This window comes from Zophobas morio, unplaced genomic scaffold (genome assembly GCF_036711695.1).
Source record: "Zophobas morio isolate AGI-343-1 ecotype UQ-CSIRO unplaced genomic scaffold, CSIRO_AGI_Zmor_V1 ptg000044l, whole genome shotgun sequence".
Lineage (NCBI taxonomy): Eukaryota > Metazoa > Arthropoda > Insecta > Coleoptera > Tenebrionidae > Zophobas > Zophobas morio.
Window position 1 is genome coordinate 1,579,901 of NW_026972149.1, and position 70,971 is coordinate 1,650,871.

Sequence of the window (70,971 nt, forward strand, 5' to 3'; positions counted from 1 at the left end):
AGAAGAGGGTGGGTGAGCGGTGCTAGTACTTGCTAAGAAAAGACCGATTTTGGCAAATGACATCTTCTAAGAAAATAAAGGGCGGGTGGGCGGGGCTAGTACTTGCTATGATAATAATGATTTTGGCAAATGACATATTTTCCAAGAAAATAGAGGGCGGGTGGGCGTGGCTAATACTTGCTAAGATAACACTGATTTTAACACAAAAATTTACTATTAACGCTTTTTTTTACTTTTACACGCCCTAGGTTCTACAATTAGTTTCCATTTCCACTCAACAGAAGTACATAATTAGCCCCGCCCACCCACCCTGTCTCTTTTTCAGTGATTGATTTTATGCGAACTGATTAAAATTAATGACTTTATACTGAACAGAAACAAAATTAGTAGTTAGAATGAGAAGAGGGTGGGTGGGCGGTGCTAGTACTTGCTAAAAAAAGACTGATTTTGGCAGATGGCATATCTTCCAAGAAAATAGAGGGCGGGTGGGCGTGACTAATACGTGCTATGATAATAATGATTTTGGCAAATGACATATTTTCCAAGAAAATCGAGGGCGGGTGGGCGTGGCTAATACTTGCTAAGATAACACTGATTTTAACACAAAAATTTACTATTAACGCTTTTTTTACTTTTTCACGTCCTAGGTTCTACAATTAGTTTCCATTTCCACTCAACAGAAGTACATAATTAGCCCCGCCCACCCACCCTGTCTCTTTTTCAGTGATTGATTTTATGCGAACTGATTAAAATTAATGACTTTATACTGAACAGAAACAAAATTAGTAGTTAGAATGAGAAGAGGGTGGGTGGGCGGTGCTAGTACTTGCTAAGAAAAGACTGATTTTGGCAGACGACATGTCTTCCAAGAAAATAGAGGGTGGGTGGGCGGGGCTACTACTTGCTATGATAAGACTGATTTTAATTTTTTCACATCCTAGGTTCTATAATTAGTTTCCATTCCCAGTCAACAGAAGAACATACCATAAGATGGTAACATCTACACGATATATCTAACACTACGGTAGTTGGGATATGTCTAAAAAAATAAATACAGACGGCAGACAGACAGACAGACCTATTGTTTCGTACTCTGGAGATCGTGAAATATCGAGAAAACGTGATACTGGGGAAGGAAAAAACAGGCAAGAACATTTTCTTCTTATTATCATTTGCTCCTTTTGGTGTTTAAGACTTGTTTTGAGCCTATGAGTACAAACTACAAAACTTTTTGAGCTGTTTGAAAAATGAAGTACAACTTCTATACTCCGAATTTACGATAATCCGAGTTATTTGTTTAAAAATTGCGATTTTTCAATCCACTGAATTAATGAACTAATTCTGGAAAAAAGGTTGAAGTTATCGAAGAAATGAGTCCCGAAATCTACAAAGAAAGTATTTAGTTAAATTTCGAAAATCGTCGAAAATGGGTCGAAATTTGCATGAGGAAAATTTCATTTTTGAAAAAATTTCCTAAAAATTCTGAAAAAATTCAGGGATATATGCATATACCGACGCGCTGATTCCAAAAATGTTGCATGTTAATGGTAACCGAGCAATATTTTCGGAAAATTCGGTGTGAAATTCGAATTTTTCGAAATTTTTAAAAATTGCGATATTGCAACTGGACGAATCTGGAAAAATGGTTTAAGTTGTCGAAGAAATGAAGCCAGAAGTGACTTCTGAGGCCCAAAATCTACAAGAAAATGTATTTAGTTAAATTTCGAAAATCGTCGAAAATGGGTCGAAATTTGCATGAGGAAAATTTCATATTTAGAAAAAATTCTTAAAAATTCTGAAAAAATTCAGGGATATATGCATATCCCGATGCGCTGATTCCAAAAATGTTGCATGTTAATGGTAACCGAGCAATATTTTCGGAAAATTCGGTGTGAAACTCGAATTTTTAGAAATTTTTAAAAATTGCGATATTGCAACTGGACGAATCTGGAAAAATGGTTTAAGTTATCCAAGAAATGAAGCCAGAAGTGACTTCTGAGGCCCAAAATCTACAAGAAAATGTATTTAGTTAAATTTCAGAAATCGTCGAGAATTGGTCGAAATTTGCATAATGGAAAATTTCATTTTTGAAAAATTCATCTAAAAATTCTGAAAAAATTCAGGGTATTGATCCCGGCGTGTTGATTCCAAAAAGATGGCGTGTTTATGTTCACGGAGGAATATTTTTTTAGAATGTCCATTGTTGCTTAGAATTCTTTAATTTTGTTTGTGTATGAAATTGTTATTCAATTCCCTTTCAGATTTTTGGGAAAATCGCTGATCCGAACAATTCCCCAATTAATTCGGATTATCGAGGTTCTACTGTACGCTATACGTGTAACGAAAACAACCAAATCTCACCCATGTTATGTGAAAAAGAGTAAATGGGCTAAAATTTTATAAATTTTGTTGTTTAGAACAGGTAAAATCTCACAAAAATGCCCCCCCCCCCCCCCCCCCCAAACGAAATCCTGTATTCGCGCTTGCACTAAAGATGTTATATGTTTAGAAACATATAAAAATCAATATACTAAGAATAAGCTTATGCGTTTTTCAAGGCAGTTTACATTAACAAATTTCTGGAGCTCTTAGAAAGTCTGGAATATTTTAGGTGATTAGGTGATGTTAATTATCTGGAAATCTTTACACCATAGAGATTTCTATTATGATTCAGTTATTTGCAAATGGTAAATGCCCGTGACGTTAATAATGACTGGAGGTGTCAAAAGGTGTGTCGCACTTTCGTCTCAACTTGTGAGACAAGGATGTCCGTTTAGTCCGAAGTTATTCTAGTTACTGCGATATTTATGGCTGAAATTTCTATATAATACAAAAACGGCGTGGCCCTTGCAGTATCCGGTACGTGGTGAGAGCGTATAACAAAGTGAGTTTGGAAAAACCAAAAAGAAAATGATATTAATTGTTGAGCTTGCGGTTAAAATGCACCAGTTAAAAAACCGGAGCGAAGGCCCAGCGGTTTTACTGCATCATTTTGCTCATTTTAGTGTCAGTCCCTAAAGGGACGTTGTTTCTAGGTTGTCTAATTACATTTTGCTTACGGGTCAGTAGTTTTGTTCGCGTTCAGAAGTGGAAAAATAAAATAAAGAGAATTATACACAGGTTTAGTATTTAGTAATAAAATAAATGTCGGGAAAGTTCGTTTAACTTTTCCAAGCTATTTAATTAATTCCGGGACTTACGACCGTACTGTCGTCATTTCCATGTAAAACGTGTTTTTGATAAGTTTTTGTAATGGTAATAGAAATGAAATATCGTGCAGTGGAAGTATTAAAACCTGAAACAACCAGCAAACCCACCTGTAAAAGCCAAGAATGCAGAGGCTACAAGTCAAGTTCAACACGGTTGATGGTTGTTCAAGGTTCCGCTTTCTCCCATCAGGTTATTCGAGTCTACACTTCCAGTGCTACACCGGATTCGTACTCGATTTGTTAATGGTGTGGTCATGAGAAATCATCTTGCAGAGTGTATGTCACCAGCGAAGAATTTATTCACCGCGTTAGCCGCAACCCACCTCCGTGTTTACCAATTTACATTTGTATTGCAAATTGCACGACACACTTCGCAGGCTCATGCAAATTTGCCCGAAATCTTCTTGACATAACAAAATTTTGTTTATCCGCAGGTTCACGCACCGTGAAAACAGAAAGATGCTGGATATTCGAAATTTTAGCAACAATTGCAAAACGCGATTTGAACAAAGAATCTTACGAAATGCAAACAACTTGCAACAATTACTCTGGACAGCTAAATGATGCAAGTTTTTAATTACTAAACCGATTTTTTAAGCAACTATGTGAGCGAACACGATCTAGGTTACATGGGCGGATATGGAGATTCACTCTCTACCATTACCACGATCACCTTTATTTTTGGAAATTACTACAATAGTCGAAAGTATCAACGCTAAATTAATCACCACTTAGAAAGCAATTTTTTATTTTTATGCTAATTCACTCATTCAAAAATAAAACAAAATTTTACCGATGTATCTTTCTTTCTCTCTTTTCACTTTTTTAATTTTATCTAGCTATTCATGTTTATTGTTTTCCACACGTGCTTTGTTTAATAATGTAATAATCTCATTTGTTCCTCAAATACACCCTTCTTTTTCATTCTGTTGTGATATAGTCTAGGAATATATTACCAGTTTTTCACATTACTTATTTATATTAACTAACTTTATATTTCATTTTCTTATATTTTATTTAAATACATTTTCATTTCTAATCAATTTCTTTCACTCTGCAAATTCTGTATATTTTTCACACAAATTATCAAAACGATTAAAATAAAGTAAGTGAGTCCATTGTCAGTTCTTGGCCTCAAGCCTACTTAAAGTGGTGAAACGCGCCCAATCAGTATACTTCTAGACCTAACCCCGATCAAAAACCATATAACCACGAAGAAACGTTTCACACTTTTTGCCGAAGAAACTCTAAACCCACGATCCAGTAAAGCCACTTCTTGTTTGGTAATAGTCAACAGTCTTAATCCACGTCTTGGTGGTGCCTTGTACTAGTTTTTTGTCAATTGTTCTATTTAAACCCTTTCTGCTTCCAGTTCCAAAACGCTCTAGACTTATACTGTATGACTTATGACCTATGGAGGTCCAATATTTTGATAATTGTACGTTAATAACACAAAATATATACTAATTGTTGAAATAAGGTAACTATACAGGTGTCTTATATTAATTTGTTCTTCGTCCTTTTCGTCACCTTACTTTTAAATGTAATGTTTATTTTTATCTTCATCTGTGACACCCCCCTCTAGTAAGTCCTTTGAACACTACATATTTGTCATTACAGTGAGGGAAACTTTATTAATTTCTCCGTAAATTACCCCAAATTAATTCCAAAACCCATCAGTTTTCCAACCAATTTGTCACTAGTAGAAGATTAATTGTAGACATTTTTCCCGCAATTGCCGCGACTTTTTAATTTTAATTAAAATTCGTAGAACCGTGACCTGTAATTTTTTATCTTCTCCTTATTAACGATTTCCTATTTTCTTGTTAATTGTCGCCTTTACCGCGACAATCAATAGTCCGACTCTTTTCTAAAACATCAATCACGTTTAATTTAACCGTCAATAAATAATTGCTGCTGCACATTTCCCATCTATCAAAAATTTTTCAGTTAGATTCCCGCTGGATTTTATTCTACTGACATGTACAGTTTTTGCAAACTATTTTAAAAAACTCACATCCATTAACAGGACGTGACCATGCATTTTTTGTTTATTTTCCAGTCTGGGGAAGATAATACAACTAAAATAAAATTGCCCCAACTTAATTAAACCACATATCAAATAAACGGGTTTTTTTCAGCAAACTGTTCCGTTGCTAGAAGAGGCAGATAAGAGCTCTCCAACTTCTTCAAACATTTGATTAGAGTAATTTTGTGAAAGAGTCCACAGTTATTTTGCGTAGTCAATATGTATTGTTACACTCTACTGACTCCCTACACTTTACAATTTTAACATTGCTTTGTCACTGTGCGCATATTAAACCCCATTGCAAAAAAATGTAATCGAAATATTCATGAACACGAAACCGTATGTCCTTACTAAAGTCAGATGCTACAACTGTCAACTGAAATGTCAGTACTTCACTTCGTGTAACATATCTCTTTGTAGTGTAAAAAACGACCTTAAGTTAATGGTTACGTGACTTTGTCGACGTTTTTTTGATTATATAAGAGTAACAAAATAAGAAAAAAGGTATGAAATCATCTCGTCTGTGGTTGACGGCTAGGCGCCACGCTAGAGTAGTTCCATTGATTCAGAAATAACGCTTCTCGGTAATTACTCTAGAATTTACAAATAAAAGAAAATTTGCCATTGACCTACGTCTGCAGAGACGACAGGTCATTACAGGAATCTATGTCATGAGGGCAACCCGTGATTGGTCTTCACTCTTCACTTTACAATTACAACGTCCATACGTACAATTACAAAAGACCATCTGTGTTAAAATTTATTATGAGTTTAATAAACCAAAATTCGTCAATAAAGACCTACACACGCGTGCGGTATATGTGTCACACATTATTCAATGGTAATTTTATGCACACAAGCTAAATTAATTCGATTCCAGTAGCTGCATTTTAAAGAAATACTGAAACTAGTACGCGAGTGGCCTCTGGTAGCGAGCGAGTCAACTAACAAAACGGCGCCAATTTGAAACTAAGACGAAACGAGCTGTCCTTCGAAATTAACGCACATAAGTACGCGATTTGTTTCTTCTCCCAGAGCCCATGCGGTTACAATCCAGTACCATCCGGCTATAGGTAAGTGGGAAAAAGCGGAACCATCGAAAGTCCCGTTTTTGACAACTCGAACACCCTTAAAAACAGTTACAACGTTGTATTATATGTTATAATCTCGCACCTTTCGAACAGGACACTGCATGGGTGGATTAGCCAGTTTGACAAGAGGCGACCAAGGTTTATTTTCTGCGTTGATTAGGCGACACAAGTGGTTAATATTTATAGTTTGGTATTTTTCGCAGGAATCGAGAGCCTCTCGAGACTGACACCTTTTTAAATCCAGTTTCAACTAAAATATCGTTTTCAGTTGTTTAGAAACGGGGTTAAATAATAAATATTACCTTTAAGTCTTCAGAAATGTTCTCCTTTCCAACGCAAACCAAAGATATCAAGTGAATTTTGTTTGAATAAATTAGGTGGATGTCTCTCAAAGTGATAGGTGCATTTTCATACCCAGAACACACTCCTTCGAATTTATAAATTCTTATTGTTTTCGGTCGCTGGAATTACAACCAAGTACTAAAAACTATAGAGTAATTTATTACCAGAACGTCCATCACGTTTGCGGCCACTGTTAGCCAAAAACCCAGCAGTGCTAACTTTGGTAACGCCATGGTAACGCTTAGAAACTGTTCAAAAAACGGTTTTAATAATCGCGTATCGCTGCATCTATCAAACAATCAGTAATGATTTAATTACCAAAAGGAAATTAAGTATGTCCTTCACCGAGTCATTAATTAATTCAAACCCAACATAATAACCAGTGTTTATTACATAAAAAAAGTACACAATGACCTAACCCGAATGTCAGTCCATTACCACGAGTCTAAAATATATTCATAACATGAACAATAACCATAACAGATATTTTTAATGCATTGACTGTTACAACTTTGAACGGATATCTGCAATTTGTTTGGCGGCTGTGCGCTGCAATTCGGCCAGTTTCAACGCCAAACCCATATTTCCTTGGATTTTCACTTTTCCTTGGAAGAATGCCTTTTGTGGATTCAGTTTCCCGGTGATCAAGTCGACGATGTCGGCGTCGTTCACGGTAAAGGTGACTTGAGGTTTCACTAAAAAAATAGCAATAATATAATATCAATGCAAACGGTTTCACTATAACCAATAACAGCAACTTTATTTCCATACTATTTTATTAAATGCACTTTATTTTTAATATGTCAAAAATTTATATTATTCCATTTGACATTAAATAGGAAGTTATCTTGTCAAACATCAACTTACATAAGTTACTTTTTTTGTACACTTGTAAAGTAACTGATTAAGTCAGCTACTACTTGTTTTTAATACAACTGATTAAAATATAAAATATTGATTGCTCATAATTAAACAATATGCGAAATAAGAATATTTTATACAAATCATTGGTAGTTTTTTGTTTCTCGAAAGTGATAACCTTGTGAGATAAACAAGTGCAAAACAGTCATTGTTTTTTCTAAATTATCCCACTGCAAAATACAGTCCAGATTGTGTAATGACGTTATTTCATACGGTTGTGCAGACAAGTCGTGAGAAATGAGAATAAAACATGTACAATGCAGTATTATAACTAACGAATGTTCCGAATATTTTTTAGACAAACAACTACTAATGTTTGGCAGTTCTAATTTGTTTGAATTTCAAAGCGGGCCTTGATACCAAAATAATTTATAGGTACGTTGTATAATGTAGCGATAAACCAAAGTGTAGTTTACAGTGTATTTTATGTGAAACCATGCAATAAAAACTTCGTTATCAGCCACTTTCACGTGGTTTTTACTCATTAGAATTGTGCTATATCTGTTTAAACATTCAAATAACAACGCAATGGGTCAAATCAGTACCGATAATACAAAAAATTTAAAAACCGCGACTCACCTTTTGAGTTAAATTCAATACTACCCTTGCCAACTTTGGCATTAATAACCCAATATCCCTCCTGCCCGTTCGGCTTCTTCACTTTAAACCCATAGATTCCTCTATGTTTTTCAATCAAGTTGTCTTGGTCATTCGCCATTGCCTGTTCCAGAATTTTCAAATATGGTGCAACAATAAAATCATTTTCGTTGACTCCAGACGTATTTGCTGGAGTGTTTCCACCCTTGCTTGCTTGAGGGAATCCCAGCCGGTACAAACCGACGACAACAGCGCCACCTAAGCCAATATTGTGTTGCAGGGCCAACTTGACTCCTGGAACCTGTCTGCCGCCAGCTTGGCCGCGCAATTGCCAGCATAATTCGGCGCATTGCGCTAATCCAGTAGCCCCTAATGGATGCCCTTTGGAAATTAAGCCCCCGCTGGGGTTCACCACATACTTCCCACCATACGTGTTGTCGCCTCTGTCAATTAGCTCACCAGCTTTACCCGGTGGACAAAGACCCAGCGCTTCATATGTGATCAATTCGTTCGCGGAGAAACAATCATGAAGTTCCACAACTTGAACATCAGTGGGATTGGTGTTTGTTTTTCGGAACAGGCGATCAGCTGCTGTCTTTGTCATATCATAACCAACCTATTAATAGAAGTCAAGAGTCATTGTTTTCTGGTGTTATGAAAGCATTGAATTGATAAGATAAGACTTACCAATTTAATGCAGCTATTTTCAGCGAAAGTGGACGGAAGATCCGTGGCCATTTCCATGCCTAGGATTTCAACAGCTTGGCCCTCAAGACCGTGGCTTTTGACGAACTTTTCTGATACGACGATGGCGGCGGCGCCGCCGTCGCTGGTGGGACAACACTGCAGCTTAGTCAAGGGACCAAAGATTTGAGGCGAGCCCTTGATTTGGTCCAATGAATACTCTTCGCGGAATTGCGAATACCTGAATTTTGGGATGAAAAGAGACAGAACGAGAGAGATGGAGATACATACGGGTTGTTGACGGAATGCTTGTGATTTTTGTACGCGATTTTGGCGAAATGCTCGGGTTTGGTGCCGTATCGTTTCATGTGCTCGATTCCGGCATTTCCGAACATTTGCGCGGTCATTGGGGCCTCGTTCATTTCGGTTATTTCTGCCATAAGCTGGACGTGTTTATCAAGGGGGTTAGTGCGATCCATGAACTAGAATTTTACATAAATAATTAAGAAAACTAGTTTTGTTGGTTTACTTTTGACGATAAACTGCCTCTTTCCATTTTTTCGAAACCCACAGCCAATATGCAGTCATGTTTGCCAGATTCTACAAACTCTTTGGCTAGAAGTAAAGCTGTAGATCCGGTTGAGCAGTTATTGTTGACATTGAAAATTGGAATACCCGTCATTCCGACTTCATACACGGCCCTCTGGCCAGAGGTCGAGTCGCCTATAATTTTTTGTGTAAACAAACCAGAATAAAACGAGCTCGTGGATTAATTACCATAAACATAACCACACGTCGCTACTTCAACTTCTGAAATTTTTACTTTAGCGTCATCGAGGGCCTTGGTGATGGCTTCTTTCGCGAATCCCGGATAATCATCTCCCCGTTTTCCCGGTTTTTCGAACTGGTTTTCAAAATTACAATTTTCGGACTTTCATGTTGGCAATGGACTTACCTTTGTCATTCCGACACCGACAACAAAAACTCGAACCATTTTTGCGAAATTTGCGTATCACTCTTGAAAATGTCTTACTTGGGTTGTTGACGCCTTTGGACTGACGTTAATAACAATACTGCAAAACAATTTTACGATAAAAACTTGCTGAAAGTCGACTTTGACACTTCACCTTATTATTGTACGAAGCTCGATTGTGATTGGTCGGGAACTAAAAGAGAGTTCACACTAGTCACGTCACAATTAAGGGACTTTCACCTTCATTAGCTGGCTCATTAACATGCATGACTTTAATAAAGTTAGTACTCATAAACTCTCTTGTTGTTATCAGTGGGGCAAAGTTTAAAAATCTCCACTTGTCATTCTGATATAATCTCCAATTGTTTATTGTTTTCATTTCAATGAAAAAAAAATTGATCAAGAATAACTTTATTTTTACAATTTGGTATATTTTATACACGTCTTTGAAGCATAAACAAGTTATTCAATTTTTTACAAAAATAATTCACATCTTGGCCACATTCTAACATTTGATTCAACATGGTGGAAATAAATCGAGTACCAATAATGCACAGAATAAATAAAATCTGTCTACTTATTGCTGCAATTAAGGCTGACAAGTTGGAAACCAACCAAACTCTCTATTTTATAAGTTCTTCATACACTACTCGTTTCTAAACTATTTAACATAATTGACATAAAGGGACTTATATTTAAACTACAAATCACTACCAAATTACTGAAACTAATTTAATATATCTCACAATTATAATCGGATGGAAATTGACTGGCAGTTAAGGCCATTTTGGCACATTCTCAATGCAATTTGAAATTTCTCAATAACTGTTGTGCAAACCCTGAGTCTTAATTCATAAATTTAACCTTAATGAAATCAATATATAAAATTTGCACATCCAGTTAAATTTGTTCTTTGCTCTAGACAAGATCGTTGGAAATAAACAAGGAACATATTTCTAGTTACTCTTTTTGATCAACAAGTTATAAAAATCTGGGGATTGTATAAAAACGGTAAAAAAATAATGCAACATCCAACTCTCTCTGGACGCCACACAAGACTTATAATACAAACCAACAAATCCTCCCTTTAAGAAATATCGAAGACAAAAAATACACAAAAGTTAAAAAAATACAACATACAATTACTCTTAAAAAACGACTAGAAACTAATTACATATACATATACAGTATCAATAAACGGTTAAAAATGACGTAAAACTGGGAAAATCATCATGTAACCTGGAAAACATTTTTCAAATCATCAGGGAGAGAGCTAATAATATCTTGGAGTCTTTGATTCAACTTCTCCTTTACTTTTTCGTTAACAGGTATGTTAATTTCGCGGCATTTTGTTATTTTGTCTTTAATTTTTAACATCATATCAACAACTTCCACTTCGGGTTTACCCTGTACCCAGTCTTTTAAATCCTACGAAAAAAATAAACAACGTCAGTTTTATTACACATTTAATTAAACTTACAGCATTGGAAAGCGCTTCCAAATGCAAGGCTTGCAACTTCAAAGCTAGGTCGGTGTATCTCATATTAAACCATCCATTAAAATTGGGGGATCTAAAAAATTTCCTATACAACCCAATCCAGTCACCTTTAATCCCCGTTGTGAGTTGCGGCCCGGCCGTTTCTAAAGTGGCAATAAAGTCGTCGGGATTAAAAGGTAACGGAGTTGGCGCTGCCTGAAACAAAATCATGTACAACCACTCCCAACACCACGAACCGCATACCTTAAACGGTGATATGTTTTTTTGTAATGGCATTAAACTAGCGATATACCTTTCTAAAGGTATCATAAAACTTTGCGTGAGCTCCAGAAGATGTCTTCTAAGTAAGGCCGACTGCACCTCAAACGGTCTCCTGGAAGTCACTCCGGACAACAGCTTCTTAATAATATTTTTATCCTTTTGTAAAAAAGGCTTATATGTTGTATATACTCCTGGACTATTATCCAACATCTTCGTGTTGGCGTTTTTCTTAAGTTTAAATTTTTGAGTTTGCCCTTAAATTCGCTATGAGTTTTCAAATTGTTGCAAATGAGTACTACTAACCTAAGTCATTTCCTAATCTTATCGTATGAGGCCAATGATGAAGTATTTTAGCAAAAAATGGATTCGTCACACCTAAAACTACCGGCGGAGGTCCTTGTACTTTGCTTGTAAATTGCTTAAATTCGCTATCATGAATCGTGAAATAGGGCCGATAATCGCCGCAAAACTTTAATGGAGAAATTATTCTGGAAAAAAGAATGTCTGCTAAACTCCGTGTCGAATTCAATTACATCACAAATGTCAAAAATTTGCTTTTAATTTTTATGAATGAGATTTCATCAATTGTGTCAACAAAGAATATGTTGTTTTTAGTATTCTGCATTTTAAATTCTGTTAAACCATGCAGTGTTTCAATTCTTAACTTACTTGTTAAATATGACAACACTGCACCAAGTTTAATAATATCTTCATTATTTTTTTTTGTATCATATGTTTTGACATGAATACAACATGTTATCACAAGTTTTAGTAAATTACATAATACATTACATGACAATTACTAATTTTTAAAAATTTACATATCGCCGCCTGTACACCAAAACCTAGTACCTATTTTTCAAAGATTTTGGGTTTTATTGACAAATGACACACTCTTGATATTCCTACTGAGTACAGTAACTTATCATCTCAGTTTATTTTAATTACACTTGAAACTCTGATAGCAACTGATTATCTCTGACTACAAAACAACGAAATTTCATCCTAAACACCCTATATCACAGTCAACTGCGAAAATATTTCATTAGTAATAAAAAGTATTGAAGTACTTTAACATCTTTGACAGCTGGCAATATTATAAAACATAACCTCATTGTACACGACAACGGCCTTCACGTTTGTAATTATATGAACCAATTCACGACATACTTTATTGCATGGCCATCTGCGATCTTAACTTAGTTACTAACGCGTCCTATCTAGATTTTGATACAAATACAATGTGGTCCTAAAAATACATTTCTTGCTTGTTTTAATGACAGTACAGATGGCTTCAAGGTTAGAACTGTTTCTTTAAGTTAATGACGCTATTGTATAACGTAACAAGTAAATATTTTAAATTTGATGATCTCATTCTATGTACTTGAAATTGTTACAATAATTCAACTGTCACATTTTTATTATACAACATATATACCTAGTTAAAGCCAACACCATAGACGAACAATGCGTTGGAGAAGTGGCCATAACAACTAGTGGTTCAGACGTGAGCACCAGCTCCCATAACATATGAATATGCGACAAAACTGGCTGCAAAATTTCAAAATAATTCAAATCTTCTACTGGGGTCTGTATCTGATTTTCTGTAGGTTCAGTCAAAGCAGCTAGTTGACGTCCAGGCGAATTACTATTCGACTGAGGAATATGTATCTAAAATAACCGTAACGAAGTTGACGCTACAACAAATAAAATTACTTACTTGAAAAACTAAACCTAACAAAGGAAGATTGAGCGTTTCTCCGGGGGCTGGAGGGGGCCACCTCTCTATATTACAACAGGCAGCTTCCAAGCTAAGTTCACCGTGCTCAAAATATTCAGGCGCCAATAAACTACAGATTTTCATAAATAAATTATTAAAAGGAAGTCGGGTTAAAATAACCACACTCTATAAAAAAAAAATTCAGTTGTGGTAGTTTTAGAGTGTTGATGTACCTTTTGAAAATAACCTCTGGGTATCGTGACATCCTTCACTTGTCTGAAATATACATAACCCCAATAGTACGAAGAATGGATTTGCAAAATGGGGGCACATTTAGTGTTATATTGCAGATGTTCGTCCCGACGCGTATTTTTCCCTGGGCTATTCGGAAGTCTGATGATAAAAGTAGTATCACCCATGCACCCTGAATTTGAGTCCGGAAAAGCCAGATAGCAAATATTTGAAATTTCTTGTTTAGTTAGGGTCACATGTCGTGGGTATATTCCCTGAAAGTCGAATTTAGGTTAAGGTTACAAAGGTGAACTAATACCTCAAGAGCTTGTCCCAATTCTAAATCAAAATTAACAATGCAAATACAGTGAATCCAATTTTCGAAATTTTCCCAAGTATACTCTTCAACTTTCACATCGTTATTGCTCGTTTTCGCTTCCAGGTTTGACATAATGAGGAAATCACATGAACTTGGGTCAACTAACTTAAAACCATATTTTCTTAAAATTATCACTAACTTCGGATCAACGCAAATTTATTGTCACATGCTTTAATTATAAACATTAAAGGGTTTTTTGTACCCCAAAACAAAAACATATGTCAAAATATCAACAACAAGCGGTGTTGCCACGCTAACACAGACACACGACGGGATTTCGTCAGAGATTGTCGGAACGTTTCGGTAGGAGTCGGAGCATGTGCTAGATTTAAATTACGTGCAAAAAATAATTGTTGCTTTGTACCAAAATTTATAACCTATTCCTATTATTGTGTTAAGATTTATAACGAAAACTATGATCATTTATTATTTTATTTTAATGCACTGTTTTATGCTCATTTATTTAATTATCATAATATGCTAATGTTCTATCTCGTATTTAAGATTTTTAAGAAGTTTAAAATGTCTAATGAGACTACTTTAGATTAAGAAATGATGTAGATCGATAAAATTGACAAATTGGTCGATTTGGCAACACCGTCGAGATGCGAAGTTATGCAACCAGTGACGCCACCACAACAAATTTAAATCCCCACTACGGAATCAACATAATCCTTGGACTTTAAATATTTAAAAACCCTCCTATTTAAATTTTAAAGCTTGGAACCAAACGACCCAGTGGATTTTTCACGATTCTAAAAAAAAAACACCGTGTGCTATAAAACCGTTTATTGAAAAAATGTTATCGATACATACCAAACTGTTCATTAATAAATACTTAATATAGTAATAACTGTTATAAGAATAAACATCACAATGTTTTCTAAAGCATATAAAAGATTTTAATTTTGACATAAATAACAATATAACTTTCAAGTTAAGGATTGGAAGTACTGAGTCTAAGTTTAAAAGCAAACTAACTACAAAATTCACTCTTTGGACTATTTTTACAATCCATTGGAATTAAATATAAAATAGCTGCTGATGGATGTAAAAGCGTCTTTGTACTGCAGTAAACCTGCTTAGATCGATTGTACTAAATTACAAATACAAAGTCTGTAAAAGTGCAAATTCCTGACAAAACTTGTGCGTCCTTAAAATTACAACCTACAAAAAACCAACGTCGATGCAGATGTACACAATAAAATACGAAATTAATGAACACAACATAAAAATAAAATATTGTAAATTCATATAAATATAAAATTACATCCTGTCGACTGACAAGAACCCACAATATCCTTAACTTCAGAGCCTATGATAATCTAAAACGGCAACCTCAAAGGTCACTCCTAAAATAACAGAGCACATTTGAACAACATATCACATAAGAAAATCAAAGTCTGTAATTATAGTTAACACAACTTTTCTGTCCGTTTTTCAGCTCCACCAAAGCTATAGCACCTTGCATATCATCACTCGTAATTTGCTTGCTCTTGCCCCCTTGCACGCACACCAGAACCGTGGGGCGCTTCTGGTTCTCCACGACGACCTGCGGCTCCACGTACTCGGCAAGAGCGACCGGTTCGATCTTCACATCGTCCCCATCGGAACTAGGCCCGTCCTCTCCCCAGTTAATCGGTCTGGCAAGATCCTGGCTGGAATCCATCAACTGTTGGTCCTGAACCGCCTGCAGCCAGCGCTTTTTCGGCCCTTTGGGCAACTCAAAGTTGTGCAGCGAAGTCCTCGGCGACGACGCACTCTGGCCATTTTCGAAGTTTTCCGAATTCACGGACGCGTTATCGTCGATCTCGGATTTGGGGGAGTTTTCATCCGGGAGCATGTAGCTGGAGTTGGGGGTTCTATAAGACGAGGATTCTTCGCGTTTGATTCTGGATTTTTTCGGAGTGGTTTCTAGGTTGTCCAAGTTGCTGGAGCGCTTGTTGTTGCGTCTGGAAACGAGCCTGTGAAAATTTGATAAATTGGGGTTTGAGAGTACAGACTTTTCGAGTTTTATTAGCCACTGTCGGACTTCCGCGTTGTGGCCTTCATCAAATTTTTTCTCGAAGGTGCCACCTGGTGACGTGAAGCGTTTGAGTTGTTTGTCGGGGTGTTCGGGGCAATGACGGTTAGCGTGAGTGAAGCGCTTGTCGCAGTTCGGCGAGGAACATATGAAGGGTTTTTCACCTGTGTGGAGTCTTTGGTGTGTCTTGAGTTGTCCGGATTGGGCGAATTTGCGCGTGCATCGGGGATAATCGCACTCGTAGGGTCGTTCACCTGGGCGCAAACACACTCATTTTCGGGATTTAAAGGGCACCTCACGCTTACCTGTGTGTGTTCGTAAGTGGGCTTGCAGAGACTTTTCCCTTGGAAAGACTCGATTACAATAAGTACATTTAATGGAGCTCGGAGAGGTAGATCCTTCTAGAATGAGAGTATTTAAGATTTCGGCCCTTGGGCGGCCCCTTCGAGTCTCGCCTGGCGAAAGAACTGTATTTTCTGTCCCTGGACTCGAGCTACCGTTAACCGGTCCTTTGTCCAACGAATTTAATACTTTAGGTTTCAATACTCGGTTAGGCGGTGTTATATTCACATGATCATCACTATTAATCGTTAATTTACCGCGTTTGGGAGTACGAAACATAATTTAAAGGGTTTTAAGTCACTATTTTTACGATTTTTTCAACGACACAACGCCAACCAAAACAAACCTTACTTAATTAAATGCTCTTAAGTCACTGAAGATGGCGCGCCAAATTGGAGGGAAACAACAGCATAGCCAACATTCAGACGCGATTTCACTGCCGAAGAACTGTAAATCCTCAGTTAACCTCAAATGTTACACCACTAATTTTCCAATTCGCGAAAAAATCAACAGTCATATGAGGCATCTTTAGCTTTTTTGCTGCAAAAAACTTCACATTTTGTTGACTTTTGCCTGCGATTCGTAAGAGGAAAAAAACCAACACGGAGACAATCGTTGTTTGATTGATTACTAGTGACACCTGTATTTAACGTTTCGAACATTTACTTGCTTTCTTCACCAGCTTTAAACACTGTTTTTACCACTGTCGTAGGTATCTGTTACCTTTTGACATCACAACAATAAGTTAAAAGTCCTAATTTATAAACGATTAAAGCTTCTTTACTGCGCGTAATCCTTCAAGAAAAGTCACTAAAGCAATTACGGATCAAGAATTATCTGAATTATAAAATCACACATTCATTAATTTTTTTGAATCATCCCGTATAAGCAAATCCAAAAAATATGAATGTACAAGCACAGACTCATCATATTTTGTACATTTGAGACAGTGGTTGGAAGTAATTCAATTACAAGTAATTCATTACTGCAATTCAATTCCTTTTCAAGTAATGAGTAATTGTAGCGAATTACTTTTTTTGAGTAATTCAGTCAATTCTACAATTACTTTTAACCCAAATACTGGAAAATATTGTTTTGTTTTTTTCTACTAATCGTTTACTTGACCTGCTGGGATTATTATACCTAGTGTGATAACCCAAACTTCCCGCCTTAAATTGAGACTTGAAAAAGTTTGAAAGGCCCACGAAAAAATTCAAAAATTCAAAATTTGGCCTTGGCTGTGATCGTCTAACAAAAAAGAACCTACGTTGTGTTTTTTTTGGCAGGGAGACGTTCTTTCATATAAGTGAGCATACCCTGCGTGTGAGTCGAGAACGCAAGAAATAATAGACAACATTTTTGGGAAGGGGCTGCGAACGAGGGCGACACGGACTTGCCATCTCCTCAGCCCCAAAAATCCCCTATCGTATAATACATTGCAAATGAAACACCTTAAAAATATGAAAGAAAAGACAACAGCGAATTGACAGACGTACACATATGAAAACCAAACAAGTACAAAAACCCTACGTTTATGTTTTGAATTAATGCAAATATTTGAATATCACAAATTTAATAAAAACAAAGCAAAATCTGAATTAAAGTAATTGGATGCAAATACTCGAGTTATTACGGGCTTGTGGCGTCAAATTTAAAGTTACGGCAGTTAACAGGAGCACAACAAAAATACCCCTAGCATAAGCTGAGTTTGGGGCTCCCGGTCGGGGTCGTTCTCCCCGCATCTCTCCAGAGATCGGAAGTCACGGCTATAAACAAGCTGACAACGTCTCATCGTCCAGACCGTTCCCGCCTGAATCTATTCAAAGCCTGCATCCCTGGTGCAGATGGAGCGACAAATCCTGCTAGCCCCCACTAGGAGCCGCGCCCTACGCTTCTGCTATGTGTTTCGGTGTTATTTAACCTCAGTTCCATTTTAAATGTTCAATTTCTTATAACTCTGATTTTAACAACAATTAAACAAGTGTTGAAAGATTCAAGAGAGCAGTAAACGACATTTAAATTCACCATACAATCTTGGTGAATTTTAAACAACAAATAAATCATATGTGAGATTAAAAGTTGACATCAAATAATTTATACGATGGGAACATTCACCAACAAAATATTTACAAAAGAAAACTAGCAAAGATTTAGAAGTAAACTTGTGCAAATAAAAATATTATGTGAGGTTAGAACTGCAGCGAATGAAATTTACGTTCAACAAAGAAAATTACTGAGGTTAAGATTGTGAGATAGAGAAATATTGCATGAGGTGAAAAATTGCAAAGTTAACAAAATTTACATGAGATTAATACTTGCCACAATTTATTGGTTACTTAAAACAATTTACTTTGAGAGTTTAAAATACCGTGAACTGGTTACATAATAAATAAACACAAAAATATCCAATCATCGTTGCGAGGAAAAAGCGTCTCGGTGATGTAAATTTTAGCGTTGCGAGGAAATACCTCGATGATGTAAATTTTTAACGTTGCGAGAAAACGTCTCGATAATGTAAATTTGATCGTTGCGAGGAAACGCCTCGATGATGTAAATTTTAACGTTGCGAGGAAAAAGCGTCTCGGTGGCGTAATCAATCTTTAGGGTGGCGAGGAAATGCTTCAGTGATGTAATCAATCTTTAGCGTTGCGAGGACATGCCTCGATGAAGTAATCACTCTTTAGCGTTGTGAGGACATGCCTCTATGATGTCAGCATGATAACGATGGTGATAACGATGATGACCGCCTAAGGGGAGAAATGATTTTAACCCTCGGTCAGTTCGCGGTATGAATTAGTTAGTTTAACTGCCGTAAATGAATTATTAGCAATCTTGTGTAAAGAATTATGAAGTGTTTACCACGCATCCGCTACACCAAACAGAAACATAATGGCACATCCCCCTCTTGTCATGCCGCTAGCCGCTAGATTGTCTATCAGTACCGCCCTCTAATCAAAACATACAGAACTACCCCAAGTGCTACGTGCATATATGGTTGCCTACGTTTAACGATTTTTTGATTGAATTCTTTCTTTCAAATTCAAATTATTCAAATGTGATTTGGCGCCACAAAAGTATACGTCTGATTGTAATGAACTTCACACCGTTGAAATGAAAAACTTGATTTAGTCGTTCGAATGAGAAGAGAGGGGATGGGCGTAGCTAGTATTTGCTAAGATAAGGCTGATTTTGGCAAATAACATACCTTCCAAGAAAATAAAGGGTGGGTGGGCGGGGCTAGTATTTGATAAGATAAGAGTGATTTTGGCATTTTTGACATTTTCGACTATTTTTCTACTAGTATATCCGAAATTTTTTTTATCCTAGATTCTATTATTAGTTTCCACCCCCACTCGATTGAAGAACATAATTAGCCCCACCCACCCACCCGATTTCCTTTTCAGTGATTGATTTATCCAATCTGAATGAAATGAATTATCTTATCCTGACAAGAAATTAAATTAATCGTTAGAATGAGAAGAGAGGGGGTGGGCGGAGCTAGTATTTGCTAAGATGAGACTGATTTTGGCAAATTAAATACCTTCCAAGAAAATAGAGGGCGGGTGGGTGGGGCTAGTACTTGTTAATATCAGAGTGACTTTGGCAAATAACATACCTTCCAAGAAAATAGAGGGCAAGTGGGCGGGGCTAGTATTTGATAAGATAAGAGTGATTTTGGCATTTTTAACATTTTCGACTATTTTTCAACTAGTATATCCGAAAATTTATTTATCATAGATTCTATTATTAGTTTCCACTTCCACTCGACAGAAGAACATAATTAGCCCCGCCCACCCACCCGGTCTCCTTTTCAGTGATTGATTTATCCGATCAGAATAAAATGATCTTATAGTAACCAGAAATTAATTTAGTCGTTCGAATGAGAAGAGAGGGGGTGGGCGGAGCTAGTACAGTAATGTTCGGTTATAACGAACCTCATGGGACTGGGAAAAGTAGTTCGTTATATCCGAAGTTCGTTATAAATGATCTCAAAAAAATCAGTACATACCTACTTTTATAAACTGAACTATGTATTTCAGGATGCAACATTTAAAAGTATTACAGAAATATAAACATGTAAAGATAATAGTACAGTAGTACATATAAGAAAAAAAAAACTTGATTAATAAAAAGTTGATTAAAAGTAAAAGTTGTTGCTTCTTGTGAGAAAGATTAATTTAAGAGGGTTTTGGGATCGTTCCCTCTTTTTCTTCTTCTTCTTCGTTATTATCATCGTCTTCAGTCTCATCTTCTGTTTGAATGTTGCATTGAACTAATTCTACAAAATATCGATATCAAATTCATCGTCAGAATTGCTTTCGTGCTTTCTCAGCCATTCAGCCAATAGTAGTTCGTCTTCTGGGGTGGGATTTTGTTTCTATAACGATAAAATATCGGTACCGATAAAATGTGGTCGTCTTTTTCTTTCGCATCTGAAATTTATATTTTCGTCCTTTTCAATTATCGCTTCGTATCGTGTCGTATCGGCAGAAACAAAATCCCACCCCTGGTTCAAATTTTTCCTCACACTGGAGAAACCCAGCATGTCGAAAACAATTAGCAATTGTTTGTTCTGATACTTTTTGCCATGCCATACTGATAAAACTGACGGGATCTAATAGATTCACACAAAAGTGTTCCTGACCATTGTCGAGATAAAGCTGACTGGTGAAAAAGTTCGTTATAAACGATTTTTTTTTTCTTAAATATTAAAAATTTGGTTCGTTTTATCCGAAAGTTCGCTATAAGCGGGTTCGTTATAATCGGAAAAAAATAACACGTATCTTATGGTACTTCAATTCGTACTTTGCAAGTTGGTTCGTTATATCAGGAAGTTCGCTTTAACTGGGTTCGCTATAAGTGATCATTACTGTATTTGTTAAGATGAGACTGATTTTGGCAAATTAAATACCTTCCAAGAAAATAGAGGGTGGGTGGGCGGGCCTAGTACTTGCTAATATCAGAGTGACTTTGGCAAATAACATACCTTCTAAGAAAATAGAGGGTGGGTGGGCGGGGCTAGTATTTGATAAGATAAGAGTGATTTTGGCATTTTTGACATTTTCGACTATTTTTCAACTAGAATATCCGAAAATTTATTTATCCTAGATTTTCTTATTAGTTTCCACTTCCACTCGACAGAAGAACATAATTAGCAAAATAAGAAGCAAAAAAAAACTACAACGTGTTAAAACTGTGTGATGAGTATGAAATTATCTGCTGTTCGCTATTTATGAATCAATTTTAAATTTTCAAAAAAGTACATTGGTAGAAATTGTATTAAAAAATTGCGCTTTACAGAAATAAAATATTAATGAATAATTGAGTAAACGGGGACAGAATATTTGAAATTTGTGGTCAAACAAACTTTAGCCATTTTTCTGGTCCACTCAAATCTATAACAGTCCGTCCTTTTAAATTTACGATACATTTACACGTGGTCAATAAGATATTTTGAAATCTCCCACCAATGCAAATTTTTGTTTAAAAGTGATCAATAAAGTGTGCACGTTTTATTTGTGCCTGATAAAATTTTACGTCAACAGACGGCTACCGCCACGTGCGACCAGCGTACCCACAATTAATTGATACTAATTTATGCTAGTGCATGCAATATTTTTGTTGTAGATAAAATGTATAAATAGATTATGAACTTTGCTTTTTGTAGAACATTAATTAATATTACACAGACTAAAAATGTGGATTAATCAAAGCGTCTAGGAGGCTTGGCTAGAATTAATTAGCATAATTCAAATTAATTAAGAATAAAATGTCAACTCATCTTGACATTTTAATTTTAATTTAATTTAACGTAGTAAATCACCCTAAAGTCAGTCCACCGATGTGTGTTGTTTGCACATAGTTTAAGTAAGTATTTATGTAACGATCAATATCTGTGATTGGTGCTGGCTCGCTTCGTGCATGTTCGCATTTTCACGTGCTGGCTTGCACGTGAACATCCATTTAAATATCAATATGGTGAAGTAAATCCGTCTTAACCTCTAAAAAAATGTAAGTATGAGTAACAATTTAATAATCTCCAATCTTTCCACAATATCAGTGACATTCTGACACCGTTATCATCTATTTTCTCAAATCAATACCCAACCGTTAGTTAGTTAATTAGTTTTCTAGATTTGAACAACACATTCAGACTTGGAATTAGCATAAAAATGGGCGGAAAATATTCGTCTTTGGATCCTATGGAAATTGAAGTCCCGGAAGTACAAACTTTGTTGTCCAGAGATCCTTATCTAAAGCCGTACGAACGCGAAATTAGGAGACGGTAAGTCAAAATGATTTATTTGATTGACATTGGGAAGGTCAATGTATGATGCAGTTGTGTGTATGGATGTGTCAACAACTTTATTAATAGCCTTATTTTGACGGCAGGTATGGCTGCTTTAAAGATTTGATTGAACTTATTGATGAAAATGGAGGCGGCTTGGATGAGTTTACACAAGGGTACAAATATTATGGACTTCATGTACAGCCCGATAATAGTATTGTATGCAGAGAATGGGCTCCTGGTGCGGTATGCTTATTCCTTACAGGAGATTTCAGTGAGTAGAGAATTGTTTGTTCTATTTATTGTTTTCTAAATAAATGTTTTAGATGATTGGAACAGGGGTAGCCACCCTTACAAAAAAATGGATTATGGTAAATGGGAACTAGTTATTCCTGCCAAACCAGATGGATCTTGTGCCATACAACATTTGTCAGAACTGAAGGTATTGCTTTTGTTGTGAGCGTGGTTTATTACTAACCCTGTGTAATGAAATATTGTAACTAGCCTAAATAACTTAAATTTGTTAAGTTAGATTAAAATGTGTATTGTTAAGTAGAGACAGTATGAGGAGAGGGAAAACAAGTTTGACGACGACAGTTTTGACTCAAGGTCTGAGTAGTAAAAAACTGTCATGCGTCATTTTAAGTTCAACATGGTGAGTCACCAGAATCTGACAACGGACTGTCAGTCAGTGGCGTAACATGCACACTTCAGAAGGGGATGGTTTTTAAAATTTATTCTGTCGTTTTTTTTTAAATCGCAAACAATAACACACGGAAACATAAACTTAAGTGAACTGGTCAACACGCTAGCACGAATGCGAATGAATCTACTAGGCACTAATCTAAACAGGTTCACTGTGACAGATAAAAAGTGAAAGTGAACTGGCCTGACCGATTTTGTGCTTCTAGCTGTTTTACAGCTGTGTTGATCTTAGTTGTTTATGTTGCGTTGTCATGCCACTTGAGGCTGAGGTGTGTGTCAAATGAAACAAGTTGTGGTGTCAAATACACTGTTGAATAATTGAAAGGACATAGTGGATTGAAGTTAGATTCTTCTATGTTGGTAGTTAAGTTGACCTGAAGGTTCTTCTGAACTACTTTAAGGAAATTGTGTTCGTTTATTCTTTATCGTTTTACTTATTCTTAGGTTGTCGTGGAAACACAATCAGGTTCCAAAGAGGACCGTCTGTCTCCTTACGCCACCTACGTAGTGGAACCACCAAAGACTGAAGGTACAATTTATAGACACAAATTCTGGAACCCTCCAAAGTCAGAGGTAACAATCGCCATTTTTAATTCATTTTTTACATATAACTTCTAGAAATACATCTTCCAACACACCCGGCCGACTAAGCCTAAGAGTCTTCGTATCTATGAGTGCCATGTGGGAATCGCCACTTCAGAACTGAAAGTGGGTTCTTATGATAACTTTACAGATAATGTGCTTCCAAGAATTGTGAAACAAGGTTATAACGCCATTCAGCTAATGGCGATTATGGAACACGCCTACTACGCAAGTTTCGGTTACCAAGTAACCAGTTTCTACGCAGCTTCTAGTCGTTATGGTACCCCTGAAGAACTGAAACGCTTAGTGGACAAAGCACACGAATTGGGGTTAACCGTTTTGCTAGATTTAGTGCATTCACATGCTAGTAAGAATGTCATGGATGGGTTAAATCAGTTTGATGGTACAGATGCTTGTTTCTTCCATGCGGGGAGTCGTGGGGAACACTCTTTGTGGGATTCGCGGTTATTTAACTATCAAGAGTTTGAAGTTATGAGGTTCTTACTCTCGAATATTCGCTGGTATATGGAGGAGTACCAGTTTGACGGGTTTAGGTTTGATGGAGTGACCTCCATGTTGTACCATTCGCGTGGTATAGGTCAAGGTTTCAGCGGCAACTACGACGACTACTTTGGACTGAATGTTGATACTGAAGGCCTGGTGTATCTAATGTTGGCAAACTACGTTGCTCATACTTTCAACCCTGACGCTATTACTATAGCTGAAGATGTATCAGGTATGCCGGGAACTTGCCGTCCTATTAGTGAAGGGTGCATGGGTTTTGATTATCGTCTTGCTATGGCTATTCCTGATAAATGGATCAAACTTTTGAAACATTATTCCGACGATGACTGGAACGTCGGTAATGTGGTGCACACGCTTACCAACCGACGATGGATGGAACCAAATGTCGCCTATGCCGAATCGCACGACCAAGCCCTTGTCGGCGACAAAACTATAGCGTTTTGGCTAATGGACAAGGAAATGTACACCCACATGAGTGTCATGTCTGATCCATCGCCGATTATCGACCGCGGGATTGCTCTACATAAAATGATTCGATTCATTACACATGGTTTAGGGGGTGAAGCCTACTTAAACTTCATAGGTAATGAGTTCGGTCACCCAGAGTGGTTGGACTTCCCGCGCGCCGGTAACAACAGTTCCTACCATTACGCCCGCCGACAATGGAATCTGGTTGATGATGAATTGCTCAAGTACAAATTTTTAAACGCATGGGATGCCGCAGTGAACCATGCTGAAGCCAAATATGGCTGGTTGAGTGCGCCACCTGCGTACGTCAGCTGGAAACACGAAGACGATAAAGTCATAGCGTTCGAAAGAGCCGGGTTGTTGTTCATGTTCAATTTCCATCCTACAAAGAGTTTCGCGGATTATAAAATAGGTTTTGAAGGAGAAGGCGAATACTTCGTTGCGCTATGCTCAGACAACAAGGAGTTTGGAGGTCATGGCAGAATTGATACGTCCATTCATAATTTTACAAAACCAGAAAGTTACTGCGGAAGGAGGAACTCAATACAAGTAAGACAAATATTGTCAGTGTAATCAGAATTAACGTATGTTTTATAGGTTTATATACCCTCAAGAACTGCGATCATGTTGGCAAAAGTCTAGTTGTTTTGTTACAGGATTTCTACTTTTTTGCAAATAAAATGTTATTTTTTTAGAGAAATATAGTATTAAATGTTTCTATTGTGACTTCCGTTTTCGTTACAAATTAAGGCAGAGGAATTATACATATCACAGATATATTCGAAGTTTAATATTGTCACATGATTTCACTTTTTCTGGCAGTGAGAACGTGAGTTCTGGGCGATATTTTTGCATCAAATACTGGTAATATTTCTCCAATACTACCTATAAATGATTGAAACTTGTAATTATATTGTCCGCCGCTAGAATGCGCTACGTACCTGATTCCACCACAAACATAAATCTGTCTAATAGTATTATTGATTCTATGAGTGGAGCAAATAGTAGTCGTAATGAATAAAACACTACAACTTCTTTCCACTGTTTTAACAACCCTTCAATTTCAGCGCTTTCTAATTTATCCTGCGAGAAATCCATTTTCAATTTTTTAGTAGCTTTTTTGCAGTAACTGTAATTTGAATAAGATATAAGTTTGAAGAAAGTATACTTATCATACCTTTCAAACGTCAAGTCTTCTGTATATTTAACGTTGTTTAAAGCACAGTGGTGATAGTCAGGACACTTCTTAGTGATTATTTTCTCTAAAGCAGCCCTGTAAGTATGGATTTTCAGTCTCCAACATTCGTTTTTTCTGAGCTTGTCTATATAGTTTTCAATAGCATGACAAGCGATTTCTCGGGAATGATAGCTTAAGTCATATTTGTTCGTCTTGCAAAACTTACTTAGCGGGAAACCACAGTTTGATTCAGGCCTAAAACAAATATGAGTAACTTGTTGTATTTAGCGCAACTAAACATACAGTGTTGTTAATTTCATGTAACAGCAACCTACAATATTGATGAATTGTACTTTATCACATTCATTGTATAGTTTAAGTAAAGTAGCTCCTAGATCCCCACATGGATGTAACCCCACAATCCCAAACTTAAAATTTTCATTTTCAATCTTAAAAGCTTTTTTAACAATCTACAAAACTCTTATTAGTTAAGCGTCACAGTTGACTATATGTTGTACAATATACATCTACAAACTCAGCTGCTGTAATTGTAGATAGTATCCTTTTGTGAATATGAACACTTTTGTTATATTTTAAACAACCTTTAAATTTTCGTTCTAGAACGACTTCAAATTCAGCGTCCAAGTTCCTAAAAATGAAAATGAGAATGATAATTTTTTTTTCATGGTAAATTTCTTCATACCGTGCTTGTTGACTGAATGAAGCTTGCGCTTCTATAGTACATACTTTAAAACCGTATCCGTAATTTAACATTCGACTTAAATGACCTAAACCAGAACCAATATCCACAATATAAAAACAGTCAGTTTTAAGTGCAGAATCATAGCATATCTAAAATTAAACTATTGTAGGATAGATTGACCCAAGTCAATAAAGTACACTTTCGACATAATTGAAATTTCGTGTCTCTTTTTTGCTTTCACGTTTTTCCAAAACAACTGCAGCAGTTTTTCATCTTTTGTAAAGTAGGGGTTTTCAATTGGTAAATTAATCATTTTTCTTGACAATGATAGTGAAATGAGGATCCTCTTTAGTGCGATGATAGATAAAGGCCACGTTTTACCTCTGCAAGTAACAAGTTTGAGTGTGTTTCAATCAACACCGACAATTCTAACCTCATGTGGCCTTCATAATCCAGCAGTTGTGAAATATCAGCGGAACTTAGGTCTTTCAGAGATATCTGCCAGTTCGTTAATAACTTGTTCCAATGGTTTTCAGTGAAAAAGTCCTGAAATTGGAATTGCGGCACTTGTTTGTTTATAATTTGTTAACTTACTAGAACGTAGCAGTTCAGTAACCATGAATATTTTTCGTAGATGGAACAACATGCGGAAATTCTTTGCTGAAGACTATCTAAAACCTTGCTTTCCATGTTTATAAACAAGAGTAAAAACGTAATAAAAACTCTAAAGGTCTACATTAATTTAGGTTAGAAAAGTAGGGTTACAGGTTACAGAGCATGTAACGTCATCTGTCACTATACTGTCACCTCTAGTCATGCTAGTCAACGTAACAACACCACTGATTTGTTTTTCAAGAATACCAAAAGTCTTTTTTTATTTATTTAAATGTAATAGTATATAATTCATTAATTTACAGCAGATGAATGTAACTTTTTGCAAGCTGTAAATACGAAACAGTGAAATGTTTGTTTGATTTTTCGTTGCCGTTGTTTCTGATTACTGACGTACAGAATTATTTATTTAGAAATAGCGAATAAATTTGTAGAACGAGGAAGTATGACATTCAACTATATTGATTTGAAGTGGAATCGGTACATTTTTTATACAGACATGTCTATAATTTAAAAGCGCTTATAAAAATATATTTTATTATTACTTCTTAACTGTGATAAAATAAAAATGTATAGTTCGTGTTAGTAAAAAATCCATATTTATTTTTATTACGTATCTATTTCTTTACGTACTGGAAAATTGCTTTCGTGCGCGAAAGTAATGAATTTACACATGGATGCATTGGGTGTTGTTAACTATTTATTAGATGGAGTAAACGTAGTTAAAAAAGAACTGCGCTTAATTTTTATACAAAAGTGTATGAGAATGATCCTAGCGTGCAATCTGGCATAATTGCTATCATCAATATTGTCTATAAAGGCGATCTTTGCGGAATTCTCTCAATAACATCGCGACTTGCTCCATTATTTGCCTAATTATCACATACTTAGTATTTTTTTATTTTAGCAGCCTTAAATCAATACATGACAGTACACAATACTTGTTGATACCAGGATTAACTAAAACAAAAGTAATCGGTCCTACTTATTTTTACTGTTGACAACTTGTTTGATCTACAGACCAGAGCGCGTTCAGACTAATCTCGACTTTAAGCGTTCTTCAATGTTTTCCTTATTTTAATTAAACTTTGTTTGTTGTTTTTGTAATAATTTGATAAAATTCCATTTGACAACAATGTTTGCCTGATGTAAAGCGAAGGTAAAATCAGCAAAAATCGAGTAAGCAGTTAAAAATGTTTGTCGTGTTAAAAATTGTCAAATCTAAAAATTATAAATTTGACGGAATCTGGAGTTTTGTTGCTGGATAAACTTGAAAAAATCTTTTAAGCTTTTAGTGCTTTATTTTTTATGAATTTGAAAAAGTCTTGAGTGCAGTGTTTTTGTTTTTTTAGTTCGGGAGGCTCTTGGCAATTTTATTTGTAAATTTAATAAAACAGTGCCTGCCGAGATAAAGCTGATATTGCCAATATTATGCTTTTTCGTCCTTTTCGTCCTTTTTCATCCTTATTATTCGTTATCGTCCTTTTCGTCCTTCTTCGTCCTTATTCTCCTTTTTCGACCTTTTTCGTCTTTTCTCCTCCTTTTTGGTCCTTCTTCGTCCTTGTTATCCTTTTTCGTCCTTTTCGTCCTTTTTCATCCTTATTATTCGTTATCGTCCTTTTCGTCCTTCTTCGTCCTTATTCTCCTTTTTCGACCTTTTTCGTCCTTTCTCCTCCTTTTTGGTCCTTCTTCGTCCTTGCTATCCTTTTTCGTCCTTTTTCTTCCTTATTATCCTTTTTCGTCATTTTCGTCCTTATTATCCTTTTTTGTCCTTTCCATCCTATTTCTTCCTGATTATCCTTTTTCGTTGTTTTTCGTCCTTTTTCGTCCTTTTCGTCCTTTTTCGTCCTTTTTCGTCCTTTATCCTTTTACGTCCTTTTTCGTCCTTCTTCGTCTTTTTCGTCCTTTTTCGTCTTTTTCGTCCTTTTTCGTCCTTATTATCCTTTTTCGTCCTTGTTTGTCCTTTTTCGTCGTTTTCGTCCTGTTCGTGCTTTTTCGTCCCTTTTCGTCCTTGTTATCCTTTTTCGTCCTTTTCGTCCTTTTCGTCCTTTTTCGTCCTTGTTTGTCCTTTTTCGTCCTTATTATCCTTTTTCGTCCTTTTCGTCCTTTTTCGTCCTTTTTCGTCCTTATTATCCTTTTTCTACCTTTTTCATCCTATTTCGTCCTTTTTTGTCCTTTTTGGTCCTTTTTCGTCCTTGTTATCCTTTTTCGTCCTTTTCGTCCTTTTTCGTCCTTATTATCCTTTTTCGACCTTGTTATCCTTTTTCGTCCTTATTATCCTTTTTCGATTTTTTTCGTCCTTTTTCGTCTTTTATCGTCCTGTTTGGTCCTTTTTCGTCCTTGTTTGTCCTTTTCCGTCCTTGTTTGTCCTTTTCCGTCCTTTTTCGTCTTTATTATCCTTTTTCGACCTTTTTCATCCTTGTTCGTCCTTTTTCGTCCTTTTCGTCCCTTTTCATCCTTATTATTCGTTATCGTCTTTTTCGTCCTTTTTCGTCCTTCATCGTCCTTTTTCGTCTTTTTTCGTCCTTTTGCGTGCTTATTATCCTTTTTCGTACTTTCTCGTCGTTATTATCCCTTTTCGTCCCTTTTCGTCCTTTTTTGTTCTTTTTCGTTTTCCGTCCTTTTTCGTCTTTTTCGTCTTTTTCGTCCTCATGATCCTTTCTTGTCCTTTTTCGTCTTTTTCGTCCTTTTTCGTGCTTATTATCCTTTTTCGTCCTTATTCGTCTTTATTAACCTTTTTCGTCTTTTTTCGTCCTGTTTGGTCCTTTTTCGTTCTTGTTTGTCCTTTTCCGTCCTTTTTCGTCTTTACTATCCTTTTTCGACCTTTTTATCTTTTCACGTCATTTTTCGTCCTTCTTCGTCCTTTTCGTCCTTTTTCGTCCTTATTATCCTTTTTCGTCCTTGTTTGTCCTTTTTCGTCCTTTTCGTCCTGTTCGTGTTTTTTCGTCCTTTTCGTCCTTTTTCGTCCTTATTATCCTTTTTCGACCTTTTTCATCCTTGTTCGTCCTTTTTTGTCTTTTTGGTTCTTTTTCGTCCTTGTTATCCTATTTCGTTCTTTTCGTTCTTTTTCGTCCTTATTATCCTTTATCGTCTTTTTCATCCTTTTCCGTCCTTATTATCCTTTTTCGTCCTTATTCGTCCTTTTTCGTCCTTTTCGTCCTTTTTCGTCCTTTTGCGCCCTTTATCGTCCTTTTTTGTCTTTTTTCGTCCTTTTTCGTGCTTATCCTTTTTCGTACTTTTTTGTCTTTATTATCTTTTTTCGTCCTTATTCGTCCTTTCCACCCTTTTTCTTCCTTATTATCCTTTTTCGTCCTTTTTCGTCCTTATTATCCTATTTCGTCCTTTTCGTCATTTTTCGTTTTTTTTCGTCCTTATTATCCTTTTTCGTCCTTTGTCGTCCTTTTTCGTCCTTTTTCGTCCTTTTCGTCCTGTTCGTTCTTTTTCGTCCTTTGTCGTCCTTTTTCGTGCTTTTTCATCCATGGTATCCTTTTTCGTCCTTATTATCCTTTTTCGACCTTTTTCATCCTTTGTTGTCCTTTTTGGTCCTTTTTCGTCCTTTTTCGTCCCTTTTCGTCCTGTTCGTCCTTTTGTCGTCATTTTTCGTCCTTTCCGCCCTTTTTCTTCCTTATTATCCTTTTTCGTACTTTTAACCTTTTTCGTGATTTTTTGTCCTTTTTCGTCCTTTGTGTCCTTTTCGTACTTTTTGTCCTTTTCGTCCTTTTTCGTCCTTTATCGTCCTTTTCGTCCTCTTTCTTCCTCATTACCCTTTTTCGCCCTTTTCGTCCTTTGTCGTCCTTTTTCGTCCTTTCCGCCCTTTTTCTTCTTTATTATCCTTTTTCGTACTTATTATCTTTTTTGGTCCTTTTTTGTCCTTTTTCGTCCTTTTTGTCCTTTTCGTCCTTTTTGTCCTTTTCGTCCTTTTTCGTCCTTTTTCGTCCTTCTTCGTCCTTTTTCGTCCTTGTTCATCCTTTGTTGTCCTTTTTGGTCCTTTTTCGTCCTTCTTCGTTCTTATTATCCTTTTTCGTCCTTTTCGTCCTCTATCGTCCTTTTTCGTCTTTTTTCGTCCTTTTGCGTGCTTATTATCCTTTTTCGTACTTTTTCGTCGTTATTATCCTTTTTCGTCCTTTATTGTCCTTTTTCGTTTTTCGTCCTTTTTCGTCCTTTTTCGTCCTTCTTCGTCCTTTTTCGTCCTTGTTCATCCTTATTATCTTTTTTCGTACTTCTTCGTTCTTATTATCCTTTTTCGTCCTTTTCGTCCTTTTTCGTCCTTTATCGTCCTTTTTCGTCTTTTTTCGTCCTTTTGCGTGCTTATTATCCTTTTTCGTACTTTTTCGTCGTTATTATCCTTTTTCGTCCTTTATTGTCCTTTTTCGTTTTTCGTCCTTTTTCGTCTTTTTCGTCCTTATTATCCTTTTCTGTCCTTATTCGTCTTTTTTCGTCCTTTTCGTCCTTTGTTGTCCTTTTTCTTCCTTTTTCGTCCTTTTTCGTCCTTTTCGTCCTTTTTCTTACTTATTATCCTTTTTCATCCTTTTTTGTCCTTTTTTATCCCTTCCTAATTTATTATTTACCTACTTATTTTTTCAATTTCAATTTAAAAAGCATTTGGAAAAATGGGTAACACATTTTGGTTAACGTTTTACCACGCTATTCCTAACAAACTTCATGGGGTCATGAAACGTCGAAAAAACATCAAAAGACTCGTCGGCCCCATTACCTACAATATTTTCTTAGCTTAACTTCGGGAAATAAAAACTGGCCTAAGCTTGTTTAGACAGAACTTCAGAAAATTTTATTATGACGTCATTAACATTTTGGTAGGAACAAATATTAATTTGAATACTAATAATAACAGTACGCGGACAATATAAAATAAATTTAAAGCAAGTGACCAACCGGAAAATGTTCTCTCAGTAACAATCTTGACATCGAATGTTTATGTTTATACTGCGAAAGAGTCCGTTTAGATAACAAGAATTACCGGCCACATGCATTAGTTAAAAAAAAAAATGAAATTTGTTTGACTAAATTATTTAAGCTACAATCAAAATAGCCTGCTAGAATTACTAATAAATCGACGAAAACAAAGCGTTAACTCGAATGTTATATCTACTGGGAGAGATTCTGGAAGGACTCTTGCGACCAAGCACAAACCTATTATCGAACTATGCGTAAACATGGACAGTTTAATTATAAGTTTGAGAACTTTTAAGATACAAGAAGAAATATGGATTTAAGATTTATAATCTAAGTAAGTAAAAAGTGCGATCTAGTGCGAGGGTTTTGGCATCAAAACTGACAGTTTGGCAATACATTTAGGTAAAAGAAAAAAGCCCAAGAAGTTTTAGTTATATTTTAGTAAAATTTGTTATATTTTATATTAGCAGCACCACCTCATTTCGAAACACCTGTTGCTTAAATATATAATTTTCATCAGTGTGACGATGTTTATGATAAAAAGTTTTATGAGTTAAATTTTTTCTAAAGAAACTTAAGTTATTTTATGTTACAGTTTGAAGCAAAATTTATTTCGTCTCACTGAATATTGTTTCATATTGTCTTTTGGGTGTGGCTGACATGTAATCAACAAGTTTTTGAAATTTCCACACAGGTAATTAGCAACATTCACAATAAGTCTGGATTTACTCATCACTTGTCATATCAATGTCAGTTTGGTTGTAAATGCAAATAACGGGAAAGGAATAATACCTGTATTATACATTACAACCTCAAGATATATCCTCTTATACGCTCTTCTCCCTCAAGACGGAATCTGAAGCCAGATCTTGTTGAAGTTTGCCACAGTATCATGCTTAGTCAGAACAAAGAACCGGGAATATTGCAGTACGAACTGTACATAAGATTAGTGCATGATTTGTTTAGAAATTTGTACAGTAGGGGTTAGACAATAATCCTGGTTTGTGTAAACGCGAAAGATTTTTTTTTTGTAAATTATGATTAGTTGTATTAAAATTTTTCACGCTGTAACAAATGTTTACAAACAAGGAGCAAATGTGTTGAGCGAAACAAGGAAATGTAGATAGCATTTCCGTGGTTAATCCCCGCTGAAGTCAAGCCGGTGCACTTTGATATGAAATATATTTGACATAAATCTAAGAAGTCGCTCTCGTTTGTCAAGCACGAAAGGAAACGCTCATTGCTTGCATAGCATGAAGACACTGCGGGTTTACCTAACGCCTCGAAGAGTGTCTAGTATAATTAATACACAAGTCTAGATTACCAGGGCTGGTTAGAACTTACATGAACCAAATGTAGCCAAGATTAATTAATTAATTAATTAATTAAGATGCTCTAAAATTTACTTTACCATCCTGGAGAGACTTTGAATAATTCGATTAGGCTCGTAAGTTAAATGTGTTGATGGCTTCGTCTTTTCGTATTGATGTTAAACATCTTCTTAGACAGCATTTATAATTAAAACCATTTGCAGAATTATCCACGGTACGAGGCAAACGCTAAAATACTGACACGACTACAACACAATTCTCACTACATACACGACTTTCTTAAAGTGAAAATTTACTGTACCTCATGCCGCATATTTTTCAACTTAACTGTACCTACGAACATATTCTACCAACTGCGCCACTTCATGGAAAACATTTCTCAATCATTAATATTTGATTTTACCGGAGGGAAGTACATCATTTCGAGAATAATAAATTTATTTACGTTTTCCGAATACGATGTCAATTATTACGCGGAGATAACGTGATGTTTAAATCGTACTAATTACACCTCTCCTAAAAGCATTGAACCTTTCATCATGTTTCATTTTCACCAATTATGATGCGTCGGTTGATTTCTAATTAAATTAACTTTGAGAGTAATTATTAATTTTAATCTCATTTATTTGGCGAAAATAATTCCGTCGTATAAACAAATTTGCAAGTCGAATAATTTTCCTGCAAACAAAAACCCTAGCAACCCAGAAGGGTACATAATGTTGTTGTGGATATTAACAATTCACCCTAATGACACATTTTGCAGTTATGAAAGTTTAGACTGGAGCGTTAAATTACTAACGAAGGTTCGTGATAGTGCGCATAATAAATTCAAAGGAACAAAAAGTGTGGAACTTGGACTTATTATCAAAGTTTGATAAAGTTTACAACTTACAATCGGACTAGGAAAGAACGCTACAACCATTATTCAGTGAAAAATAGCAATGTGTCTGGGTTTAGCAAGCATCACAACGTCAACATTTTTCGACGTGTCCCTTTTTCAAACAATGTATCGTGTTTGTAGCATCAAATCAAATAGCAATGTAAAGCACGATTTTTGGTTCATGCGGCATACAAGTGAAAACGTACATTTCAAAACAACACGTTCAACGATTTAGAAAAAAGACCAAAACTCTTCACTGGCTTGGCTCCAGACAGTTTTCCTACTGGTGGTGCATGTCTGATAGCAGTTTGCTCCTTGATATTAATTTCATTCTATTCTTAAAATAACACGTTCCTTTACAGAAAGAAAAACTTTCATGAAGACAAAGCCGTTCGTTTTTATGTCTTTCGTATTTTTAAGCGCCAGAAGTTTACACCAGATTTGATGGATTCATCGTGAGCATGCATATCGACTTTTTTATTTAATATATCATTGTGAGCTGAGTACAATGCCCGGCATTTAATATTATAGAATAGTATAGTGGTTTTATTTTAGTAACGCTTCACTGATCAGCTAATTATCCGACTTAATCATAACCCACTAATTAAATACAAAACATATTTAGCTTAACTGATAAAGGTAAATGAAGTGGAAAACACTGCACTAGCGCCGCCACTATCATCCATTAAGTAAGAAGTTCTGCCGGCGCTCCAATAAATTCATTAAAAAATCCTAAATTGTATTCAAGAGGCAGGTTTATTTGCACTTGAGTTGAATTTTAATTTCTTGTAACAACTTATTAAGTCGAGTTGTTAAAAGCAAAGTAACCACACAAAATAACTCACAACCAACTAAACATTAATTAAAAGGGTGTAGTTTATTTGAACGTGGAGGTTCTTTTTAACAGCTACATAAAGAATTTATTTTTACACGCTTTTACTGTGACGTTTGGGTTTTATTGCTGCTTTACATCGATTGTTATGCTAATTAACCATAAATGGGGTAGTGTAGGAAGTATTTCTTTCATCGTAAATAAAAAGTGCTAAGATAATGTGGATATGGTAGGTGAAAAAATGAGGTCAGAAACCTTTTGTATCCCCGGAAAGAGATTTTTCAAGATAATGTTTAGCGAGGATTACACGTAAGGATTAATTTGTACGCAGGCTTTTTTTGCGAGTTTAATGTTATGATAAGCCGCTTCTGTTTAATCCTTGACCAAGGGTTTTAAAATTTGGTAGTTTCTTATTTGCTGTATGCGAAAAAGCACGTAAAGGAACACAGCAACAATTATTTTTAAATTTTTGTTACGATTCTAGATTTATTGGATATGTTACCGCAAGTGCAGTGATTTTGATTAAATTCGACTTATAAAAATACTTTTCACCATATTGAGGAATAATACGGTTCTAGTATGTACGGCGATGATGAGTCATTGTCGGTGACGGCGGCCGGACAAAAGCGTGGAAGCGGAGGTCGCGATGGGTACTCCAGAAAAGCCACCTTCGGGAACGATTATTATTCAGCTAGTTCAGTCCACGAGAGTAGTCAAGTTGCGCCGGATTTATTTTTTAAAATTTTCTACACCTGGTTTGAATTTTATATTGTAACATGTATCCTTACCTGCGACTTTTATTTATAATCCTGTTGATTATCTGGATTTGTTTTAATTTGTTTCAATAATTGCAGATGTCGATTTTATTTTTTTTGTTTTGCGGTTTTATTTATTATTCCATTGTTCTACGAGCAGAGCGCTCCATAAAAACATATTATCGTTATGTTTAGGACGTCTCACGCAATGGTAAAAAGCTCCACTTTGAATCCCCGGCTTCATCAATTTTTACTTTCCTAGCGTAGGTTAAGAAAGTATTGAAATGGGGTTCATTTTGTTAATTTAATGTTTTCTTGACGTTTCATAACCCCTAGAGTATGAAATAATAGATCCCGTTTTCGTTTGGCTGTTGTCTAAGTTTGTTGAAGGTTTTAGTACGCTCTGAAAATACTGGACGGATTGTTATGAAATTTTAGGTGCGTTTCAAAATATCGTAAAAGTAATAGTATTTCAAAAAATTAATTAATGAAACAATTTACTTAATTAACAAAATTTTGTAAAGCAAACCTCTCTTGAAACTTCAGGTATCTAATCTACACACATAAAATGGATTTGTTAGATTGTGCTTCAGGAGTTAAGAAAGTTCTGCCTAAACAACTTTTGACCTTTTTTACTTTTTTATAAAGTATATGATATTTTTACTTCCTGAGCGTAAGCTAAGACTTGTTACTGCAATATTTTTTCGACGTTTCATGACCCCTAGAGTACGAAAAATGTGGTCCCCCGTTTCCGTTTGTCTGTCTGTCCGTGTCGATTTTTTTGAAACAGATAGTTCCGAAATTACTGGACTGAAATCTGGAAAACATATTAAGGTTATCGGTACCATAGTTAGTCGTTAATCAAAACTTACTCCCAAAAAATTGATGACGTCATCTCAAAATTTTTGCCGAGTAATCCTCTCTGAAACTTGCAAAATATCATGACTCTACTATAAGAGTTATAATAAAAAAATTGGTCTAAAGTGTTTAGTTACTTCCCTCGCTGTCGGGAACGTGACCACTGCAAGCCTATTATCTCTTTTTTCGTATTACATTTTTGTAATTCTTGATTTAATCAATAGTCATTAATTTTTTTCAGACACCCTGTATAAGCAAATCTCAAAAATATTAATGCAGTGATAAATCACAAGTATAGACACACATCATTCTTTACACATTTAAGCATTTTTTCAGCAAAATTTTGAGGTGACGTCATCAATTTTTTAGGGCGGGATGAGCAAATACATTTTGACTAAAAATTTACCATGCCTATGATAACTTAAAACATTTCCAAGATTTCAAAGCATTCGATTTTGTAGTTCCTGGTTAAATCAATAAAATAAATTCACGCATTCATAAATTTTTTGAGTCACCCTGTATATGCAAATCCAAAAAATATGAACGGAATGATAAATCACAAGTACAGACGCATCATGTTTTGTACATTTTAGATAGGATTTATTCGGTAAATTTTTGAGCTGACGTCATCAATTTTTTGGAGGGGAAAAGTGAATATATTTTGATTAAAAATTTATCATGCTTGTCATAACTGTAAACCATCTGGAAGATTTCAAAGCATTCGGTTGTGCAGATTCAAAATTAAATTGCAAAATGTTGTGGTGTCATAATTGAAAATTTTTTTCCAAAAATCTGGACATTTCGGGTAAAACCTCAACTCGGAGTCATAAACTGCATATGTAGGACTATGTTATTTTATACAATTTAAAACCCATTTACTATGTACAATTTTGAAGTGACGTCATCGCATTAGTGGGGGGGATGATTAGACAAATTTTGGTTAGCGTTTTACCATCTACATGATATAGTTAATATAAATACAAAATTTCGCAACAATCGGTCCAGTACTTTCGGGGATTATCTGTCTGATAAAAATCCGGGACGGCAGACAGACGGACAGACGGAAGATCTATTTCTTCGTCCTCTGGGGGTCATGAAAGGCCGAGAAAATGTAAAAGTAGAGTCGGCCGACGGACTCGATTACAATACTTCCTTTGCTTACGCTCGGGAAGTAAAAATAAAATTCTCAAAATCAAATCTTATAATTTTTCGAAAAATCTGGATTCTGTACTTTAGGAGCAAGGGAAGTTTGGTCCAAATAACCTTCGACCAATTTTGAAATAGATTTTTCTATTTTAATAAATACGTAATCTTTCACATTATTTATAGTTTTGGAAATTTCATTCTACCCTATAAAATTTTATTGGCAATAAACGAGACGGACAGCGGTACAGTTGCAAGAGATATTTACGACTTAAAGTTGTCGCGTGCCGGTAATCCACAGATGTTAGTAAGCAGAATAATTCAGGTCCGGACACGGACCATCGTTACTCACGAACGAAAATGACCATTATTTTATGAGTACAACTACCTGCTAAACGTTCTCCGACAAATTCGGGTGTGAGCCATAAATTTTATTACTGTCCGTCTCGTTAGTGTCAATAAAATTTTATAGGATAGAATGAAATTTCCAGAACTATACTTACGATGAAATAGTAAGTGTACTTTAGGGTTATTTTTAAACTTACACATTCAAAATTAACCTATGTTACATAATGAAGTTGACCTCAAAACCCACAAACCAATCGCTGTGAAATTTTGCACGCGCACTAAAGTTATTGTGAACATGGTAAATTACTAATCAGAATTGACCTATTCGCTCCTTCTAAAAACTTGATGAGATGTCATCTGAAAATTTTATGAAGGAAATCTCACTTGAAATGCTTAGGATGGCATGCTGCTTCTGTACATGTAAATTTTTACTTTCCTGTTATTTTTTCAATTATTACTAAAGGTGTCGCAAAAACGAATCAAGCACACTTTTTATTATTAATGTTATAATGTATGTATCTGAATTGACATGTTTGTAATTTTAAAAAGAAAATTTCACTTGAAATTTTCAACATTACATTCTTCTGGAATTTAGTATCACACAAAATTTGATAATCTCTGAAACTACTGGACTAGTTGTTGTGAAATTTTATATACGGCGTTTTTTAAATAATTCGAAGGGTGTAGTTGGCCATAGATGTCAAAAATCCCGCTTCGTTGAAAATGGTGAGTATTTTCAACATTTAGTGTGATGTTTAACCACAATCAATTTGTTTATTTTTATTGTAACGTTTATTTTTTAATAACATAAGATATGAACATTTAGGCAACCAGTTATGCAGATGCGTGTGGTAGTTGTCGTGCGTCTTTGGGTATTTAGTAAAATGCATATAAAGTGATAGGCGGGACGCTTCCATGCTCTACTTCGACTTCACAATTATTTATAGAAACCTTGTATTTTATATTTTTGGAGCTATTGCTGAAAAGTGTTTTTCAGGATAGCGAATGGCGAAGATTGTCATGTGGGGATAAATTTGTATGCGGGATTTTTGCGAGATTAATATTATAAGCCGCTTCCCTTTAATCCGTGATTAAGTTATTTAAAATGTGGCATAGTGATAGTTTCCCGTGTGGTGTATGCGAAGAAGTACATAAATGAAATTTGCATTGCCAAGAGACCAGAGCTTAGTAAGTTTGGTAAACTCAAGGTAGAAAGCTAGATAATCAAGTAAATGATACATTAGATGTAATCTGAAGTAATTAATTAGTTTCAAGGCGTCAGATCTTGTAGAATATTGGGGAGATGATGGTGTGGAGGCCGTCGTTATATATTCATGATGAGTCCAGGGACAGCCGAACCCATAGAACCTTTTCACGCTTTCACTCATAAAACACCGCGACGCTACAAAATTTATTAATGGGAGAAAAATCCAGGCTTTCGTCAATTTTTTCCTTTGGCTTGTGTTGTGTCTTCAATTTAATTTCCCTTCCGTATTGTTTTTTATTTGACAATCAGAGAGATGTTCGAATTTATATATTCAGGCGAGGAGCAACAAATAACTTCTGTCCTTTGATAATCCTCAGCCATTTTGAAACCTGCGTTAGTATTTTCACGTTGCGTTTTATGTGGTCTTAGGTAGTAAACCGGACTTCCTTGTTGTTTCATTTTTCTCGTAATTCACTCGAGATTTACGTTGACTGCATTATTTGGGAACGAATGAACACGACTGTTTATGATTTGGATGCTGCGAAATTTCCTCTTATCACGATTTCCTGGGACCGTAACTTCAACTTGTTTCATAACTTTTCTCGAATTAATACCCGCTTATTTTTTCGGTCAAAAATTCCAAATATTGCACTACGAATTGCTAATTAACTTTAGCCCTTATACTTGTCGAAGCACGCAATTTACAACTTTTCTCGTTACTGGAGGGCTCATATTTTTGGCACTTTCACACAAGCGCGTACATGAAAAAGTAACCAACATAAATACAGATGAACAAACGTTATAAAGGAACTATAGTTAGACTTTTATTGCTGCCTCGGTGGCAACAACGCTATCGATCACTTTTATTTTATTATTTTCGCACGGGGTTGTTTTTAAAATAAGCGCACATTCATCAAGACTGAAAAATTGTTAACAGCACGTTTTCTATTTTTGTATCAAACTCATCTATTTTAAATTTTCTTTAGAGACTCTACGTAAATTGCTGTAAAATTATCATATTGTTGTATTTCAATCAACTGTGCGAAATTGCACATTTGGGTATTTATTATTTAGCCGAGTCCTTCTCAAAACACAATTATCGATTACTCGAACACTCTTTGTTCAGGCACAATAAGGCCTGACATCTACAAAGCGCCATTTTTAATTAATCTTCATACTTAATTTGTCAATCTAATTCCCTTAGGAATAAAATATTTATGTAACGAAGGGTTTATTTACACAAATATAACAAATGTCGACTAATAAGTTAATGGAAAATGTATTGACATTTCCTGCAAGACAAAGGACGCTTTATTATGTGTAAATACCCTAATTATGACGGCTTGTCGATTTCTGAGCATTTACTTACGCGAAGTATTTCACCGAATCTGTTCTGTTCAAAATATTTTAATTACTTTTCCTTAATTAATTCTTTTGCTCGTATAATCGAGCACATTTTTCAAGCTTTAAAACTGTATTTAAATTAAAGCATTGAATAAAACCAAAGTACCTCTATTGTTAATTCATATTTTTTTTTATTATTTTTCGACCACTTCGTCTCATCCAGTTTAAATTTAGAACTTTTAAACAGCGAAAACAATAAATAATCATCACTTTCAGAAAGTTTTCTTTCACTGTTCTATTTCACGCGGCGTTTGAAAAGCCTTGAAGTGGGAGTCGCGATGGGTATTCGAGAAAGACCTCGATCGTCGTTGTGGGTTTAAATAGAGACCACCTTCGGGAACGATTATTATAATTTTCACGTTAATCAATTCAATATTCGGCAACAAAAATCATAATTTAGCAACGGAGTCAGAGAAAAATCTAAACAGGAGAACTATAAAAAATACGATAAATTTTTAGCCATTTATTTTCATTATTGATATTTATGGGCTAATTAAAATCTCTTGCCAAAGAATTTGCAAATATAAATTTGTTGCTGCATCAGAATTTAATATCTCAATAATAATAATTGTTGAAATTTGAGTCGATATCGTGCATGTAATAATTTCAGCCACATTTACCACCATTTGAAATGGAAATGTTTAATATCTGCTCATAATTATTAAAAATGATACTGAATGGAATTGTAATCATTAAATTCATATCTGACTTTTCGGACATTATTAATTTAATTTATAATGTTATACTAAAACAGTAGGGTTGAAATATAATATTGAAAATGACTGTTATCTGGAGTGGCGCCTTTTCTGTACGTGTATCAAATATATCCTCGAAAAAAACTGGGTGAAAAAATGTTCCTAGTAACAGTATGTTTTCAACATGTGGCAAACTGTAGTTTGTGGTAAAAACTGCGTTTGACGACAACTTCAGTGATGACTACCATTTTTTCGTATCAAACATTGTGCTTTGTTTTCATTTTCGAAACTTCGTATTGTTTCTCCAAGCAGTCTTTTTTAAGGCTACATCTTTATTCGAGAGTGAATCACAACTATCTAGGTGTGTTTTGGCACAGAAGCAGAATCTTCATCTTAGGAAACATATTATGCGAAGATCATAAGAAATTCATGTTTGAGTCTTACATACCGGTCAGGCAAAGCTTATGCGGTCATTTTCACGCCACCGGAGGTGGCGCCTTCGGTCGGGAGCGGCGGTGCTCGGGCGCCCTCTCCTGGGAGGGAGCACCGGGGTTGCTTTAACGCCGGAGACACGGATGTCCAGGTTGTCTGGTGAGCGCCCGCGGAATCAAGAAATAAAACGGAGGACAATTTTACAGCTACACGGCTGAAATAATCAAAGTCGGTGCCCGTATCAGTTTCGATTGGAGTTAGGGCGAGGGATTAAGCTTCTCCAGGTACCAGTGTACAGAAATATGACCGGAGCTGATGATCGCCCGTATGAAAATGTTTCACTGGAAGTTCTTACTCCAATATTTGACAATGAGCAAAAAAAGTTCAGCTGTAGACAATTCATTAAATTTTTATATATTTTTAAATTAGAAAATGTGTTAAGTTGCGACCTCGTTCTCGGCCGAGTTTGTTCTGTCAACAAATCTTTGGTATATTTTCTTTATTGTTACATGATTTATAAAAACAATGAGTAAAGCAGACATTGTCCAAATAAAGCAAAATTTCGTTTTTGTCTTGTTTTAGACGGGAATGCTGAACGTGCGTTTTAGCTTTCGAACAAAAAATGTAGCGTTAAAAAAAAGTTGAGAAGGCAACTTAACATCGCCGCACTTGCCACGCTGTTGTCATATAATATTTAATATGCCATTAAATTTGGCTTTTATGGCATGTCTGAACTAATGAGAAAAGTTTTACTTGTTGGCAAAATCAGAAATCTCTGGCATATTATGCAAATTAGCTTTTAACTCTTTATATTTACTTCAATACTGACAAAATCCTAATTGCGTCTATTCTTCTTCAATTTAGCGTGTTATGCAAAATATTAAAAAAAACAAGCAAATATGCTATAACATCGGAAGAGTTAATTAATATATACATTTAATATCTTTCAAAAATAATTCAGGACATACATCAAAAAAATAATTCATTATCGGAAGTCATTGTTAATGTGGTTATAATAGTATCCAGGCACGTTCTAATAGCAATCTTGTTCTATTATTATTACCATTACATCGACTTGTTCAGTAAATAATAAATAAGGTGAGTGAGAAACAACAGTTGCGAAAGCGAAAGAACTGTGGCAGTATTGTTTAATATAGACTAGCCATTCGCTTTTTTCACATTATTACAACATGATTCTGTAATATATCTAAAATTAAAACTAGGTTGGAGAATAATGGTGGTGGCGCTACTTGTCGTAATAAGTCAATTATAGTTTGTTTTACAAGCAAATCGATCTACTGTTCGTATTAATATCATTGTAGTATTAAATTATAATGATGTATCGAGTCAAATAATTATCCTAATTTGTTGGACTGTTTATTTATATATTACACTTTTTTTAATACTACTGAAAAAATTACTTTGTTTTTGTTTCTATAGAATACACTGTTACAGAAATCTTGTCGACTAGTGTTATTAGCGATATCAAAGGACTTTCGCTCATGGCTTCTAAATTTCGTGGGAGCGAATTATTATTAATAATTAACAAGTACTTTCACGGTATGTAATTGAGCTGTAGTATATTTGCTTGAAGCTTTAAATGTTCCAGTATGTTATTTATTTATTTATTCAGCGTTATCGTTGGTAATTAATATATTATGAAACGGAATTTCGTTATTACGGAAGATGATTCTCGTGGTAATTTTAATTTGGAAAATAACAACAGCGAGAATGCAGTGCAAAGGCAGTGAATGAAAAACACGCCGCTCATAAACCATTAATTATTAGCATATTATTATCATTTTTGATAATCTATTGCACGAGCGTCATATAAATGTTGGAAACAGCAACACATTTAAATTATGCTGTCATAAATCATTGCGAGTAAAAATGGTTTGCAACATGCCTAACATAAATTTGAATCCTTTTATAATTTGAACTTTGTTAAATAAGCTGTTGAAAATTGATAGCGATTTCGCTTAATTACTTTCAGTAAAGAAGCGTAAAATTGTGCTTTCGGTAGGAGAAAAATCCAATATTTTGTGAAATTCTTAAGTGCTTTGCAGTGGCGTCGGAAGAGACAAAGTAGACCGTGCCGTTGCAAGCGATGTACAGTAAAATTTGTAACATTTTCAAATCAATCACTCGAAAAAAAAAGATTTACGATACATAGTGAAAGATAACCAGTTTAATCAAAACTTAAAATCACGAATATACTCTTCCCAATTACTTAACTTAAGTTGCTATATAATTAAAACATTTTTAACTGGGCCGTAAATGTTCTCTAGACGGTTTTCTGCACTGTCTTTCCGAACTCTTTAAATTTCCGTCTGAAATCTGTATTCTTGTGTAACAATTTCTGATCTCGGTTTCATCGTAACACACGACCCCCTGAGGTGACAATTTGTTGTGTCAGTGATTCCAAAAAGTGAACTTATTCCTGCTGCATTGCTATCAAACGCTTGTTTCATCGTCAGTCCATCACAGTAAACCGATCCACTTTGTCATTTTGTGTTAAACACAGATCCACTCTACGCTCAGGTGACTGTATTACTTCCTGCAATTGTTTGTGTGAGTGTTGTGAGTGCTTTTCTAGCACTTATTCCTTTGCACATGAAGTTTAATATTCAAATAAATTAATTGTCTTAGAAAGAAAAAATTGTCGACGGGGGTGGGATTTGAACTCACGCGGGCAGAGTTCAAGTTCAACCCTTTATCCACACGTAAACCAGATATCGGCTACGCGAAACTCGCAAATATTGCACAAAACTTTTGGGAAGGTAACTGTATAAAAATCAAGGTAGATTCATAAGCCACATGTACAGGAGTAGGTTATTTTATAACAATTTAAATACAATCTACCATGGGCAGTTTTGAGGTGACGTCTACACGATTTTCTAAATACAGACGGAAACGGGGACCTATTTTTTCATACTTTAGGCGCCATGAAACGTCGAGAAACATAAAAGTAGTACATAGAGTATGACCTAACACAGAACGAACCGAAAATTCAAGGAAAGATAAGGAGCTGCGCGAAGTTCGAAAACGGAAAAGTAAAACTAAGAAAAGAGGATATCAGAAACTAAAGAAACGGCTTAAGTCGGATGAATCAAAAGGAGAGCCAGTAAATTTTTGAAAAAAGAATGTGTAGATGGGGCAGAAACAAACGAAAACGACAAGACAAAGAAATAGGGAAAAATATGAATATATCGAAAAATCGACACCGACACCGACACCGAGCTCGTAGCTCGAATTCGACATCCTATTCCGGCGCGCGTCGTATACGTGTTCTATATTATGACAAGAAAGGAGTTAAAACTCCAAAAATGGCAAAGGGATTGGTGTGGAAATGCAGGGGAGCAGTAAAGGACACAAAAAGGGCAGGGTGAGTGGGGTGAAAACGGAATTGAAAGAAGTAGAGGAAAGTGAAAATGAAATAACAGATGATGATTTCATGGAAAGAAAAATAATAATCAATGGGAAAACATGGAGAATTATAACGGTCTGTAGTAGAGATACACAATGAAAGTATCCTTATTAATAGGGAAGAGAAACTGGTTTGGAAACGGCAAAAAGAAACACGAAAGACAAAATAGCGAACAAAGAGTGTAGGTTATTAGTTTTTTGTCATGTATTCTAACGATGAAAAATATGATATGATTTTAACTTACGATGAATGCAAGAAAAACGCTGTAGCGGCCCGAGTGTATGCTACGCTATTTACAGGTAGAAGAGCTTCAACAAACACAATATTTAAGAGGCTTGAGGCAGTTTTAAGAAAGGACTCCTCCTATACAAAGAACCGGGGAGAGAATAGCGACGGAATCAAATCAGGAAATTAGAGGTATAGAAATTGGCGATAGAAGCCATAGGTCAGTCAAAGACACATTTTAAGAGAAACTGGAATCAGTTTGTGTTCAATTAACAGAATATTAAAAGAAAATGAGTTCCATTCGTGCCGTATCGGATGATTTTTTTAAAATTTCTTCATGACGCTTAATTCGACGAGTGTATTTTTGGTTGCCTAACAGCTAGCTTCGTGACCATCTTCAAATTCAAGTTATGCAACATGTTTCACTGTTGATGTAAGCGTCATGGGTAAATAGAGCAGAAATTTAAAAAATCACCCGGTATATACATGATAGCCTTCGGTCCCAGAGGGACTTTTTCAAGCAATTTCCAGAATAAATGTTTGGCTCTCATAAATTTTATAATTCGCTCATCATATTAAGAAGATTATTTAGCCCTTTTATTTATGATGTTCAATGGTTAAAATCGTACATTTTGTTATTTATTTTTATATTGTATAAATACGCTTAAGAGTAGTGTACCTCGAGCATCGATAAAAGTATTTCAAGGATGTGTAAACCGCCTAGCAAGAGTGTGGTCACATAACCTCACTAAGCCTCGTCAAGTTTCCAGTTTTCGCTTCGCGGCTAAATCGATTTGAAATCCGCTTTTCACAGTAAATATTTAGTAAACGTCATCTGAATTCAAAGCAGTTTGTTTCATTTAATTAAGATATGATTCACGAATAAGACTGAACGCCGTGGACCACAAAAATGTACACATCATATAAATCTGACAGTATTAATATAGACCTAAAACCACTTGCTAGGCAGCATAAAATGAAGGCAGCCGCCACTGGCGCTTTGATAATCTTCCATTTCTTCGAGTTGTGCGTTCGGGTTATTAGTCGAGTTTGTTTGTCGCCGAGAATCCAGCTCGTTTATGTAAATAATTTGTTTGTCGATCTCAATATTGGTATAAATTTTCTTTAACCGGTGAGATTAGAGAAGCTAAATATCGCCGTTGATAATTAATCGCGATTTATCCATCTCGTGGTGTGAAGTCGTCTCTCTCGCGCATAGTAACAAGCCGCTTCTTGATTTCCCTAGAGACAATGTTGCTACCCATTTGTTGCAAAGGAGTCTGTTTCTGTACCTCTTGGCTAGCGGGGATCCGAACTGGTCGGCAACCGCACTGTGCTCCCTATGGTATTTTCACGGTTAACATGCCTTCAATTGTAAGTCACGCTTCGCCAACCAAACTATTGTACACCGGATTGCACTTGTTGATATTTTCATGATTTACTAGACGCGCTTGTGACAAACTCTATTTTAATTCTCTTTGATTGTGTTCCACGAACTAATGACAAACTTTTCAAGCCTCTGGGACCGGCATACAACGATTTCCGCAAACACTGACCTAGTCTACGTCAGTTAATGTCACCCATTCATCAAATTGCGACGGCAAACCGTCACAAATTCCTCATGCGCGACGCACAAACATAACCTGAAAAGTGACGATATTTTTTATGATGAAATTTTAACTGTCATTGTTTTCTATCTTACATTTCAGTTCATAAATTTCCTGTGTCTGTCTTATTGTTGGATTTGTCTTCTTCCATTGTGTTGCATATTGCAACATATATATGTAATTTCCTTCTCGATGCCGCTTCGAAGACTATTTTTCTTTTTGGATCTGTATATGAATACTTCATTAAAATTGTGTCTTATGAAACTTGTATTTGATACTATTTTTTTTATTTCGCACCTTTTTTTGAAATTTATTTAGATTCATAGTGTTGCTGAAACATTGTCTCTCTACTTTCAAAAACAGCCCCCCCCCCCCCAAGTGAATGTGATGATTGTGGTGTTACTTTAATTATTAAAATCGATATTCTATTTCAGACATGGAAAGGAGTTGATGCATTTGCTTTTTGTCTCACATATGTCAACAAAAGGGTAACCCATGAAGTGATGAAAGTATATCATTCAGTAAACAACTGTATATTAAGATAATAGTGTTGTCCAGAACGCATTCCCATTCCCACCTAATCTAAAGTTTCAAATTCACTCCAGTTAATTATTTTTGTTTACTGCCGAGTTGCTAAATAATCGTAATGTTATAATAAGTTCATTTTATCTTCTTAATACTGTACTTCCGTTATGTTCTTTTGCTGCGCGTGTGGCAATTAAAGGATACGAACTTTCACGAAATTCAATCAAGCATGGGTGTACAATCTGCTGTAAAAAATAAACGAGGAAGTTTAATTAGCGCACTTACTTATTAAGTTAAGTCGGAAGATTTCCAGATTGTAAATAAATCGCTGCAAAAATTGCTCTTATTATCTGTCCGATAAGTAACGAAGGTGGACTTGCGGTGCTTTGGACAGAATAATCAACCAGAATCCACACGATAAACGTCAGCATATAATAGTCCTATCTGTTTTTATGATGACTGTACTAATCAGTGTGTAGGCCGGCGTTATTAATTAATAGTCAAGTTAGACTGTTTTCAGTGACATTAACAAGGGACCATCTAATGAATCTGTTAATTTTAACGTTTTATAACTTGTTCTTATACGAATTCACTATTCAAAGTAATAACCACACAATGTAGACACTCGTGTCCAAATTTACGATAGTTGGCGGTGATGGGCTAACCGTGAATGTTGGAATAAATTTGTGCGCTTTAATTGGTGTAAAACCGATGTTTTCCACAGAAATCAATATGGAACGTTATTGTTGTGTTAAATAATGATCATTGTGAAAAATAGAAAATTGTGGTTTGCATTATAAGTTAAATAGCGCTAATAAATTTTTATCGATTTTTATTTTAGCACCTTTGCCATTTACTGCCATATGGAAGCAATATTGAAGCGTAATTTGAAAATTAGACCGCTTTGTACTTAATTAGGGCGCTAATTATATATATTGACAACGTTTCAAATGTACAATGGTTTCAGGCTTGTGAAAATATAATACATCGTGAACTATAATTTCACGAATGACATGGGATCTAAAAATATTCTAAATGAAACATTTGCCAGAATTTCCATTTTAATTTTGTCTAAATATGAGTACAATTAAGATACTTTGAAAAAATGAGTGTAGTGTAGCAGGTATAGAAATGACTGTTGCTATACCGGGTACAAGAATACACTTTCTGTTCGGTATCTTAGATACTATGTCTCGCTCCAAACATTTCTCCAAACGTACTCTTAGTTTAGAAAATTCATTCCGTATTTTGTAGAAATTGCATCCAGTTAACAAAGGAGGACGCTTCTTAGGAATGGAGGTCATCTCAAGAAGCAGCCCACAGTTCCTTAGAAGAAAGGTTAAGATCGGATTCTATTCTACGACAAGCCGATCCCAACAAGTTGTTTGTACCACGCGCTGATGCCAGTGCCTAGGCATTGGGTGCGGCCCTTGCGAGCACGACCTATCGAGACTAAAGTCCTACGAAATTGGGATCAACTCGTGGTACTACAGTGCTACTCGAGATGACAAGCTTTCGGAACCCACCATGCCAACTCGGAAGCATGGTCACCCTAGGAAGAATCTCGACTTCCTAGGACCAATGATCGGGACGGTACTTCTGGTCCTGATAGGGAGGATGTAACGAAGCCCTCAATGCTCTCATTTACCCACAACAACCACCGTCGCACAACATAATCGAAAGGGATAGAAGCGGTACCTAAGCGGACCATCTAGTCAGTTCTCAGCTTTCGACCCAGTACTCTCAACCGCACTACTTGGTGGTGACTGAAATCCACCTTTTATTTTTTTTAGGAATAAAATCAGTTTTATCTTAGCACCTACTAGCCCCGCACACCCACCCCCTTTTTTCTTAGATAGTATGTCATTTGCCCCGCCCACCCACCCTCTCTTTGCTTAGAGCGTACGTCATTTGCCAAAATCAGTTTTATCTTAGCAGCTACTAGATAGGGTAAGACTGATTTTGGCAAATGACGTACCTTCTAAGAAAAGAGTGGGTGGGTGGGCGGGGCTAGTACCTGTTAGGATAACACTGACTTTGGCAAATGAGAACTCTCTAAGAAAATAGAGGGCGGATGGGTGGGGCTAGTACTTACTACAATCAGTTTTATCTTAGCAGCTACTAGCCCCACCCACCCACCCTCTCTGTTTTTACAAAGTATGTCATTTGCCAAAATCAGTTTTATCTTAGCAGCTACTAGCCCCGCCCACCCACCCTCTTTTTTTTTAGAGAATATGTCATTTGCCAAAATCAGTTTTATCTTAGTAATTACTAAATAGGATAAGACTGATTTTGGCAAATAACATACCCTCTAAAAAAAGAGAGGGTGGGTGGGTGGGGCTAATACCTGCTAAGATAAGAGTAATTTTGGCAAATGAGATACCCCTACGAAAAGAGAGGGTGGGTGGGTGGGGCTAGTACCTGTTAGGACAAGATTAATTTTGGCAAATAAGATACCCTCTAAGAAAAGAGAGGGTGGGTGGGTGGGGCTAATACCTGCTAAGATGAGAGTAATTTTGGCAAATGAGATACCCTCTACGAAAAGAGAAGGTGGGTGGGTGGGGCTAGTATCTGTTAGGACAAGACTGATTTTGGCAAATGAAATCAGTCTTATCGCTAAGAAAATAGATTTGTATAAACAAATCGATACAGTCTACAGATAGAGGGACGGTAGACGATATGTTTCATCTATCCACTGTCATTTCGGAAAACATCTACTTTTTCATATTCTAGAAACTGTAAAACGTTACTATTACATACTTCCCTAGCTTACGCTCAAGAAGTAAAAAGAAAAGTTCTTCCTTAATGACGATTTCTTATTTTCACTACCTTCTATACACCTGTTACCTAAATTTGTTGAAAGGTCCCTTAAGAAGGAGAGACCACGGACAAAGACAGACAGACGGAAACAGCGACCTACCTTTTCAACTCTAAGGGTTATGAAATGTCCAGAAAACAAGAAACTAGCTATTTATTAAAAGGATCATATTGCAGTATTTAGGTACTGCTGGCGAACAACATTAAGAGATTTTCCATTCTAGCACCTGTTGGGGGTCATGGGGAGCTGAACAAGCTAGTTGAATATGTCGGTACTTTTTTCTCTATTCTTGTATGAAGACGAGCAAGTTAATGTGGGTCTCTTGGTAGAAAGTCTTGTGAGGGTACATCTATGGATACCGGTACCACTTGCGACGAAATTCCGGATGGGACTTGGGTGCCCAGCTTTGGGTCGACTAGTATCACTGATATCAGAAACACGTCTGGCCGACCAAGCTTATGCGGTGACCTTCACGCCGCCGGGGGTGGCGCCTTCGGTCAGGAGCGGCGATCGCGAGGGAGCGCCGGGGTGCTCTAAAGCCGGAGACACGGAATTCAGGTGGTGAGAGTCCGCGAAAACCCGAGAATAGATAAAATAAAACGGCAAGGATATTTTACAATAAATAGGGTTTATTCCTTGCCACCAGCTACACGGTCTAAAATAATAAAACTTACGGCTAGGCAACTTAAATATTTACAAAGCAAAAAAAAAAACAAACAGGAAAAGTAATAATACGTCCGGCACACGGTCGTTGCTCCTGGGCGGCGACTTCCTTCAGGCCGGGCTCCTCCTGGACCTGGGGGCGGCGACCTCGAACCTCGAAATCGCGCGAAGACGGCACGGCGACCCGGGAGGGGAGCGCGGTGACGGTAACGACGCGTGCACGACGGTTTCGTGACAAAAAAAAACGCGGGGATGGTGACACGGTTTCTCGCTCGGGGGCGGCGATTCCAAAACCGGTACAAAACATGCAGCCGACCCAAAAGGTACTTACGGTCTATATATTGATCATAAGGCCCTTGCTAAATCTATCACAGAAAAAAATCGTATCCCTAGAATTGATGTCAAACAGTCTTCTGGACTTGTAGATGTAAAGAAATAGAATGTGTTGCCGAGTTAATTTTTGAGTTAAATATAGCTGTGTGTGCGATGGTACCGGAAACTCACCTGCTTTAATCAGAGGTTAGGGCATTTTTTAATAAAGCTAAGAATAGTACGAAAAGACACTCAGTGGGGAATAAAGAGATCGTTTACACCAGCATGAAGAAATTTCACACCTATTTTAAAAGTGTTATACAGTACAGTGAAATGTTAATAATCAAGTTGAGCTTTCTTTAGGGAAAATTAGGTCTTCTTTTCTACTGATTATTGTCGTTGACAGCCTGATCCGAGGTCTTAGTATTTTAAGTTAATGCACTTTTACTTCGAAATTAAATTTAGATAGCTGGTTCAGTTACCTCAGAACATTCTTAAATAAAACTCATTTAATAATCTCTGTTTTTTGACCTTTGAGTATAACATGTGCTTGTTTATACCTTGCCATCTTAAAATTTATCTCAGAATTACTCAAAGAACATCTTATTTTTTTTCATTTGTGATTTAATATCCTACCGTTCTTTTGATGTTGCTAACTTCCCATGTCACAAAATAATTAATACTGATGTTACAAAGGCAAAGTTCTGTGTAAATAACTTTAGAGATTTTTATTAACGGAATGGAGTAGGAGCTACTAAGTTTCTAAGGAAATGAGTTTTATATTATTGTTAAACAGCGCTGATGAATTTTCATCAACTTTTGTGAACACTGTTGAACACAAAGGAGCTATTGTAATTATTTTGGCACTTTTGGTACTTATCGTAAGATAGGACTAATATTCAGGCGTATCTTTAAAATTCGAACCCCTCTGTAATAATAACGAAATTAAAACTTGGCGCATGAAATTTCTTGCTGGTAGGTATTTCAGAAAATAATTTTTCTATACGAGTAATAGTCTTAATAGTCTTGCCTTTGTTAATTAGGAATATCCGCGGCAACTTATACATAATATTTTTCGCCCAAAGCCAATCGTTTACTGTTTGTTAAGGTGTTAGTAATATCAAAAGAAGCAGCCCCTGTACATACTTAACTGCGGCTTGAAACGATCTTTAGCGTGCGATTATCATAAAAGCGGCATAATTCTGCAGAAAATTATGTTTCGAAAGAATTTAACAATTTACATTGCTAACTGCTCTTAATACTCTTTCCACCTATCTCGCGAACGTGAACTTTGCTTCAATTCTTAAATTTAATTGTATCGTTTTTATGAGTATCTCTTCTATATTTAGCGCTTTTATTTAGCATAATTGCTGATTCCTTAAAACGTTGTTCCTCTGGCTTCATACTTTATTCATGTTCCGTATAAATACTCAAATATTAATGAAGAGCAATAAATCCCATGTTTTTGCACTAAGACGCTCTGGCATAAAAAGGAACTTAGAATGCCTTAAACTGCTAATTTGAACAAATTGCAAGTCCCCAGCTTCCCCGCATCAGCCGCTAAACAAAAGGTAACGATTTTAGAAAAGTCATTAAGCTGAAGACGAGAATTTATTTATTTTTAAAAGCCGCGTCGAGCTTATCTCAATTTTATATGTTTTTAATTTTGGCTTAAGGTAGAAGTTTTACGGAAAGACGTAATATTGAAGGGGAGGTAATAATTGTGTACGTAGGCGTAGTCGATGAGTTTGCCTTTACATAAATTTTCGTACATGTTTACACATTCCATTATTGTTGTAGATGGTGGATTACAGCGTATAGATATCAATTTGTGGAAGGTAGCTAGATACGTCACAACATTGGCTAAAATAGATTTATTAGATTCAGGAAACACAAAGGAGAAATAAAAAGGCAGCGATCAATTATTTGTTTGTATGGAGAAGTCCTAAATAGAGCCATGGGATTTATAGAAGCGTTTTTACTACCTAATAACTTAATTAATACAAACTCGACTGTTGTCCCACTTCGGTTTTTTATTTGTTTTCTTAGAATGAAGAAAACTTTAAAAGAAATTGACAAAGTTATTTAATTAAAGGCAAGAAACTTTGTTAATCCATTGCTTAAACTTGAATAACATTTACAGAGATATCGGTAGATATCGCGATTTTAAAGGAATTATGTTTCTTGCCAATTTTAGAATTGAAACAAAAATGCGACCAAGTTTTCTCGATTAATTTTCGAAATTGATAAAAACCGAGAATTAAGTGATGACTTAATCTCGGGTGAATTGATTGTTTTGAAAAAATCTGTAACAGGGTGTTTACGTTTTATAAATATGGCGGATGAGAGATATAAATTACAAATTGATCGTTGTATGGTTATCCAAACAAGGCGACAGATCGGATTGATTGAAATCGGCAGTGGCAGGTGGTAAATTTATTGTCTAATGGTTTATATCCTGAGCGGTTTTTAGAGGGTGTTATAATAACAGGGAGTTAGTGTCTCCTGAAGCAGAGCGCTGATATTTATCACGTGTGACAAGGTCAATGGATGCGAGAGACATTTCTGCGATAGATTTACACCAGCTAAAATACTGACGATGTGCTTTTTCAACCACTTTTTACCTAACTTCGTTATTTTTACACGGAAAAAGAAACAAATACATCAAATAAATACTTGAAGATACTATTTTTCTAATGATATATAGCTACAAGGCAAAAACTTTTTTGATATATTAAACTCAACTTCAACAGTTACAGCCTCTCTTACATTATTATTTTTCATCACCCCTCACTAGCATTCATAAAATTTTCATTAATACGAATTAGCACATAACTGAGCGCTCCTTCACGAACAAACCCCGAAAAAAGATTTTCTACAGAGTAGGTATATTTTTCATCATCTTTATTAAAAGCGCATCATTTAATTATTACATCTTTAAAACTTTCTTCCAACCACAACACCTTACGCACACCCACGACACCCATAAAAAAATGACACAAATATCGATCGACCCTTGTCCCGTACTATGTTAACTGATGTTAACATTTTCCCCAACAAGAAATTGCTGACCGAGTTTTCTTTTGACTCGAAACTACAACGTGCCTCAAATGTTGATGCCGGATAAACGTTCACTTTACTTATTTTCAAAACTTTTATTCTAATAGATTAGTTTTCAACATGTTTCCTAGCACTTATATTTTTTTTTCTCTAGTTGGTGTATTTTGCTGTTTATATAATCTGAAACGTGCGTGGATTTTTATTTGACATATTTAATTATAGCGTTCAAAACGAATCTACATAACGTTTCACAAAAGGTTTTTCGTTTCTCTGCGAAAAAGTATCACATGTCACGGGATTCCCACATACCACTTAAACGTTTTATATCTGTGGGTAAAGGCAGTTCTTTCAGAAAATTCAAGGGCATTTATCGTATTTATCTAAAGCAAATGGCGACATGTGAAGGTTAAAGTAAGGGAAGGGTCAGGAAAAGAAGCCCAGCAGCGAGCAAATATTGACTTTAATCGCTTTCTTTGTGACACGTCGATAATTTGACAGAAGAGTGGATCTTGTAACATTGAGTAGCTTTCCCCAATATAATCAATTTATAACCTTTTTAACTTGTTAAAAAAATATTGTTGTTGTCGCCTCGTCTCAAATTAATATTCAATGTACGGCTTTCTACGTGAATTTATATTTTATTAACACTACTTTATGTCCGTTCAGGCTTTTCCACCAATAAAAATGCGAAACATTTCACCGAGTGTCATATCTCTAATAATATGTTATTATTGTATTATTAATCACGATATCGTTCTGTCCGTTTGGTTACAGAACATGCAATGGTGCTAGGTACGAATCACTCCCTATCTTTGCTCGACGGGAACATGTTCTTTATCGGACTAATACCATTAGGGCTTTTTGCACATAATACATTCATTTAACTAAATGAGTTTCTTACCCCGCTAAAAATAAAACTTAAGAACTATCAATTACACCGAGAATATTACCGCCGAGGGACAAAGCGGTTAATCAATATTGTATTGTTTCCCATTTCCTTAAATTGTAAACCAATGTCACGATTAATAGTACTCGTAATTATTAATCTCGCTCGTTTACTACAGTGTTGGTTGTAATTAGTGTATTTTAGTATTTATTGCTATCGTTTGTTGTTCTTCAATATTAATTAATCTCAGTTCTAGTCAATTTCAGAATGTTTTGATACAATAAACAAGTCATCGTGACGTATCTTTTTTTATAAATCGCTTATTGTTGCATTATGATTACGGCGCAGTTTGACCGAAGACTTTCATCGGCGCAGTTGGGATGCAACTCTAGACACGAGTTGTGTTTTCGATACATAGTGACTTTTTAAGACCGTCTGCGTGTGTGTGAATGGTATTGTCTTAACTTTTATTCATCTGGGGTTAAACCACCTTGTTAGAGTTACACAAAGATTGTTTACTTTATGCCCGAACTGCGTAAACTTTGAGAACGCTCTAAGCTGATCGATTTCGAATCGATAAATTTCGGCGAGCGAGATGTCGAGTGGAGGTATCTGCTGACGAGATTATAAAGAGATCGAACTTCAGCGGTAACTTAATTAAATCCGGTTGACAATAGGATGATAATGATATTGGGGAGTGGTAGCGAGTGTAAGCTGCAATTGTGTTTAAATAAAATGAGAGTGAGGCAACGTGCCTGTTTTGGATTGTTGTATCAGAGGATCGTGCATGTAATATGTTGGATGGTGCGTGAGGCTCACGCTTGGGGTCACTCATTTTCGGTTGTTTATTTAGTGGTTGTTTAGATAACATCGGCATGAACACCCTCTGTGATTCTCATCGAACACTGAAGACATGAGAGCGCTATTTGAATAATTTACTGAGGTTGTTTATTGTTGTGTCATCATCAGTTAAATTCACGGATTTGATACACGATAAACACCGAAGTTGATCTACATTTCGAGCGGTGTAGTATTTTTGAACGACCCTTATTTTAATTATTTCGGTCGATGCCGTGTTCATTAAGTTAAACTAGTGATATGAATTTGGCGACAAAAAAAGGGAGACGAGGTAATAGTCTGTTTTGTGTACTGCACAACACACTTTTGTCGAGGTGACTAATTAATTGGTGGTTGTTTAGATACCATGCCAACGCGGCGAGCTGAGCATTTCTGGGTGCTGTAATGATCAAAAATTTTTAGGGGTTACACTCCCTTCGAGACCCGAGCCGGTGTGACGCTATTATTATTGTCTTCCAGCTTACAGTTTAGGGAAGCTGCACGAACTCCAAATCGCAATGGTAACATAATACATTAAGTGTTTCTATTTTAGACTACCGAACTAATTAAGAGAACAACGCTTAAACGAATGACAAAATTAAAACTTTTTCTTCATTAGTTCTTTAATACACTAAGCGAAGTTGCAGTCGTTATACGACAAAGTTATTTCCTAAGTTCCGATTAAAATGGTGTCATCAAGATCTGACGTGTTAGTGGATACTGTTAACTTACGAATATTAAGATAATCACAGTACAGTTGTATCGGTTATGTTATACCTTTGTGTAATTTAAACCTAGGATGCTCTTCAAGAGAACCCTCAAACAGCAAAACCCCGGTGTGGAGTACCGATTCAATTATCTGCACCAACAATGTCATTTTACGTGGCCGTAATATGATAACAACTTCAAATAGGTATTGCTGGTTATGGTTTTTATTAAGCAATATTTTGTTGAATGGTGGCCGCAATGTAAGAAACTTTTTATGAGTAGCTAACGACTTCGAACGTACAGTCGAACGGGTCTGCCACTGTACCCTATGCCAGATGTTACATTTGTGTATTTTATTTCCACTTGCTCGATAAAAGGGTTTTATGTCCTCGAACCGAGTCCTTGCTAATCTTATTGCGACCTGACTCAAATATAGGTTAGCCGTTTTAAGAGACGATATATTACCATTGCTGTAAAACTTGTATACGTCATGAGATATATTTACATCAAATATAACTACTGACTCTAAGCATTTAGACAATTGCTTTTCGCATATCACATTACTCCTCTCATCATGCGCCCCTTCATCAGCTCAGGTTCATTACTCGCCATATGGGTTGATGTGGTATTTGTGCTCCACTAGGAATACTCCGTTTTAAGGAGATTTCATGAAGGAAATTACATAGCAATATAATACGACAAATTCATTATAATATGCTTTAAATCTCTTTAAAATTGACATTTTTCATATTTGCATTATAATGAAATACGTATATAACTGATTTCTAGATTACGCTGTCTGATTGCCTGCAGATACAACCAGATTGGTTTTTTAAGTTTTCGACAAAGAAATAATGAGATTGCTTTGAACTAACAAACAGATATTCCTAGTCGAATTGTATAATATTGTAATAAGACAGACCTCTTCAATTACTATTGTACTGAAAACGAAGACCATCAATAATATCAATGCCATCGTTACCTATTAGGTGATTCTACAAACATTTACGTATACCTATAGCTGAATAATTAAACTAAATTAATGACATTGGAACTACCGGCGGCTGTCGTCTCTTTGAAGTCGATCTCTGACATTGATGCCCTACTCTCTGCATATCCACTTCAGGTTAATAGCTCACCGAGGAAAGTGGAATCGCTGGAATATTCTCCAACCATTTAGACGCCTTCAACACTGCACATCGTGTCCTTCCCTCTCAATTGCCCACCAATGTCCTCCACACTGCACAACACCTTTGCCGCCACTGCTCTCACAAGCCTAAACCTACTATCACTGAGAGCCAGAAATGCCGTCGGCTTAACCGAGCACATCCAACGAATTCCCAGTGAGTTGGACACGTTCTGCACTAAGCGAAGTCTTACCGGAAGGAAGTTTTCAAGCCGTTATATCATTTTCTATCAGGAATCTGTTAGATTAGATGCGATTTCCAGCGATAGGACACAAATACCCCAATGACAAGTTGTCCGCGATGGTGTGCCGCGTAAAGTGCTGTGGAATTTGGTTTTAAGTGAAATAGATCTGATCCGAGAGACTTCCGGACTTTCTTCGTTGCAATGATGTAACTAACCCTTAAACTAGTACGTTTTGTGTATAAAGAGTATGTACGTAACTACGAGGTGTAGAATTATAGGGACAAGGTAAAGAAGCTGGAACACACGAGGTTCCGATGTACGTGCTGTGGAGTCCTTTTAAGTTTAACTTTACAGTCACTAGTGAAAGTAGATAAAGAAGATTTTGTAAAGTATACCAGACCTTCGCGGATTCGTTGTATTGAATCTATTCGTGGACGTTTACTAGTGTCGGGCGGAAACCAATGGTGACGCCTACTTAGACCACTAATACTAATTCCTGGTCCCTTCCATGAAGACGCATTTTGCGACAAAACCCGGGCGGTAGTGATGTCGGAGGCGCTACGGGAGTTGGCGCTTTCTACGGGGCCGGTTGCTCAGGCGCCAGCTCCCTCTCCAAAGAGCTGGACAGTGCTAGGGAGACGGCGACCCTGAAACGGGAAAGGAACGGTCTGGGCTGGGTTTTTTGGGAGCGGCGAGCCAAAAGGAACACTTCGTAGTAGTCACAGCAAAAGCAAATAAAAAGATCCTTCATGGTCGTTTTTTCTCTCCAGAGTTGGACACACGGACACAAAGTCTGCCTCAGCACGGCAGACCACGCAACAATACCTTGGTCTCAACACGACTTAGGGGAGTAGTATGGTCCAAGTGGTTCCTAGGTCTTACCGCGATCTATGGGAAAGGGATGGATGATCTTAACACCCTAGGAGGGTGGCGCTTTCTACGGGGGTTGTTGCTCAGGCGCCAGCTCCCTCTCCGGAAAAGGAACACCTGTGATACTCTATGCGGTCTCGTGAACCGCATCAGAAATAAATAATCTTCTAGCTCAGGTTTAAAATATACGATTTTTATTACCTGTCAGGTCGTAACAGGTAAGATAAGAATTTATCGGATAACACACGGTCACGGTGTTCCCACGGCTTCCCGCGCGGCGGCTCCTCACTGGTTGGGGCTGCTTCGGATCTTGAGGAGGCGGAGACGCTGAAACGGGAATCGCGCGGAGACAGTACTTACAAGTCGGTACAGAGGTAGTGACGGTCCTCTAGCACTTTAGTACTCCAAAAACTCAATCGTCTTTCTCTTCTTCGTAGTTGAACTCAATGTCGGTTTCCGGTGTCGCCTCGGCGCGGCTGTCGCGGTTTAACCCTTGCCCCCGATATCCTCATCGCGGCTTCCGGCCCGCCAAAATCATCGTTACAATTGACTACAAAAAAATTAAACGCAATAAAAAGAATAACAGAACCTTTCTAGATGATATTTCAAGAAGCCATTAATGAACTATTGGCAAGAAAGAAAATGTTAAAAAATTGTTCAAATTCAAATATATTTATTTATTTTATTTATTTTAAAAGTAAAACTGAGCAGAGGACAATGTCCTGTTATGCCCAAGGAACAGCGGAAACACTAACTAATATAAACTACATTTATTACAATAATTGTAATTCTAAACTGGTAATTTTAAACAATAAACTCATCGGCTGTATAAATACCAAAAAGAAGGGGCTCCAGAACAGAACCTTGTGGAACTCCGCTTAGTATTAAGGGTGATTTTGGCAAATGACAAACCCTCTAAGAAAAAAGAGGGTGGGGCTAGTACTTGCCAACATAAAACTGTTTTTGCCAAATGATATACCCTCTACCCTTTAATATATCAGTTTTATCTTAACAGGTACTAGCCCCGCCTACCCGTGCTATATTTTTCTTTTGTTAGAGGGTATGGAAATTTGGAAACATTACGAGCTTACTTATATGCACAAGGCAGGAATTTTGAACATGGTGCGAAATTTTATTTTTGAAAAAATCGTCTAAAAATTCTAAAAAAAATCAGGGTTATAGATCTTGACGTGCTGATTCAAAAAATATAGTGTGTTTAGGGTCGCGGAGCAATATTTTCGAAATATTCGGAGTTAAATTTTGAAATTTTTACTTCCCGAGCGTAAGCAAAGGAAGTATTGTAATCGAGTCCGTCGGCCGACTCTCTACGTTTACGTTTTCTCGATCTTTCATGACCTCTAGAAGACGAACAAATAGGTCTCCCATGTCCGTCTCTCTGTCCGTCTGTCCGTCTGTCTGCCGTCCCGGATTTTTATTAAACAGATAATCTCCGAAAGTACTGGACCGATTGTTGTCAAATTTTGTATTTATATTAGGAATATCATGTAGATGGTAAAACGCTAACTAAAATTTGTCTAATCATCCCCACCACTTATGCGATGACGTCACTTCGAAATTGTATATAGTAAATGGGTTTTAAATTGTATAAAATAACATAGTCCTACACATGTAGTTTATGACTCCGAATTGAGTTTTTACCCGAAACGTCCAGATTTTTGGAAAAAAAATCAAAATTATAAAACAACATTTTGCAATTTAATTTTGAATCTGCATAACCGAATGCTTTGAAATCTTGGAGATGCTTTAAAGTTATCATAGGCAAGGTAAATTTTTAGTCAAAATGTATTTGCTCCCCCCACCCCAAAAAAACATTGATGACGTCACATCAAAATTTTGCTGAATAAATCCTGTCTTAAATGTGCAAAATATGATGAGTCTGTAGTTGCGATTTATCATTCCATTCATATTTTTTCGATTTGCATATACAGGGTGACTCAAAAAAATGAATGAATGCGTGAATTAATTTTATTGATTTAATTAGGAACTGCAAAACCGAATGCTTTGAAATCTTGGAGTTTTAAATTTATAACCATGGTAAAATTTTGATCAAAATGTATTTACTCATCCCCCCCCCCCCCCTAAAAATTTGATGATACCGCCGCAAAGTTTTGCTAAAAAACGGTATCTTAATCTATACTTGTGATTTATCACTGCATTAATATTTTTTAGATTTGTTTATACGGGGTGTCTAAAAAAATTTATGACTGACTCAATTAATTTTATTGATTAAATCAAGAATTGCAAAACTGTATACTTTTGAAATCTTGCAGACGTATTTGTCTTAAATTGCGAGTACTATACAGGGTGTTCCTTTTATTTGTTTACGCCTGACAATGTTTGCATAGGCAACATATTATACACCCCAGAGACGACACCGTCCAATTTTTTTTTTTTTTTAATAAGCAGTTATAGCATTCACAAAGATGTCAATTCCAACTAATGACAAAATTGAAAACAATCTAATACGAAAAAAACATAATAGGCATGCAGTCGTCACGTTTCCGACAACGAGGGAAGTACTGTCTAAACTCTTTAGACCAATTTTTAAAAATTGCGATATTTCATTGGACGATTCTGGAAAAACGGTTGAGCTTATCGAAGAAATGAGGCCGGAATTGACTTTTATGGCCCGAAATCTACAAGAATATGTATTTAGTTAAATCTCAAAAATCGCCGAAAATGGGTCGAAATTTGCCAAGACTGATTTTGGCAAATGAGATTATCCTCTAAGAAAAGAGAGGGTGGGTGGGCGGGGCTAGTACTTGCTGAGATAAAACTGATTTTGGCAAATGACATGCTCTTTAAGAAAAGAGAGGGTGGGTGGGCGGGGCTAGTACTTGCTAAGATAAGAGTGATTTCGGCAAATGAGATATACTCTAAGAAAAGAGAGGGAGGGTGGGCGGGGCTAGTACCTGCTAAAATAAGATCGATTTTGGCAAATGACAACCTCTCTAAAAAAAAAAAACCATCAATGGTTAGATCCATCAATTCTGTAAGCTTCTAAAGCCCCAACTATCTTTAATCACAAATAATTGTCATCAGGTGCCTGAGAAATCGATGTAAAGAGTACTCTTTAGCATCGGATTCTGACTTCACAATGTATTCGGTGCGATTTTCCTTGGAAGTTCTTCAAAGTATACCAACAAAGCATTATCCGAAAACAACGATTTAATATCTTTTTCTTTCCTTCAGTTCATAATTGGGTGTAAGCAAACCGATACCTAATTCGAGATTTCCAAGGCAGCAACTCCGGCGTATTTTCTTTCGCCGCCTCTACTATTGTAGGCGGCGTACAGGTAAAATTAGTATCGGAAACGCTTTCGGCTTCTAACATGATTTTTCCAGTCAGAAATTAATTAATTAAACGCTTCTGGAAAGAACACGTTTCAGTAAATAAATTTTTATTTACATTACAAATAGACAACTAAATAATTAACTTTAACTACTTTCATGATCATGTCATGATCTCCATCATCTGTTAAAGGTTCCGCTGTTCCACTGTCGCTTCTTTAGTTCTGTATAGTATCTATGTCAATTACATTCCTCGCATTAATTTTGTTGCCACAGTATACGTCGTAAACCCGGCGTCCTTGTCATAAGCGTGTATTTTTTTAATAATGAAAATATATTGTATCTGCGGAAGGGGTTAAAGAGGAAACGACAATGAATATTGCTTGCTAGAACGGATCTGTGGCATTTTATGTACAGTAATGAGTACGAACTGTAAACAATAAGTTTGTAAAGTGTGGAAGCAGTTAATAGTGTTGCTTAGAGCAAATAGTGCCTATCTTATGAGCGTGCGAACATATGAAATAAGTCGGAGTAGTTAGAATACTTAAGGAGTTAATCCATTTGTTTAGAGGAAGATATAGGATAACGTGTTTTACTCGAAAATTCGTGCAAATATAAACCTTGCAGTGGCTTCACGAAACCAGTTTGCTACATCGTAAAGTGAACAGTATGAGTTGTTACGTTTTATTATAGTATTTTTAAATGTGTAATACGCAAGAAAATGAAAGAAAGAGGAAAGTTTACGTTGCCTTGGTTGTGGAAATGAAGAAATTAAATATTTTAGTGATAATAATTAGACTAGACAGCAACGTTGAGAACTTCCTTAGGAAATTACGGAATTGAGGATAGAGCATGACTGTGAATAAAAATGACGTAAATCTCCAGAAGGAATTTACAACTTCATGTCCTGCATTAAAATTTTCGCAATCGCTCCAGAAAATTTTACTAATTTGCTCCTGTTTCATTTTTATAAAGTTCGTTCCTTAAAACGAAAAATAATCAAGTTATAATAAAATATAACTATGATAGAAATAACATATTATTATCAGGACTTCAATGTGAAAACTTTAGCCGTTTTAATACCTAAAAGTTTTTAAGTTCGTGAAAACATTATAAAGTTCACGCATGATAGGAAACTTTATATCAGTAAATCTTAGGCGCAGCTCCAGATGTTGCTTCATTTTAGCTTATAAAACGTGTTTTCAATTTTATATACACACAGCCTGATTTTGTCCACTGCATTACTCTTCACATTCGACGACAAAATTCATATTTTTTATTATTAAAACATGTTATCCCAACAATCATGTCGACTTTTATTGCGAGTATAAAATTGACGTTGCTTGACTCATTTTCCGATGCTTTCCACCAGGTGTCCGTCATAAACGGTGGCAGTTTTAATTCGAGTTTTTCGCGTCATTTATATTTTCATAAAAACTACGCCCATATTTCTAGATTTAAAAACAAAACCACTCGGTTAAGACGATCCAATTTTCATTATATTTTTAAACTATCGCCTCTCAAACTTTCGCAATTTGTTGCTCGAATGAAAGTACGTTTATAGTTTCAAATAAAACTAGGAACACAGTAATTTGAAAATATTTTTTGTTTTAAACTAGTCGAAAGTTTTTTCAAGCGTTAAAACGATGTCTATATATTTTCTTCTGAAAGTCCAACTTTCCTGTTCGACAACATTAAATTGCCCACTTTTAAAACCTAAATCATGATGCAAAAAATTGACAGTTGTCGCACAACTTAATCTTTTCAAGTAATCTTATTTGTTGAAGTTTCGACTATGTGATAGAGCCATTCGACTAGGAAATGTAACGTGCAGCTTTTTCTAGTGTGACGCGGATAATTTGAAAGTTGTGCTTTGACTCTAGAACAGAAAGTTTGTGCAGTGTTCATGAAAACGTATTTTATGGTTTTATCTGATCTCTTGCATCGTGACGGTTTTATTCACATTAAGGCAAGGATGTTGTTTTAATCTCGCTAAATTGCATATCCGTGCATTATATGAAATCCGAGGAAAAATTTCAAAATTACCTCTGCGAAGTTAATATAATACAAAATGTTTACGTTGTGAAAAAAATGCTTCTACAGGTGGGTAAACTCGGAAAAATGACTTTGGGTGATAGATTCGCTGACAACGTTTTGTATCAGGCTTCTTAGGAAGTTGAGCGGGGTGGTCTAAGTAAAAGGACTCGGGTTTGACTTCGGTGACTGGTGGTCTACCGTGAGTTTTAGTTGGTGCGTGTGTTTGAAAACCACCTGTGCAAGTTGAAAGCTGAAGTTAGTTGGGGTTCAGATTTCAATATTGTAGAAATTCGGGGCGTTGTTGTGTTTACCTGTATCCAAGGACCAAGTTTTGGCAGATAAATTTCAGTTATGTGATATAGTGTGGCGAGAAAAGCTAGTGTAAGTATCATCGATGTGGAAAATTCGTTCCGAAATAAGTTAGAGAGTTTTAGAAGTGATAATTAACGTATATAAATTTAAAACTTTGAAACTAAAACGCATAAAGTTGACAGAAGAAGCCGCAAGGAAAATATTAAGTTGTTTGCCGACATAAACTTCTTGGAGTTGAAAAATGTGGATTTGCCAGAAATCCGTGTAATCACGGATAGAAGTATTAATGTTTAAGGAAAAACAGGAAACGTTCCATTAACAATTATCGCGGGGATATATGTCGGCACGACAGGAAAGTACGAAAAGTAAAATTTCAATTCTAAACACGCAATGTGCCCATCAATACCATCTTATTTTAGCTGATGTCTTCTCTACCGGGTTGTAGCGACTCCACCGCACTAGGGTTAGCGCTCTAAACAACTTCTTTCAGTATGATTCATTGTTAACAGAAACATTCCTCGGCAGGGAACATCGTTAATGGCAAAAACAGACAATGCTTCACCAGATATATAGACAAACAATGCATTCAACCTCTCGTAAATAATCCATCCGAGACTATTTACGGAAATCTAAGAAAAATCGTCGTAATTTGCTCTAGCCTAGCATGTTAACAAGATTTTTTATCTACCTTGTTAAGAATTAAAGTGGCAAAACCCGCATTCAACACTGATTGTCGTTTACGAAAAAAAATGAAATCAGCAGTGGGGTTCCATTTCGGTTGAATCTCGAAGTAGTCTCGTTAAACATGAAACAGTTTTATTTCCCGAGCGTAAACCAATCCATCGGGCGACTGGTTACTTTCATATTTTCTCGATGGGTCATTGACCTCTAGAGAAAAATAGATTCCCGGTTTTTGTCTGTCTGTCTGTCGGTCTGTTCGCCGACCGTGTGAAACTTTGTCTCATCATCCCACCAACGTCATCTCAATATGTACGTAGTAAATGGATTTTAAATTGTAATTCAGTTATAAATTAGAATTATAGAGTTAAGCAATCCGAACGAAATACTTCAGACTCTATTTTTCCCATTACAGGACAATGTTTATCACAGAACAACATTAAACTGTGTTTAGAGGCATGAACTTGACAAACATTCAGAGCGGATACAACACCCAGAGGTAAAGTACATACTTCGCCTTGGTCGGAAATCGAACTCGCGTTCACGGTGCAGCACTTTGAATACAGGTCAACTACGCCGTTCGTGCCCCCTTTTAAATGATTATTTAAAATAATTACTAGGAGTTCATGAAAGCGCAGTTCATGATGTTATATATTACATGCACGTGTAGACAGAAACATGACGGAAGTATTGAACAAAACAAAGTGTTACAATTACTGAAACAATTCTGTCTCAATAACCAAAAATCGAATATCAGTTTGTCAATATATCGGTTACGTTTACATTACGTTACGAAATATTATGTTTTGTGTGTCAACAAATACCCAAAACAAAATATAATCTCTAACAACAATAAATAAACACGGTTCCGAGTTGAAATATTTATTATTTCATAATAAACATCCAATACTAAATAACACAACACAATTAGCTAATGTAATCCTGTTATTGCCCGCGGAGGTACAGAGCCGAACGTTTGTTTTTATCGTATGAGAACGTTGCTCTGGTCAGGACTCTGGAGAGTAGGTGCTTTCGTCCAGTAATCGATAACACGTGCTGCCATTTTCGCGATTATGTTAAAATTATGCCTTAGGAAAATCACTACTCACGTAAAAAACACACAATTAAAAAAACTATAATATTTAAATTGTAATTAATTTAGCGTGTTCTTGCTGTAAAATAGCTTATAAACACTGCCAGTGGTAAAAAGATGACTTATGTTTTTTAGTTATGTGGATAAGTACAAAACAAATTGCAGCTTTACTGCCTTTAATAATCCTGAGAGAAATATGATCACATTAAGTTTATTTAGATTCAAAGTTTTTATAAAGAATAGCATACTTTTTCTTTGTGTATTATCGATTATTTTGATTTAATTACAGATGGTTTGGAGACTTTGAATTTTGGATCGTTCAGGTATTACGATATACATTTTGAACAAAAAAGTCAACTGCAGTGACAGGTGCAGTATTCGAAGCTGCGCTTGGTTTCGGGATCATAACTTAAATCTAAATTAGATATTTTTGCTTATGCGGACGGATTTAATCAATGATGTAATGAAGTCGCGATAAGGGTAGCAGGGGCAGGGGTAAATTCGTGACAACCGCATCCCGCCGACACGTCGAGAACGGCGTTCAGTCTGAGAACGTGTGTGGAGAGAGTTACAATACAGTACGACCTGTACGTCACCGCCTCTCCAGGATTCAAAGCAGTTCCGTCCACATGACGACCTTAACCCAGTTTTTATTTCTTTATATAAAAGCGGAATAGATTTCCGAGTGATTTCAATTGCGTTTCTCCATGAGTAGAGAAATTTTAGTGAGCTGGAGAGTTTATTATCTTCCGTCTTTCAACATTCTGGTAGTTTTCGAGTTTAACAGCTGACAGAGGTCACTTTAAAGTAACCATAAATCACATTTTCCATTATATTTAAACTTCCTTCATTAAAAGTAATAGATCTTGATGCGAGTGTTTTTATAGTATCTAGACTATCGTGGCAAGTTACGTTCATAGTCAGTCTAATTTGGAAATATTTTCAATCGTTCTTTTTTTTATTATCATCATTATAAAAATTCCCTCTTTAGTGGAAGTTAAATGAAAAAGTACGGTGAAGGTTGATCCTCGAGATTATTTTTACGATGACTACCCCGTTGATCCACCTCACCATAAATTTCCCGAATAGTCAGATTATTTCCGGGTGATAAGCTTTAATTAAGCTACACAATAACATCTAACTTAGGTAAATAAGGCATTAAGGACTGTCCAGTATTCCTGAATGATCCGAAGGCAACCCAGCGGGGGTTTTGCGGACCCCCACAACAGAAGAGCTTAGTGAAGCGCGCGCGAGGTCTCCTATGTATGCTAAACAGATACTTTGGAAACCCACACGCGCTCACGATATATTACAGCGATTCTCAAACATCGCCCACTTAGCCGCTGTCGACACAACATAATGCATTATATAATTTTCGCCATCTTGGGGTCACACACGCCAAAAATTCTAATTTATATCGCATCGTCCTCTCTAAACATTTTTCGCATGCCGGTAGCTGACGCATTCGCGTCATTAAAATACCCCGCGAGGATACCAGTTGATCACGGCGATAAAAAGCGACCTGGGTTGCGGCGCACCTCGGGGAAAGACTTGCGACAGTTTGAGAGCCGCTGGGCTTGCGAATATACCTTCTTTTGCATGCCAACCATTTCTCGAACTTCACTATACCACACTATATAAGAATTGCGACAGTATATAATATTCTTAAAATGTCTCCATGCTCTGAATCATTCACAATAATGCTATGTATAGATTCAACACCCCCATTTGCCGCGGAACTTGACTAACTTTACGTTTTCTATTTTTTCTCATATTCTGTACTTTACCCAACTTCAAGTACTTTCTATTCTTGAAATGGAACCTGAATATATAACACAATATTTTCCCGCATTTATCCAATTTACTTCGACGTAGTCTTCTGTTATTCCCCTTTTTGCAACAACAGTGACTACTTATTTGCGGATCGAACGTTTCAAAATGAGACTTCGCGAAACACTTGAAACGAAACTCGCGATATTATAGCGCAAGCTTGTGTCGTTAATTGCAATAATTGTAAATTTCGCTAGATCTATTGATCTCCTTTTATTAAATTTGTGCATCATCCATTGTTATCTCAAGAATTGGAGCTAACGCATAGTTATGCAAATGATCTGTAAATTCACAGTCTTCTATTAATTGGTGCGGAAGTCTTAGTGAATAAGCTATCTGTGAGCTTTACATTGCTCAAATAACTTGACCAAGCGAACAATAGAAACGTATCTAATCATCATAAAATTAGTTAGAGAGCAACTGTCTCTCTAAATCTTCGATCCCGACGTACTATCTACTATTTAATTCAACAATGATTTACTCTCCTTGTCGCCGCCGATCGTTAAATTCACCATCAAATATTAAACAAATAAACCAAATGTGCATCTCTTTCAGTTTTCTCACACGAAATCGCATTAACCCGCGACACCATTTTCATATAGCGCGTTTCCGTCAGCTTTTATTTTATGGGGAAGCTTTCACAGTTTACTATGACAATATACTTATATTTATTTTATTTGGAGTAAAGCATTAAGGCAAAATAAACGTATTTTTTTAAACAGCGCTAAGCTTTATTCTTGCGACAAATGCACCTGAACCATTTCGATACCTTTGGCACCCATTCGGCTGTTGCTTATAATACATTAATTCTTGGGCACGAATCCGTCATAAAGTGACACCGGCATAAAATCCATTTTAAGCTCCAAAAAACCGCATAAATCTGAATTTTTAGGACTGTAAGAAACACTATGAAGTCATAAAAGTGATCAATAAAACGTTTTTATCTCTAGGATACTATCTCAACCAGTTCAATAAAACAAATTTTAGTCTCGGAGCGTTTCGCGATTTATTGTAGTGCTCTCATCAGGGAGGTTAACTCGCCATAATTTTTATTGAAGAGATTTTTTTTTATTCACGTTTAATTTAGTACATTCTAAGGATGCGATAGCGGTATCGTATAGGCTTAAATCAACACATAAATAATAAAATACGGTAAGTTAATGCTAAGTTATAGTTAAGAATGGTTGAAAAAATATAAAGTAATATTTACATCTGATTCTTACCGTACTGATAAATCGGGCACATTTAAACTGTAGCGGAACTAATCCGTTAATCCTACCCAGCCTATGTAAATTTTTATAACATGTAAACTGCAGCGGATACTAAAATCAGGTACCAGCCCTAATTAGGGTCCACTCGTTTACTTGCTACGACTGGGGATTATTCGAAACTCACTTCTTCTTCGTCTTAGCAAATCTGTGGTGGTTTTTCTGTAAAATAGCGGCATTTACCAAATCAAAAAGAATGACAGTTCCAGTAATCCCCAATATATCTTAGTACGAGTGTCTGGGAAACAGAATATTTATTGCTTGGAAGATAGCGACAAAGAACGTTGTTCGATAATTTAAAATCGGCATGGGTAAATTCAACAATTTATTCCTTAATAACTCCTATTTACACGACTAAGCTTGCACGTTTTGAACGTGGTATGGTAGGCCTTGTTATTTAAATGAAAACACTGTGAAACTCTAACTTCAGCTGCCAGTCGGCGAGTGCTGATGTCGGGCTTTTCTTCGAAGTGTTCCAAAACGTTTAGAAATTTTCGAAAATTCGCATTTTATACCGATTCGTTCTAAAATGTTGCTCGGTGACCATCAACAGACTATATTTTTGGAATCAACATGTCGAGATATACGTCTCAGAATTTTTTCGCAATTTTTAGACAACATTTTCAAATGTGAAAATTTTCCAATGTCATTTCGGCCAAATTTTGACATTTACGAAACTTAACTAAACACATTTTCTTGTAGATTTCGAGCCCTAGAACTCACTTCCGGTGTCATTTCTTTGATAAGAGCAACCGCTTTTCCAGAATCGACCGTTGAAATATCGAAATTTTTAGAAAATTTCTAAAATGCGCATTTCATAAGGATTCTTTCGAAAATGTTGCTTCGTGACCATCAACACACTATATTTTTGGAATCAGCATGTCCAGATCTACGTCCCTGAATTTTTTCGCAATTTTTAGACAACATTTTCAAATGTGAAAATTTTCCAATGGTCCCCCCTTCTTCAAAATC

General features: G+C 36.1%; 6 protein-coding genes across 7 annotated transcripts; 1 reads left to right on the plus strand and 5 right to left on the minus strand.

The window, feature by feature from the left end:
* Positions 1 to 6,031: 6,031 nt before the first annotated feature.
* LOC135141854 (uncharacterized) lies at positions 6,032 to 6,911 on the minus strand. The gene is made up of 4 exons (XM_064073388.1): positions 6,836 to 6,911; positions 6,632 to 6,790; positions 6,412 to 6,579; positions 6,032 to 6,366 (listed from the first exon to the last, which is right to left on the minus strand). Exons 1-4 carry the CDS (start codon positions 6,902 to 6,904, stop codon positions 6,208 to 6,210), a joined length of 555 nt encoding a protein of 184 aa, XP_063929458.1. The 5' UTR covers positions 6,905 to 6,911; the 3' UTR covers positions 6,032 to 6,207.
* Positions 6,912 to 7,044: 133 nt separating this feature from the next.
* Positions 7,045 to 10,076, minus strand: LOC135141383 (sterol carrier protein 2). Its single transcript, XM_064072439.1, has 8 exons — positions 10,001 to 10,076; positions 9,829 to 9,946; positions 9,651 to 9,777; positions 9,403 to 9,596; positions 9,165 to 9,355; positions 8,877 to 9,114; positions 8,172 to 8,805; positions 7,045 to 7,366 (listed from the first exon to the last, which is right to left on the minus strand). Exons 2-8 carry the CDS (start codon positions 9,865 to 9,867, stop codon positions 7,176 to 7,178), a joined length of 1,614 nt encoding a protein of 537 aa, XP_063928509.1. The 5' UTR covers positions 9,868 to 9,946; positions 10,001 to 10,076; the 3' UTR covers positions 7,045 to 7,175.
* Positions 10,077 to 10,241: 165 nt separating this feature from the next.
* On the minus strand, positions 10,242 to 14,182 carry LOC135141476 (protein DENND6A). The gene is made up of 8 exons (XM_064072608.1): positions 13,876 to 14,182; positions 13,559 to 13,831; positions 13,326 to 13,511; positions 13,044 to 13,276; positions 11,909 to 12,093; positions 11,588 to 11,859; positions 11,327 to 11,539; positions 10,242 to 11,274 (listed from the first exon to the last, which is right to left on the minus strand). Exons 1-8 carry the CDS (start codon positions 14,005 to 14,007, stop codon positions 11,077 to 11,079), a joined length of 1,692 nt encoding a protein of 563 aa, XP_063928678.1. The 5' UTR covers positions 14,008 to 14,182; the 3' UTR covers positions 10,242 to 11,076.
* A 527-nt stretch (positions 14,183 to 14,709) lies between these two features.
* On the minus strand, positions 14,710 to 16,928 carry LOC135141573 (pair-rule protein odd-paired-like). The gene is made up of 3 exons (XM_064072796.1): positions 16,264 to 16,928; positions 15,939 to 16,212; positions 14,710 to 15,887 (listed from the first exon to the last, which is right to left on the minus strand). The coding sequence occupies exons 1-3, from the start codon at positions 16,577 to 16,579 to the stop codon at positions 15,332 to 15,334; spliced, it is 1,146 nt and encodes a 381-aa protein (XP_063928866.1). The 5' UTR covers positions 16,580 to 16,928; the 3' UTR covers positions 14,710 to 15,331.
* Positions 16,929 to 22,190: 5,262 nt separating this feature from the next.
* On the plus strand, positions 22,191 to 25,595 carry LOC135141300 (1,4-alpha-glucan-branching enzyme). Of its 2 annotated transcripts, none has more exons than XM_064072283.1 (7): positions 22,191 to 22,312; positions 22,428 to 22,586; positions 22,694 to 22,863; positions 22,916 to 23,031; positions 23,739 to 23,867; positions 23,913 to 25,418; positions 25,467 to 25,595. In XM_064072283.1, the coding sequence occupies exons 2-7, from the start codon at positions 22,474 to 22,476 to the stop codon at positions 25,509 to 25,511; spliced, it is 2,079 nt and encodes a 692-aa protein (XP_063928353.1). In that variant the 5' UTR covers positions 22,191 to 22,312; positions 22,428 to 22,473; the 3' UTR covers positions 25,512 to 25,595. The 2 variants fall into 2 exon arrangements, with proteins under 2 accessions (XP_063928353.1, XP_063928352.1); XM_064072282.1 differs by having other exon boundaries at positions 22,436 to 22,586.
* LOC135141302 (methyltransferase-like protein 25B) lies at positions 25,572 to 27,532 on the minus strand. The gene is made up of 9 exons (XM_064072284.1): positions 27,344 to 27,532; positions 27,183 to 27,295; positions 26,949 to 27,132; positions 26,750 to 26,898; positions 26,572 to 26,695; positions 26,350 to 26,516; positions 26,047 to 26,301; positions 25,811 to 25,998; positions 25,572 to 25,754 (listed from the first exon to the last, which is right to left on the minus strand). Exons 1-9 carry the CDS (start codon positions 27,437 to 27,439, stop codon positions 25,666 to 25,668), a joined length of 1,365 nt encoding a protein of 454 aa, XP_063928354.1. The 5' UTR covers positions 27,440 to 27,532; the 3' UTR covers positions 25,572 to 25,665.
* Positions 27,533 to 70,971: the final 43,439 nt, after the last annotated feature.

Coding starts and splice junctions, on each gene's coding strand:
- LOC135141383 (XM_064072439.1), bottom strand. CDS start 9,867: ATGGTTCGAGTTTTTGTTGTCGGTGTCGGAATGACAAAG. Junction 9,356..9,402: donor GAGGCAGTTTATCGTCAAAA/GTAAACCAACAA, acceptor GTAAAATTCTAG/TTCATGGATCGCACTAACCC. Junction 7,367..8,171: donor TATTGAATTTAACTCAAAAG/GTGAGTCGCGGT, acceptor CTATTTTTTTAG/TGAAACCTCAAGTCACCTTT.
- LOC135141573 (XM_064072796.1), bottom strand. CDS start 16,579: ATGTTTCGTACTCCCAAACGCGGTAAATTAACGATTAATAGTGATGAT. Junction 16,213..16,263: donor CCACTTACGAACACACACAG/GTAAGCGTGAGG, acceptor GTTTGCGCCCAG/GTGAACGACCCTACGAGTGC. Junction 15,888..15,938: donor TGGCTAATAAAACTCGAAAA/GTCTGTACTCTC, acceptor GCTCGTTTCCAG/ACGCAACAACAAGCGCTCCA.
- LOC135141302 (XM_064072284.1), bottom strand. CDS start 27,439: ATGGAAAGCAAGGTTTTAGATAGTCTTCAGCAAAGAATTTCCGCATGT. Junction 26,517..26,571: donor CAGCAGCTGAGTTTGTAGAT/GTATATTGTACA, acceptor AGAGTTTTGTAG/ATTGTTAAAAAAGCTTTTAA. Junction 26,302..26,349: donor TACATGAAATTAACAACACT/GTATGTTTAGTT, acceptor TATTTGTTTTAG/GCCTGAATCAAACTGTGGTT.
- LOC135141854 (XM_064073388.1), bottom strand. CDS start 6,904: ATGGCGTTACCAAAGTTAGCACTGCTGGGTTTTTGGCTAACAGTGGCC. Junction 6,791..6,835: donor CAAACGTGATGGACGTTCTG/GTAATAAATTAC, acceptor TTGTAATTCCAG/CGACCGAAAACAATAAGAAT. Junction 6,367..6,411: donor TGCAGTGTCCTGTTCGAAAG/GTGCGAGATTAT, acceptor ACTGTTTTTAAG/GGTGTTCGAGTTGTCAAAAA.
- LOC135141476 (XM_064072608.1), bottom strand. CDS start 14,007: ATGTCAAACCTGGAAGCGAAAACGAGCAATAACGATGTGAAAGTTGAA. Junction 12,094..13,043: donor ATGGTGTTGGCTTTAACTAG/GTATATATGTTG, acceptor TCTTTTTTCCAG/AATAATTTCTCCATTAAAGT. Junction 11,275..11,326: donor TGGAAGCGCTTTCCAATGCT/GTAAGTTTAATT, acceptor TTTTTTTCGTAG/GATTTAAAAGACTGGGTACA.
- LOC135141300 (XM_064072283.1), top strand. CDS start 22,474: ATGGGCGGAAAATATTCGTCTTTGGATCCTATGGAAATTGAAGTCCCG. Junction 22,587..22,693: donor GAACGCGAAATTAGGAGACG/GTAAGTCAAAAT, acceptor TTTTGACGGCAG/GTATGGCTGCTTTAAAGATT. Junction 22,864..22,915: donor ATTCCTTACAGGAGATTTCA/GTGAGTAGAGAA, acceptor TAAATGTTTTAG/ATGATTGGAACAGGGGTAGC.